Here is a 72,089-nt window from a genome sequence, read left to right on the forward strand (position 1 = left end):
CTCCACCACTCTTTCACCCCTCTGCCCCAATTACACTGTTTTACCCCCTCTCCCCAACACTTCCACCACCCTTTCACCCCCTCCTCCCCAATTACACTGTTTCACCCCCTCTCCCCAACACCTCCACCACTCTTTCACCCCCTGCCCCAATTACACTGTTTCACCCCCTCTCCCCAACACCTCCACCCCCCTTTCACCCTTCTGCCCCAATTACACTGTTTTACCCCCTGGCCAGTTGTTTTTATCCCTTTTCCCTGAACCACCACAGCAATCTTTCACCTTTCCAGATCCCCATAAAACCACCTAAAACTCTCTTGTAGTTGCCAGAGTTAAGGCAAGCAAGGTGAGACAACATCTTTAATTATCCTTCCAGACCTGCATTGATGGTTGGCGGAAAATCTTGCCCCAGCTTCTGGTTACGGGACCCTCACCTGCTCCCCGCCCCTCCCACTCTCTTCTTCAGTTGCCTCCTCTCCGAGATGCAGGTGCCTTAGGTCCTGCTTGCGGGGGAAGGGCATCGATTCTTGGCATTTGAACGGTGTGGAGGTAAAGAAAAAGAAGTGCCAGAGATGACCAAGGCGCTGCAGTATTACATCAAGAAAGGCTAACGGGCACTAGCTGGGCCTGGTGGTCTTCATCTGCTCTCCTATAGATTTTGTTACCCCAGTGCATTCTCCCTACACATTACTCCCAAAAGAGGAAGAATGAGCTGGACAGGAAGGCATAGCAAAGAAACAGCCGTGAATGAGATTGGGGTAGAGTGAAGCCTGTCCTAGTTAAACTGGAAAGCAGAAGGGGGCGAAGGCCTTATAATGAGGTCGGATGAGGGGTATGAAGATATATAGTTATGCTGCTAAGTGAAAGCATCACTCGCCTTAAACATAGCCCTCACTCTACCCAGGCCTAGATTTTAGACACAGGCAGCATAGACAAAAGCCTAGGGCGCCAAATTTTGAAAGCACAAAATATCCAGGCCACTGGGTGCCCGCTTCCTCTTCCTGGAGGTCCAGGTGCTGGCACAGCTCCAAGCTGCGATGGCGCCATGATCTTCTGCTCACTAACCTCCACCCGCGACACCGGTTTCTCCTCTGAAGGAGCCTCAGATTAGGAGAGTCCCTGCCCGTTACCTGGACCCTGAGGAAGCTGCTCATTCTAAAAAGCAGGGAGGGGGATCTTCAAAACGACAGCCTACAGCCCAGACCCAACCAGCAGAGCTCATGTCCCTGCCTGCGGTGGGTTCTGATCCACAGAGGAAGGTTTGGGCTTTCAGTTTTTCTTCACATGCTGTGGCAGAGAGGACTCTGCTGGGGTTGCCCAGGTCCCACCAGCAGAAGCAGGAGCCGAGGTGCTGCAGTGGCAACAGAAAAGCTGGCGGAGTTTCCCAGGCTCTGCCAGTGCAAGAGGAGCCGGCCAGAGCCGTGCCAACGAAGTACCGCCGGAGGGGAGGCCAGGCCCTGCCAACGCGTGAGGTGGGAGGGCTGGGAGCGAGGGAGAGCTGAAGGAGGAAAGGAGGGAAAGAGAAAGGGGAAGGAAGGAGCACACTACCCCTAACTTCTCTCCCTCCCAGGGGGGAGATGATCTCATGCAGGACCTCCGATTTTCTGTACTGCCCAAGGCAGAGATGAAAAAGCGCTTTAAAAAAAGTCACAATTGCTTGAAAAGCTTCTCAACCCTGCTAGCTTGACAGCTTTTGAATCTGCAGGGAAATGGGCCATGCACCTGCCTGGTGTGGTTTATTCCCAGTCTCCAGGTATACACTACCTCAATAGCTCAGGGCTTAGCACCTTGCTCTCATACAGGCCGATACAGTACCCCACGTTTGGACGCTCGTTTTCGACGCGCTAGCTTTACCCCTTATTCGGTAAGGGGTAATAGCGTGTCGAAAACGCGCGTCCAACCCCCCCCCCCCCCCCCCCCCGAAACTAATAGCGCCCGCAACATACACATGGCTGTTGATGGCCCTATTAGTCATTCCCGCGCGATACAGAAAGCAAAATGTGCAGCCAAGCCGCAAATTTTACTTTCAGAAATTAGCACCCACCCAAAGGCTGGCGTTAATTTCTGCCTGCACCGGAAAAATGCACAGAAAAGCAGTAAAAACTGCTTTTCTGTGCACCCTCCGACTTAATATCATGGCGATATTAAGTCAGAGGTCCCAAAAGTTAAAAATAATTAAAAAAAAAAAAAATTTTTTAAATCGGCCCGCGGCTCAAGGGTTGAAAACCGGACGCTCAATTTTGCTGGCATCCGGTTTCCGAACCTGTGGCTGGCAGCGGGTTTGAGAACAGACGCTGGCAAAATTGAACATCGGCTGTCAAACTCTGACAGCTGCCGTTCCTGTCAAAAAAGAGGTGCTAGGGACGCACTAGTGTCCCTAGCGCCTCTTTTTACCGCGGGCCCTAATTTGAATAATTTTTTTTTCTGAATCGCGCGCACAGGAGAGTGGCCTGTGCGCGCACCGGGAGAATCCTGCGATTTTTACTGTATCGGCCTGATAGTGATGGATGTCAGTCTAAGAGGAGCAGAGGAAGCAGCCTCCTCTGACCAACTGCTGAGCACTGCAGTGAAGGTGGGAAAGATACTACAGGCCAGCGCTGATAAATCCCTAGGAAGAGCTGAATGGCAGAGAGCGCATGATGATTTTCTGATGAGAGCTGAATTGGAAGGCTCCCTGACCAGAGTCAAATAGCAGGGGGAAGAGTAAGGAGAGAGCTCTCAGCAGGGCACCACTCACAGGAGCAAGGAGGGGGCATCCCAGTTAGGGATGGGCCCCCAAGACAAACCACCAGGACCCTGCTCCCCTCCCTTCCCCCTGACACAATAGATTTAAAAAAAAACAAAAAACATACTACATGCAAAAGGATCCCTCGCCTCAGCCCGCCCTTCCAGCAACGGAAATATTATCTGCACAGGGTCTCCGTGTCCCCCATTACCTTCACAAAATTAGCCAGAAGTAAACCAGCATAAAATCACCTGTATACAGAATTAAAACCGAAGAGGTCTGAAATCCATGTGACGAGAGTAGCAGCAGCAGTACCAGAACCAAAATTAGCCAGAGGTAGTCGTGAACAAAACAAACATACATGTAAAACAAAAAAAATTCCAAAAATTAAGACCTGAAACTCAGTTCTATGTAAAACCAACTTTAAACAGTAAAAAAAAAAAAATAAATCCCAGAACCTTAAAATGTAGATGTGAGTGCAGATGACTCGTGAGGAGAGCCGCATGGATTTGGTTTGCTTTGATCATAATCATTAATACACACACACAAAAGAAAACAACCATATTTTCAATGAAATACCAATCAGACTCCATGTCAGCACAGCTCAAGTGCCCAGCCAATGTTTTCTCACTCCCACCACAGGTCCGTGTCCACCAGAAGGCAGGTGGCTAGGAACCAGAAGGCCAGGAATGCATCTTGTGATGACATGGAGTTAGGGTGCAGGAAGGGCTCTGGTTTGTCAACTCTCATCCCAGTGCATTCTGGGATTTGTGGTCCTCCAATCAGAGCTGCAGTGGGGATGCGATTATAATAAAAAGTGAAAACAGCCAAACACTGGCCTAACCTGGAAAAAAAAAAAACACACAACCCCAAAACAATTAAACAGTATGTAAAGGCTCTGGTTCGATACGAGAGCATGTCCATGGAAACCATGCCACCACCTCTGTCCCAGAATTCCTTTTGGTGGAAGCCTTCTCTGCTGTGACTGCACTCAATGTGCCAGAAGAGCCCGTTTCTGCTTGGGACAGAAGGAGGATTGCATGCAGCAGTTACCGACGTGACAGCCACCGTGAGGACAGGGACAGTGCGCCTTGCAGTTCCCACAGGATCGACCCTCTCCATCAGCCTCTTGGCTGTGAGATCCAGCAGACAGCACCCAATGGAAAAGTGCAAAATTGGTTGAAGGTGAGCATTAGCCTGGGGCAAAATTCTCTGTCTGTCTGTCTGTCTTGTGGTCGATGGTGAAGCAGGAATAGCACATTCAAGGCAAATTTAAAATTAGTTTCCCCGTTTCATGTCAAATGGGAACTCTGAGGTCTCTTTGCCTCAAAGCAGATAATCTGATGTTTGCCCCAAAAAATCCCCAAAACCTTCTACTGAAGTCAACAGGTCAGCTTTACGATATAAGCAAGGATCAGATCACTGATTAACTAAATTCACCCTGTATCTACTTCACCGTCAGTCACAAGCCAGGACAAAAGTTTCTCAATGCTAAATACGCAATTTTTGGGTTTTTTTTATTTTTATTTATTTATTTTATAAAATGAATAATCCCCTTGGAAGGGGACCCAGCAGAGAGAGACTGAGATTTGTGCCTTCTGCAGTCAGGTTCTCTGTCAGTGACCCCCCCCCCCCCCACCTCCTACAATGTCCTAGTGTCACAAAGGAGTTACCCCACCCCTCGGAAGAAACCGGGCTCGTTAAATGTACCCCCAGGGTTGATGAGGGGAGCAGAGCAGCAATAGCAGCACCTGGGAGATGATCACTCGGGTGGGGCCTCAGAAATATCTGTTTATCAAGGAGAAAAGGACCTGGAATTTATATAGGGCGGGAGGGGGCAGACACCATGAAAATACAGAGGCACACAGCCCTACACAAGGGATTTAAAATGAAAGAGGGGGAACGCGGAAAGGAGGAGATCAGCACTTCCCCTCCTGCTAAAAGTCCCTGAAAGGGAAGGAGCAGGAACGCGGAGGTTAAATTTTAACCCTGTCCAGAAACAAAACAAAACATAAAGAGGTCGAAATTCAAAAGCCATTTAGACGGAGAACTGAAAAAAGTTATCCAACTAAATGGCTACCCGGATATATTCAGAGATGCATGCGGCTAGAAGTTAGCCAAGTCGGGGGTGCTCCCGGGGGGGGGGGGGGGGGGCAGGAGGTGTTTTGGGCTGGAGCAGAGCTAGCCGCATAAATTATTTGGTAACTCTGGTCGCGCCGAACGGCCGTCCTAATGTTGGCCGGATATACTTGTCCGGCTAACTTTAAGATAGCTGGGGATATCCAGTGACGCAGCCAAAGCGCTGAATATCCCCGTTAATCCGGCTAACTTAACTAGCCGCTCCGTGGCCGAATATCGACTTCAAGAAAATCATTTTTTTCCTCCACGCCCCCCTCTATTAACCCCTCAATGCCTGCAGGCTCCGATTTCCCCCACCCTGCAAATATCCGAGTCCAGTCCCCAGAGGATAAAGACAGAGAGCTCCCTCCCCACCTTCCCCCCCCCCCCTCCCCAGCACCTTCTCTCTTAGTCCGTGGCAGGGGTTGGAGTGCTCTCCAGTGCTACAGCAGTGGGAGGCTCCCCTGCCCCTGCCCCAAAAGTGGGAGACGGATGTCTGAGGTCTTGAGGCCTGGAACCAACAGGAGACTGGGGCACCAAGTGACGGTGAGGTAGCGTTAGTCTGAGGGGGCTTCACTGCTCTTCTTCCGAGGACTCCCGAGACCCTGCCTCCTCCTCTTCTTCCTTCTCCTGCAAGGGAAGGAACCAAAAGAAAACCCATTACTGGTGGAATTCACTCCCCGAAGCTTAAGAACATCACCTAACAATCACGACTGCCCGGGACAGCTTTAAGTAACAGTTAGCGGCATTGGTCACCGGATGATGATACCTTGACAAGGGTTAGAAAAAAGGTAGATCCAGGTAGAAACTCTGCTGAGGGCATTCACCCTTTTAAAACTTAAAAAAAAAAGTTATTATTTCCACAAAATTTTGCAGCTGGCTCCTGGACACCGCATTTCCTCCATCAGCACCTGGCCTGTCCTCCAGCTCTCTGCACAATCCATCAGCAGGACTGGCATCAGGACGCACTGGAGCTCTGCCTCAGTGACATCGCTCCAGCTTCATCAGAGGGGCCCCGAACAAGCGCCCCCTGCTGGTCCTCTTCCACGCCGGATCTGCCTCTCAGGAAACTACGGTACAGGGGCTCCTGATTTCTCTTGCCCTGTTTCTGCTCACCAACTCAAGGACCTCCCCTCCAGAGGGGAGGAGATGGCCACAGTGGCACGCTGTAGAGAACACCAGCCTGTCTGCTCACATAGTCCCTATTAAAGAGGTTCTCCTGTTTTAAGTGGACATCTCCAGGCCTGGGTTCTTCTGATGATTCCTAATTCAACGTCCGTTTAAGAGAGCACTCACCACCTGTCATACAGCCAAAGTACCACAAGGGGGCAACCCTGCACAGCAGCCTGATTTCTGCCTTTCTGCTATGGCTCCTGCCTGGCTTCCTCCCTCAAGCCACGCAAAACCAGTGACCAGGGCTCTATTTATTTATACTTAATCCTCTGAACTGGATTCCCTCTAGCCAGGGAGGAAGGTGCCTGGCACTTCCACACCACAAAATCATCTTTCTAAAAAGGGTTAAGAGAATCAAGATCTTCCGGTGGAGAAGCAACGCGCACACACACACACAAACAGGCCGGCGCAATGTCGGCTCATGATGGAGCGCCCTGGGCGCGCGATGCGTTATTTAAATGAGGGGGCCGCGCTAAAAAGGAGGCGCTAGGGATAAATTGTGCGTCCCTAGTGCGCCCAGGAGAAGTGGCTGCTCGCCGGTTAGGAAAAAGGACGCACGTTTCCCTAATCTGACCGCCCGCAAGATTTTTTTTTTTCATGCTGCTCCCTGCGGCTCCCAAGTAGGAGGAACCACAGAAAAGCAGTATTTTAGGATTTTTTGTGGCTTTCTGACGGCTCGGAGCACGTAAAGACTTAACACCAGCACTAGGGCTGGCGTTAAGTTTTCCGTGTTAAAATATGCGCATCGGACACATGATAATCTTTTTTACATGGGGGGGTAATAGCACTCAACACGTGTAAATGCATGTAGAGATGAGGCTATTAGCTACGCGCTGGTTTGGACGTGCTAATCCCCTTAGTACGTCGGGTGCTAGCCTAGCGCGTCCAAAACGCAATTCCAAGAGCTCGTTAGCCCGTGTGAGGGCTCGGCACACGATATAGTATCGGCCTGAAAGAGCCTGATTTTCAGAGACAGGAGCGCCTGCGGGAACCAGACACGCAAACTGCCCTGCAGAAAGTTACACCGAGAGCGAGCGGAAATCTGAACGCTGCCCCCCTTTCCCCGTGGAACGCTTTTCTGTGTGCTCCAAGTACACGCATGATTGAGCTAGGGCCGCACGCAAAGGATAGGCAGGTTTTCTAATGAGCCATTTACATACAGGCAACCAGAGTTTACGCGTATTGCATGGGCCTTGAAAGTTTGGCCCAAGGTGACACGTGCATAGAGACAGAATATGTGCACACACACGCGCCCTAACAGAGGCAGGGATACGCAAGGACTTGCTCACACACATGCAAACTCATGCACAGATATTGTTATTTAAGTTGAGTGACTGTTGATTTATTTTAAATCCTTCCTGGGCTCCTTCTTCAGACTACAATTGTATGCTGCCTTTCTGATATGTTATATCCTGCCTTGGAAAGGAATAAATCCAAATAATCATACAAAACACACAGGTAGCCCCAGAGTGGCATTCGCACACACAGCTGGTGTGTGCAAAACACTCTGAGACAGACACAGGCAGAGGGATGGGCACCCTCCTGACCTCACACACATATGTCCGCTCTCTCTCTCACAAAGGAACACACACACACACACAGGGTGAGAGAGTGAGTCAGCAGCCATGACTCACAGCACAGTAGGACTCTGACTCAGCTGTCTCCACTTCCTCCCCACTTCATTCATAAAATCTAGATTTGTGCAGAGGGAGGGCACCCTCCTGACCTCACACACACATGTCCGCTCTCTCTCTCACAAAGGAACACACACACACACACAGGGTGAGAGAGTGAGTCAGCAGCCATGACTCACAGCACAGTAGGACTCTGACTCAGCTGTCTCCACTTCCTCCCCACTTCATTCATAAAATCTAGATTTGTGCAGAGGGATGGGCACCCTCCTGACCTCACACACACATGTCCGCTCTCTCTCTCACAAAGGAACACACACACACACAGGGTGAGAGAGTGAGTCAGCAGCCATGACTCACAGCACAGTAGGACTCTGACTCAGCTGTCTCCACTTCCTCCCCACTTCATTCATAAAATCTAGATTTGTGCAGAGGGAGGGCACCCTCCTGACCTCACACACATATGTCCGCTCTCTCTCTCACAAAGGAACACACACACACACAGGGTGAGAGAGTGAGTCAGCCAGCCATGACTCACAGCACAGTAGGACTCTGACTCAGCTGTCTCCACTTCCTCCCCACTTCATTCATAAAATCTAGATTTGTGCAGAGGGAGGGCACCCTCCTGACCTCACACACACATGTCCGCTCTCTCTCTCACAAAGGAACACACACACACACAGGGTGAGAGAGTGAGTCAGCCAGCCATGACTCACAGCACAGTAGGACTCTGACTCAGCTGTCTCCACTTCCTCCCCACTTCATTCATAAAATCTAGATTTGTGCAGAGGGAGGGCACCCTCCTGACCTCACACACACACACATGTCCGCTCTCTCTCTCACAAAGGAACACACACACACACACAGGGTGAGAGAGTGAGTCAGCCAGCCATGACTCACAGCACAGTAGGACTCTGACTCAGCTGTCTCCACTTCCTCCCCACTTCATTCATAAAATCTAGATTTGTGCAGAGGGATGGGCACCCTCCTGACCTCACACACACATGTCCGCTCTCTCTCTCACAAAGGAACACACACACACACAGGGTGAGAGCCATGACTCACAGCACAGTAGGACTCTGACTCAGCCGTCTCCACTTCCTCCCCACTTCATTCATAAAATCTAGATTTGTGCAGAGGGAGGGCGTGCAGCCAGGCTGAGGGCAGCGGGGATCGGACAGGAAGCAACTAATAGGTTGCGTCGCTCCCTCCCCCTTCGGGCTGCCCGCATTCCTGGACATCAACAAATGTGTCACTGACTCCGCTTGAATCCTGAGCTGAGGGACAGGGTGGGGGCAGCGTTAACAAAAAAAACCCAAAAACCAAACCCCTCCAAATCCCTAGGAGCCCAGAACCACCCCCTCCATGAACTCTTAAAGAGGAAAACAGAAAAAGACGGACAACCCTGGAAACGGAAGAGAAGACTGGAAGACTTTAAATTCCTCCTGTAGTTTTTGATGTGAAAAAATGGATTTTGACCTTGAATGACCTTTATAGTTTGTTCCTGCTGAGTACCCTCAGTTGATAAGTGCTGGTTTTTATTGTTACAATGAGGTTACCCCCCTAGGAGCTGCCCGCCCACTCAAAACACAGACTCCACTTACAGATTTCCTGGGTCTGCCTCGGAGTTTTCTTCCAGATGCACCTCCCGATTTCTAAAATGCACAAAACAACATTGTCAATTCAAATAATAATAATAATAATCTTTTAAAAAGCAAGCCTTGTCCCGGAGAGGGGGAGAAAAAAAAAAAAAGGGATTTCCATGAACAGCTGGCATCACTAGGAGTGGGAAGGCACGGGAGGGCACTGCTGCTCCCAGGCAGAAGGAGCGACCCTAGCAATGGGCTGAGAACCAGTAAACCAACACCAGGGGTAAAACGCAGTCCCCACCTCCAAAAAAGGGTACAAAAAATATGTCTGGAGGAGTGCGGTTTGGCTGGGGGGGAGGCACTTAAATGGGTTGTTTTCAATAACCAAAATCTTGTCTTGAAAAAAATATGCACACGAAAAGCAGACCCAGCTGTGTGTGGATGCTGTTCTGTGGGCAATGAGCAAAGCAAAATTTCAGGCGGAGTTTTCCTTTGATTATTCTAGCAAGCCCCACAGGGCTTGCTCCTTTAACTCCCACTGCCTCAGCTCTCCACTTAAGACTGTAAGCTCTATGGGGCAGAGACATATTGTACCTAGATTGAAAAATGACTAATAATGCAGGCTCTGGAGGGTACTGGAGTCAGATCTGATAAATGTGAAGTTGGAGAAGGAAATCAGATGTCCCTCACCCAAGACTCTGGCAGTTCAGGTTTATCCAGGATCAGGTGGGGGTGGGGAGTGGAAGGGGTAGACTCAGGCCTAGTGTAAGGAACTTTTTCTTCATAGAAAGGGAGGTGGATGCTTGCATTGGCCTCAGAGTGGAGGCAGTGGGGGGCAAAAGCAATCAGAGAATTCAAGAACCCGCTCCCTCCCTTCTGATCCTGGGCTAATGCCGGACAACTCCCAGAGTCTGTGGGAAAGGAAATGGAGCAGAGGGTCTTTATCAGATTCTAGGAGAGGAAGGAAGTGATGGATACTGGGCAATTAAAATCCTGACGGACCGGTGCGAGAGGAAGGAAGCGATGGGTACTGGGCAATTAAAATCCCGACGGACCGGTGCGAGAGGAAGGAAGCGATGGGTACGGACGGATGAGAGTGTCCTGCATTGCCGCTGTTACCTAGTCTGGGAAGAAGCCGAATAATTTCACAAAACGCTCCAGTACAAGCTGCTGGAAACAGAAGACGAGCAGGGAGAAGTGTGTGTGTGTGTGTGTGTGTGTGTGTGTGCGCGTGGGGGGGGGGGTGTCCTGCAGTCGCTCCCCATGGAAGAAAAGCCGCGCTTACCCTTGCTTTGGATGAGCTCTTGTTTTTGCTTCCTTTGGGCCTCCCCCGTGGTCTCTTGGTGGCCGGGGCCTCGCTGGGTTCCTGTGGGCGACACGCAGGTGTTAAAGGGACGCCTGCAACGCATCAGGATGGTGCAAATGGCATTCGTTGCCCTCCACAAATTTTAGCCAAATGTTTGTTTAAAAAAATTTTTTTTTCTAGGCTACCAAGTCATAGTTCTTGGCGGCTCACAATGAAACGTGCATAATCATGGTAAAAAATGAAAACAACAGATATACACATCCTTTCCATGAACCGGTCACAAGAGCTTTACACGTGGAGGGAAACGGACATTAACCTAGTCTGAAACTGCCAGGGTAAATCAATGAGTTTCTTGAGCGATCAGTCCTACGGAGTTCCAGATGACAGGTCCTGAAACGGAGAGCATCCGTTCACAGGTATGGACCAGATGTGCCGGCGGGACGTCGCGTAGCCCTCTCTGCAATGAACGCAACGCGTGTGGGCAGGGTGACCAGCTCTCCGGCTTGGAACTGGACAGTCCAGTTCTCCCATGGGCTGTACAGTGTCCGGTTAAGAGCGTAACCGGACGCTATAAAACCCGGTCAAGGCAGCAACGAAAGAGAGAGGATGGAGGCAGGGCAGAGGGCCAAATCAGATTGAGCGTTGCTCTGGGCCTGGCGCAGTCAGGAGATGAGAGAGGGACGAGGCGTTGCACCTGCTCCAGCTCAGCAACTCCCTGCCGCTTACCCGGCCCAACCCTCGCCTGATTGGCAAGATGTGCCAAGTGCCGTCCCCCTTTCCTGCAACCGTGAGCAAGCTTAAAAAGATGTGGGCGAAACTCGGCCTGAGTCGGGCAACTTTCACAATTTTAATAAAGAATCTTCTTTTAAGGATTCTTGATCTGTCTCCAACTTTGTTTACCTCTCTCTCGTACATACACACAACACCATATTGCTCTCTCATACACACACACACACACACACACACACACACAGTTTTTAGGAGGCTATTTTCAGCTGAACTTATGCTCCTAAGCAGGGCTGGTGGAAGCACTAGGTGGTTGCCTAGAGTGCCACCAGTCAGGGGGGTGGCAATGGCATGGTTTCTACTGCCCGCCCACACGGCCTGGAAGAGAAAGCACCATGGCGTGGTCCCACGTGAGCGGGAAGGAGCTGAGGCCATGCTCTCGCCAGCAGAGGTGAGAAGTACAGCATTATCGGGCCCGCGCAACAGTGAAGAGCAGTAGGAGTAGCAGCAGCAGTACGGGGGACCAGAACAAGCAGCAGCAGCTGAGCAGCGTGGCCCCTGCCCACTCCAGAAGAAATAACATTGAACCGCTCCCTGTTCAGCTGCAGGAGACAGAGAGGCGTCAGCCCCCACAGGCCTGAAGAAAGAGGAAGAGTACCATGGGCACACACACACACTCTCTCTCTCTCTCACTGTCCCTTCCCCAGAAGCACAAGACCAACAGCAACAGTCTCCTTCTTCAGCCCCTGTGGCCCACGGTACTCTTCCTCTTTCTTCAGGCCTGTGGGGGCTGACGCCTCTCTGTCTCCTGCTCCTCTTCCTTCAGGAAACCCTGCAACTTTATCAATGAGGAGCTTTTGGCAGCACAGGTCATTTGTATAGTAAGAGAGTGGAAGGACTTTCTGTTCCTGTAGCCCCTCTCAATAGGAGCAGGTGGCCTGATTGCCCTCAAAACTAATGGGAAGATTGCAGTTTCATAAAAGTCTTTCATGGTTTGTTGCTGGTGCTGTGCTTTCCAGGAAAAGAAATATATTGATTAGTTCTCCTGAGAAAAGCATCAATAAATTGGTTAACAGTGAGAAGTGACTGCCTGGCTAATACCTATGTTGTCCCCCAGAATCGTTTGAAAACTATTTGCGCCTAGGGCAGTAGAGGCTTAAATCCATGGACAAGGCACAGTCCCTCTGAGTTGGACTCTGTAAGTTCCTGGTGGAGATGCTGTGCTTTTGATTTGCTAGGCATCCCGCTTTTGGACCTACAGGCGGACTCAGTTCTCCGGTTGATCTCAGACGTGCCCTTCTCCTCCTGGGTAGATAACCTCCCTTCCCCATCACAACTCTTGTACTGCTTTGACACCCATCACTTTCAGCTGGATGCAGGCTCAGCCCCCACCCCCCCCCCCCCCCCCCCCCCAGCCTCCCAAGGCAGGCCTTTGGTTTATTCTGAGTCTCAGGCATGGCCACTTCATTCTCCAAGCTGTGAGCCATTTCAGAAGAGAAGGTTTTATGGCCTGTGTCTTCCCAAACACGATAGGAGGCCAATATTTAAAAAAAACAAAAACAAAACAGAGGACCTACATTTAGCAACCTAAGGGCCTGGATTCATCAAGGCATTTTCCCCATAGACACAGAGTGGGAGAATTGCCGTCATGACTCAGGCCCTAAGTTAGATCCTATTTTCAGCATGTAATTGGAGAGCATAAGCTCAACTGAAAATAAGCGCCGAAAATGGAGGTCCCTACATTAGGCCTGTTATTGATTGGCCTTAGGCACCTTGTGCTGAACATGATCACCAATGTCTTGTCCTAGCACAGCGAGTTGCTTGTTTGACAAGTAGCTAAACTCGGTATCTGACTTCAGTTATGCAGGGAGACCAGCTTCTTAAATTTTCAAGACGTTTATTTACAGAGTAACTGAAGAAAACATGGAAACTCACTGTAAAAATGTTGAGATGAAATCAAGAATACTGCACAGATAATCACAGAGTCCCCTGTTATAACTTCTGGCTCACATATCACTGTAGAAAAGGATAATGCTTCTATCAGGATACAGAGATAAGGGATGAGATATGTAGATCAATTGCTTACATCTTTGTCAATGTATACTGACTTCAGCCCCTTCACATGTCTGCGGGATTCGCCTCCCTACCAGTTTATCAAGATATTGATCTTTCCACTTGCAGTGATGCCTAGGTCCTTAATGTTGTCTCTGAAGGAGCATCTCCATGTTCTGCAGTTTTCTGAATGGTCGTCAGATTTGGTGAGACCTGTGTTGACAAGCTCACGGCGAACCAAGTATTTGACAGGAATGTGCATTAATTTCCTCTGATTCAGTGGTACATACGTACCTCGCTGACTTTATAGTACACGTGGAACAGACAGTATATGTGTAGTTTTAATAATGAGATACACACACACTGTCAATTTCCCATGTGTACTATAGAGTCAGTGAGATACACGTGTACCACCTAATCGGAGGAAACGAATGCACATCCCTAGTATTTGACCAATTCTGATGAATCTGATGTTTCAGTCTTTGTTCAAGATACTTGTGACGTGTCATCGTGACGTGTGCACCATTTCTCCTCCACAGTAACAGTTTTAGGTATGAAGGAGTACCGAGGTTGCCAGGAACCCCTGATTCATGCAAATAGCAGGTGACGGGTGCTCTTGCTGATGGCGTTCTCGCAGCTGTGTCCTGAATCCAATCCACGCGAGCTGTCATGTCGAAGGCATGCATACACCTGAGCAATGAGCCAGCTGTAAGGCGTGCATGTGCATGAGAATGAGTGGAGTGCCATTTTGTTGGCCAAAGTTTGGGGTTTTGATCTCTATCAGGCCCGGTACCTACTTCTTGGTGGAGGCTGGCCTGCTCCAGCATTTGATATCTCTTCTGTTTTGGGTGGCAAGTGTGAGCAGGCATGCCTGGGAGGTTTGGTCTAAGACCGTCTCTAGCGCACTGGATGGGATTCTTTAAAGCAACGTGGATAACCCGAATCTCCCGTTTTTCCTGTTCAGCAGCTGCTTTCATGCTCCAGGTTTGTGTTTCGGCAGCAGCCACCTCTCCACTTAGGTGCAGCACTTCTAATTTAGCAGCCAATTCAGCTTTTCTGTGCACGGCTGCTGCTGAAGTAACCATGGCAGCGGTGACAGCTTTCTCTCTCTCTTCCTCAGTTCTAGCTCTTTCTAGTTTGAGGATGGCCTCTTGCTCTCCAGAGGATGCATGAACTTGAGCAGCTGAAGCTTCGGAACGCACTTTGATTGCGTCCTCACTGTGCTGGATTGGAGACCGTGTGCTGATCTGGAGGAACAGGAGGTTTTTTTTTAATTCTGCTATAATGTCCTTCAATAACTCATCGCGATCCCAGTCAATGTTTTTTTCACAGTTCAATTTTGCAAGCATTCTTGAGAGTTGATCTTTGCTAGGAGCATGAGCTACCTTTCTGATTCAAGTAAGTAACATTTGTAACCAGGGCCAGTGCAAGAGTACTGGACGCCCTAGGTGAATCCGGTCATTCGCCCCCCACTCCCAACTTGCCCACTGGTCGCAGCTCCAGCGCTCCCTTCTTTGGCAGATTTGGCTTTCCCTCTCTGGGTCTCATGCTGGTGGGATTTTGCCACCCCCAAGCGTTTGGTGCTGTAGGCCAGTAGTTCTCGACCTTTTTTCGGCTGGGACACACCTGACAGATGGTTCTCACATGCGTGACACACTGAACATGTGACCGTCACGGGGCTAAATGTAAACATACATTCTGCATCCTCAGGAACCTCCTCAATCCCCAACAATGGGTGCAGAGCAGAACTAGGGCATTACCCATACAACTCACCATACAAAAAAGATATTCTGGGTCTGACGACATCTCAGTAAAAGCCAAACAAACTCCCTTTACTGGCAGGCACAATAGCCCTCTTTATGAAAAGACAGTAATTTACCACTAATGCATGTCCTATTGAGAAAATACAACAAATAAGATTGATACAAATGCCTACATGCTAGTAAAATACCTCACCTCGGACAGACAAACAAACAAAGCTGACCTTCACCAAGTACAGAAAGACCACAAGTTATAAATATGGAGACAGAAACTGGAATGGAAAACAAAAAATGCCAATGTGCATGCAGTGCAAACCTGGAGAAATGGAAAGAGAAATATAGCACCTAACACAGTCCCAGGATCTGCAATAATGCACACAAACTAATCCGTACAAAGTTACACCTGCATTATGGAACACACTCAAACAGTAACAACACTACAAAGATTAAACCAGGCCCTAAACACTAATACACTTCCTATTAGGAAAACAGAACAAGCCAAGCTGCTATAGATCCCCACACAGAAATAATTGTAAAGCTAAACTAATAAATGTTACAAAACAGCTGAAAAGAATAACATCCAATAATTAAAAACTCATAAAAATTATTAAAAATTGTCCAAATATCAATAAAATATTTCTAACAGCAGACATCACATAATATCCAATAATTAAAATGGCAGTCAATCAAGAAAAATAAACTTAAAAAGCCACCTTTACTTACCCTCTCCAGCAACTCTCCTACTCCTTTCCCTTGCAGGCCTATAGCACTCACCAGAAGCAGCAGTGACTGCTGAAGCTCTTTCCTCTCGGTCCTCTTCCTTAGGGCTCACAACCAGTCACACGCGCACACACATACCAATTAGACCCCAAGACCAGTCTCTGTCTCTTACACAACAGTGACCTCCACACACACATACACACACACACAACCAGTCACCTCCCTGACCAGTCTTTGTGTTAATCACACAAACATGCTCTCTCTCCCTCTCTGGCTCGCTCTCAGTCACGACCTTTCCCTCCTCCCCAGCACAAATGGGGAGCCTCCTTCTCCAGCCCCAGCGGCCCGAGAATGAAGAATTCCATCAGCCGTGTGGGCTAACTCTGTTCTTTCTCCCATCACTGATCGCTGCATTCACTTCATTTTGGTCCGGGCCCGTACTGCTGCCAGTACTTTATGCAGCATGGTCTTCTCTTCTTCCCGCCCACCCCACTGTACATCACTTCCTGTTCCAGGCTGCGGGAGGCAGGATGAAGAAAGGACCATGCTGCTGACGTTGCCAGCTTCCTGCCCGGATGGAATGGCAGCAGTGTTAGTAGAAGAATATATGTGCATCTCGCTGCGATGGAGGGGAGCACAAACGGGGCAGTGGGACAGCGGGAAGCCGCGACACACTGGTTGAGAACCGCTGCTCTAGGCAACTGTCTAGTTTGCCTATTGGAAGAACCAGCCCCATTTGTATTTGAGCCGACTGATTGTCTGCTCACCATATGTGAAACAACTGTAAAACTGCATTGGCTACTTTCTACATGCATACATACTAACGGGCCGATCCAGTAAAAGTCGTGGGACCTCCGACTTAATATCGCCATGATATTAAGTCGGAAGGTGCACAGAAAAGCAGTTTTTACTGCTTTTCTGTGCACTTTCCCGGTGCCCGGAGAAATTAACACCTACCTTTGGGTAGGCGCTAATTTCTGAAAGTAAAATGTGCGGCTTGGCTGAACATTTTGCTTTCTGAATCGCGCGGGAATAACTAATAGGGCCATCAACATGCATTTGCATGTTGCGGGCGCTATTAGATTCGGGGGGATTGGACGCGCGTTTTCGACTCGCTATTACCCCTTACTGAATAAGGGGTAAAGCTAGCGCGTCGAAAACGCGCATCCAATCGCGGGTTAACAGTGCGCTCCGCCGCAGAAAAGGGACCAGATGGTCCATCCAGTCTGCTCTGCAAGTTTCTTATGGCAGTATCTGCTGCTCTGTGCATTTTACTACCCTTGAGGGAAACACTGGGGTATCTGGCATGGAGTGGCAGGGGTATTCTGCTTTTTCCAAGCCTTGTCTAGTTCTATTGACAAGTTTGCTTAGCACTTAAATACTCTTCGAAGGCTTTTGATGTCAGCAAGACTGTTTACTTGGATTCGGTGGGCTAGGTTTTCCGTTTTTTCTGTCTTCAGAGACCTGATTGCTGCGAGATTAGTGTCTGCCATTGTAATTTCTGGATCACAGTAGTAATTAGCAGTTCTCTGCAAGATGTCTCAGGCTGGTAGTGCTAATGAAGCTTCAGAAGAGTGGGGGAGCCAGTTTTAGGTTTGACTGTATTAATGAGTTTGAGGAGGCACCTACCACCAGGAAGGGGGGGAGGGGGGTGCCTTGCTCCTTTGCTTGAGGTCCTGGCACAGGTCTTTGAAGTTAATTACCTTACAAAATTCCAGAGGGGGGGGGGGGGGCTGCACAGATTTCTCGAACACAGAATGCAATTTCATGGCGCAGTTTTCGAATTCTTTACAGAATCTTGTCCTTCAACGAGGAGAATTCTAATTATTCCATTCCTGTTGCTTTGCTTGTTTGGAGCTACTTTGTTAGTCAATGATTTCTTACGCCACCTCACTAGTTTTTTTGTTTGCTGAAACTTCAGGCTTGTATTTAATCCCTTTGCCTATCCTAGCTTTTTTCCTATCTTATCTGTTTGACAAGTGGCTAAACTCTGTATTTGACTTCAGTTATGCAGGGAGACCAGCTTCTTAATTTAATTTTCAAAACATTTCTTTACAGAGTAATTGAAGAAAAATGTGGAAATTTACCGTAAACGTTGAGATTAAATCAAGAATACTGCACAGACCATCACTGCATCTCTTTGTTATAACTTCTGATTCAAATATCAGAGTAGAAAAGGATAATGCTGCTATCAGGATGCAGAATGATGGTTTATACTTTTGTCTAAGATGAGAGAGAGAGAAAATGAGAATACTGCTTTTCTGTAGTTCATCCGACTTAATAATGTGGCGATATTAAGCCAGAGGAACAGAAAAAAAAAAAAATAAAAAGTGTTGCCAGTGGTCAGGTTAGGAAACCGGACGCTCAATTAACAAGCTTCCATTTTCCTAACCAGTGGCTGCACCCAGGTTAGAAAAAGAGATGCTCGTAAAACTGAGCGTCTATTTTCCTAACCCGCTGATAACCACCTCTCTTGGGAGCCCAATGCTGAGGAGACGCTAGGGCAGCAAAATTTCCCCTAGCGCCTTCTTTCTACCGTGGTAGCCCATTTAAATATTAAACCGAGCGCCCGGGGTAGGTGGATCGGCGCGTGTTAAGAGAGCAAGCGCTCAATCATGAGTGCCCATTTTAACGCATGCTGATATTTCATCGGCCTGTAAGAGTGTTGTCCCTTCATAGGGGGAGCTTTTAGTAACCATTTTTCAATCTGTAGAAAACATGGCTTCCCAAAAGGGAAATATCTAAGAAAGTGCTTCTAGCCGTGCTACATTTGATACAATCATCTGATTCAGCGATTCACATTCAGAAGGCTTTGACCGTGTCTATAGCAATGATGATGGATTTTACATTGTAATTCCTGAAAAGTTGAATCTATAGTTGGAGGAAAGGCCAATACAAAAAAAAGGAACACATCATTTGCATTGACACAGTTCCCTGAGTTCAAAGACCAAAACGATGCTAGTGGGGAACATATCTACAGAGTGTTTAAAAATTGCGTTGCTTATACCAAGATGAAAGATTATGTGAGCCCTGCTAAATTTGAAACAAGGGAATAAGAGTCTTCAGTAAACACCACCAGATTTCTTTCCAACAATTTAGTCACGCTGGGGCAGATTTTATAAATCTGCGCACATGTGTACTTTTGTTCGCGCACCAGGCGTGAACAAGCGTATGCGGGATTTCAATAGATATGCGCGTAGCCGCGCGAATCCATTAAAATCTGGGGTTGGTGCGCGCAAGGCTGCCCAAAATCGGTAGCCTGCGCGCGCCGAGCCGCGCAGCCTGCCTCCGTTCCCTCCGAGGCCGCTCCGAAATCGGAGCGGCCTCGGAGGGACCTTTCCTTCACCCTCCCCTCCCTAACCCACCTTCCCGGCCCTATCTAAACCTCCCCCCTACCTCTATCACGAAAGTTACGCCTGCTCAAAGCAGGCGTAACTTTGCGCGCACCGGGCCGGCTGTCACACTCCATGTTCCGGTCCGGGGGCTGGTCCAGGGGCCGCTGTCATGCCCCCGGAACGCCCCCGGGCCGGAACCACGCCCCGAAACACCGCGTCACTCCCGACACGCCCCTCCATGCAAGCTCTGGGACTTACGCGCGTCCCAGGGTTTGCGCGCGCAGGGGGCAGGTTTTCGGGGGGGGGGGGGGTACGCGCATATCTTATGCGCGTACCCCTTTGAAAATCTACCCCACAATGCCTGGCTGGAAGATAAGCTTAATAATGTTTGTGTGGAATCTGGTACTGGATCTGTAGTTGTTCAAAAGGAGACCATTGTGGAACGCCCTTTGCAATAAAATTGGGAAACATCCCTCAGCCCATTACGTTTCCAGCTATGAAAGATTGAATTAAATAATCCTGGTTTAACTTCTGGATTGCCCACAAAGGGAATCCATATTTGCCAGCCCCCACCGGAGACATATATATTTTCAGGCCAATAAAACTGGTTTAAGCAAAATATGATTTTTTATATAGCTGGGGAATTCGGAAGGCTTAACATGCATAACACCCATAGGGGAATAAGGAGACATCAGCTCCAAAACCAAATTAGGCACATCAAACTTAAATTCTCGCAGGTACCATTTCCATCCAAATCTCATTTTGCAGGCCATATTGTAAAAACGGAAGTCAGGCAAGTTCTGTCCCCCATATTTCTGCCGACTTGCCTCTCCGTATAAAAGTAGTAACCACCGAACAAAGTTTACCAACACCTTTTGCAGAGAGCCAGCACGGGAGCATTTGTAATTTGGGTAATAAAGACATCTTGAAAAGAGCAGACCTCGCCAGGCCTGTCATTTTTCCTGAATTTCCAAGATAGACATTTAAGCTCTATAATTTAGATAAATTTTGTGGTATAAGAACACCTAGGTATTTGATATGAAAGGAGGCCCACTTAAATGGAAAATGGCCAGACCAGGATTGTTTGGTGCGTAATAAAATAGGTAAGGCTTCAGGTTTGGAAACGTTTACCTTTAAGCCTGCAGAGGTCCCAAATTGCTCCATTAGCGATAGAGACAGGAAGAGATATGATGGGATTTCATAAAAATACCAACATGTCATCCACAAAAAGGCAGATTTTAGTTTCAGTTAAAGGCATCTGCTTTAATGTTTTAGGGCCAACGGTTCAACTGCTAATAAATATAGGAGAGGCAACCTTGACGCGTCCCTCCACAGAAGTCAAAGGGGCTCAGAGACCATATCATTGACTAATATCTGGGCTTGTGGACCCGAATACAGCAAGGACACCCAGTCCAAAAAAGGTTCCAGGATTCCAAAAGCCCTTAAGGCCCAAAATAAATATTCCCATTGCACCCTGTCAAAGGCCTTTTTGGCATCTAAACTAATTATGATACCCTTTTCATTCTCTTTTGTCTTATACCCAAGTGCCGCTATTAATTTCCTAACATTGGTTGCACCAGGACATCCACAAACTAATCCAGTTTGACCAGGAGCTATTAGCTCGGGCATCACTAACTTAAGGTGCTTTGCTATTATAGAGGCTTGTAGCTTGACATCTACATTAATTAGGGATATTGGCCTATAGGATTCTGGCAGTTCTAGATTTTTTCCTGCCTTGGGGAATACAATAATCAATGACTGGTTAGCAAACAAAGGGAACTGGCCAGTGGAAGAGCAAAAATTATACATTTATAATAGGGGTGCAGCTACTTCTGTCTTCAAAGTGTTATAATACTCTGATCCCAAGCCATCTATCCCTGGGACTTTAGCTGGATGAAGTTTAGAAACAGTAGAGTTTATTTCTTCAATAGTAATGGGCTGTGCTCCTCCCTGTAAATGGGAATGGGATAACGTAGGCAATTTTAAATCCTTAAAGAGAGCATCATGTACTGCAGCAGAGGGGGGATGTGCTGAGTATAACTGTTTATAAAATTTAACAAAGATAGTCGAAATCTCAGGTGTAGTATGGAAGCGTCAACCCCACATTTTTAATGTGTACCTCTTAGGTTTAATGTTCTTAACCATGGACGCAAAAGCTTGCTTGCCTTATCACCATATCTAGCTTCGAAAATGAACTAGATTTCGGATTTCTCTCTGGAAAAGTAATTGATTAAGACATGACCTTGTTTCTTTTATACAAATCAGATCACTACAGTAACGTTTAATACGTTTAGCCTTTCACAACTTAAGTTGTTCATTTAAACATATTTTCCTTATCTTGTAATTTTACACGCGTATTATATGCCCCTGCATGACAGCTTTGCCAGCTTCCCAATAGACATCCACTGAAATGTCTGGAGTTTGGTTGAGAAGTGCATAATCCCGCCACTTCTGTTGCAGATACTCGTGAAATTCTTTATCTTGGTATAAAGTGCCATTTAAAAGCCGAAGAATAGGACGTATTACATTTAAGTGCTATCGATACTGGAGCATGATCAGAAAGTATAATACGGTATGGCTAATGCCAGCAGTAGAAATCTGGGAAAAGACAGTCAATTCTGTTCTGAGAATGGGAAAAGAATGAAAGTGTCTCGTTCCTTAGGATGGAGCTTTCTCCATACATCCACAAGGAGTTAGTGGAGGAGAAAGGAAATACTTCATTCCTTTTACTCTGTTTCATATTGCATATTGGTTTAGTGTCCCAATGAGCATCTGCTACTGAAGTAAGACATATTGCGGAATCCATGGGCTTTAATTAGTCCAAGCGCCTCCCAGCCTAGGCACTCAGAACCAGAACATGTACGTATTATAACAATAATCCACACTCTGACCCACAACCTATCCTTACAAACATGCATCCAACACAGTTATCCATATCTCCCTTTCTTCCAACCATTGGGAGCTTATACCCATATTCACCACATATAAACAAACGAACAACTGAGATACAAAGAAAAAAACAAACATATACAACATGCTTCATGAGATGTTCCCAACGTTCATCGGTATATAAAAAGCTTCTAAATAAATGCTTCAGAAAGCAGCATCACTAATGTTGACCTTGATCTTCAGGTCTTCTCTTAGCGATGCTCTTCCATAGGATCCTAGAGGACAGGTTGACCAAATTGCCATAGACAATACGCTGTCCTATCTGTATTTGGAGACCATCTGAAGTCATAGGTTTCATGCGATTATAAAACTTTACATTCAAACAATTCTACATTGTGCCGCACCACATAAAAAAGTACCCTGCAGCGTACAGTACGCCATTACTGGGTATAGATTATAGACAAGAGCAGTCTAGGCAACAGCCAAATCGGCACTAAAGACACAGCATTATATTATCATGTTTATGTAGAAAAGTAAAACAGTACCGGGAGGTAATCCTCCAATAGGAGGAAAGAAAAGCATTTTCAAACACAAGTGACACTGCAACAGTTTTGCAATAATAAGAGAAAAAAAACCATATCGTCCAGTGTTAACTAAAGCAAAGGGCAAGAAGAAGGTTCATTTGCTCATTATAAATGCATTTTGCAGCACAGCATGTTGATGCATTTCCATGAAGCATCCAAAATATGAAAACGAAAAGAGAAAAAAACCCCCCAAGTACTGGAGGCCCCGTCTTCCAAAATTAAAATTGCGTCTTTCACGATTCTCTTGATCATCGATTTTTATTTTTATTTATTATTTATTTTATTTAAAGTCTCTTTTATACCGATGACCGTTCACACATCGCATCGGTTTACAATTAAACAGTAACAGATGGGCGGAAACCCTTACATATAACATTGTAAAACAGCGTAACTTTTGGGCGGGGCCCTTACATGTAACTGATAAAAAGGAGGCTAAAACTTGGAAGGGTATAGAGCTGACTATACTGGGCAGAGTCCATGTAGTCAATAAATAGATGCAGCATAATCACTATATACATATAAGAACAAAACTATAAACAATAGATAATGACATAAATAGCCGATTCAAAATTTTCTCTAAGAGCTCCTCATTTTGTTTTTTGAGCTCCAATATATGCGATGAGACCCCATCGGTCGTTATTTCTTGGGAAGTCAAATGCTCTCCAAGCTCTGTGATCTGCATACTATGTTTCTCCAAACAGTCCTTGAGCTCCTCCATCACAGTCTGCAGCTTATTCAATGAATCCGCTATAGCAGCTGAGATTTTACTCAGAATTTCTCTGATCAAGTCTGCTTTCAGAGTTTCAAGCATGGCCACAGGTTCTGCCACCATTTTGGGTGAGGTACGTCGAACCTTCTCTCTTAATCTCTGGGGTTTTGTTGTCATCCCTTTCCAAGAAAATCAGAGCCTTTGGCTCCAGATGTTCAACATCGAATAGGAAATTGTCCTGCCAGGTTTTTGGTCAGAAAAAGTGCAGATGCCAAAGATCCTGTCAGAGCTCAAAATCTACATGGCCATCTTGCCGGAAGTCAATTTTGGATATTCTATTCATTAACTAGTTTGAAATATGTATTCTTTTATGAATATGATTTTACAGAAAAAAAAGAGACCAGAAAGTATAAATAGAAACATGCTGAGAAGAAATGAATTGGAACCCATGAAAAACAGAAACAGTACCATTCTTCATAAAACAAACAACAAAAACAAGAATATAAAACAATCATAACAGTTAAGTCTGATTTTAAAAAGCAGTTATACTCCAGTAAGCGGGCTGTTGAAAATTGATAGAATATATGGCATTGAATTATCCATAGGATTTACTTGCATAAGTGCACGTTACTCGAATAAATTGATATTGACAATTGCTACGAATTGTTACGCGCGTAACTTCTTTGAAAATTACCTCCAAAAAGAATAAATATTTTAAACCAGATAATGAATAGAATATCCAAAATTCCCCAAACACCAATAAAATATTTCAAAACAGCAGACTCAAACACCAAGCAATAATGAAAACAAATAAGGATTTAAAGTGTCCCTCTCTCCATACCTGGGAATATTTTATTTCCAGATGCCCTGATATTGTTGTGGATTAATGGGGAGAGGAGGGGAAGCCACACACACACACACTCTATGCAAGCAGGCTCCCATTCGCACGCATGCACATACACACACCCACGCAAGCAGGCTTCCTTCCTCTCTCACACACACACAAGCTTTCTTTCTCTCTTACACAAACACGCATACACACACAAACCCGCTGATCCATCGGCAGTGTGGCCTTTCCTCTTTGTTGGCCGCCAGCAGGTTGAGCTCTGCCAATGGCTTGCAGCCTCAGCCTCTCCTCTTTTTCAGCCACCAGCCCCGCAGTCTCTCATCTCTGCTCCACTGCCCGTTTGCCTCCTCCTGCTGCTACCACCCCTCAGGTGTGCTGCTCCTTGCAAATGCCCGGCATGCACACATGGTCGCGTCAGGCCTCGGAAATTCCGTCCGATGACTCTGGGGTGAGGCTTTAGGAGGGGAATTCTCAAAGCCATTTCCATGGGTAAAATACTGCTTTATCTGCAGAAATGGCGTCTTGGAAAATTGCCAGTCCTACATGTGGGAAACATTTCGAGTACCATTGCCACTATGCATGCAATTTTAAACCACGGTGAAGAGAGGTTTTCCCGTGGGGGGGGGGAGGGGGGCTTGCAAGGACATGCAACTTTCACATTTTCAACTGTGCTCTCCCTCTCCTTGTTGAATTCAGCCTAAAGCAAACAATCCCTCCCCCCCCCCCCCTTCCAGTATCTGCATCCTGCAGGTGTCTCTTTCTGCCTTTTCTGCTGGTCACAGGGCCGGAGGTGTGGAGGCCTGGAGGGACTTATTTTTGCTAGTTCACCCATCTTTGACTGGGGTGGCTGTATCTGGGGTATGGGAGGGGGGTGGGGGCGAGATCAGTGCGCATCAGATGTACAAATGCCCTTCCCTATCACCTTCATCCTCCCCCTCGGTGTCGGAGCTTCCTAACAGCAGGGTCCCCCCGGTGCTGGCCCAGAGCCCAGAAGCTTCCCTTTCCCAAGTCAGTGCGCAGGAAAATAAGGTCAAAGCTATGTTGCGGTGAGATTGGGAAAATCAGAACTAGATTAGTGTTTCATGATGACACGGGCTTCGTGTTATGATCACTGGCCCAGGCAGACCGAGGAAACTCCACCACCACCACCACCACCACAATCCTCCCAAACAAACTGGCTGGGAAAGACGGCACCTCACCCACCTCTTCCTCCCACCACCCCAACAAAAAAAAAAAAAAAAAAATTTCAATTCAATGGGAGAGTTCAGACCTGAGGCTGCTTCCTGGGCCGCCCACGTCCCCTCTTCTCCGCCGTCTCCTTCTCTTGCTTGGATGTCAAGGTCTGACCTGTCTTCGTGCCCGATTCACTCATTTTCCTTCTGCTCCTACAGGAAAGGATGAGGTTACAAAGGAAAAAACAAAAAAAAACGGAGGTTACAGCGACTCCCCATGGACAAGTAATGCAAGTCACTCAGTGGAGGGAGACAGCTCCCGCGGTGATCCTCAGCCTCTCCTTGCAGGTTTATTTCTGCTCCTCCCCTCTCTGGGACCTGGGGCCAGCCCCATGCAGACGTCGGATGTCAGGGCGTCCTTAGGCCTGTGCAAATATAACCAGGGTGGAGCTCCTCCAGCCATGGCAACTTGTCCAATTGCAGCACTCGCACAGGCCTAGAGACACGCCTGGATACAGGGATGCATGCAGTGCGCTGAGGAAACGTGCATTGCGATGGAGTATGGGGGGTGTGTGTGTGTAAGAGAGAAAAGATTGCGATTATTAAAGAAAAACGGCAGCAGATTGCAGACAAAATTCTAAAAAAAAATCGCTGGAGTGTGCCAAAGTGGTTCTTAGAAAGGCGCGCGCTGCAGTGCCCGTTGTCTTTTGCTTGGGAAATGTTTAGCTAAAAACAGGGGAAGGTTACAAAACCCTTTTTGGGTGTTAAAGTGATAATAATAATAATAAAAAAAAACCCCCAAAGTTTGCTGTGGCTAAGCATTTCCATTCCCCACAACCCCCAACTGTAACTGTAAAAAAAAAAAAAAAAAAAAAAATCACTTTCCCAAAGTGACTCCCACAGGAAGTGATGGGAGTTGCCATAGCTCTGCATCTCGGAGTTGCATCAGTCTCTGGCAGAAGTGACTGTGCATGTGTGCGCGCGAGAGCTGCCAGAGGTGAATGCAAGGTGCATACCTGTGCGGGATCATGGGCTTGTCTGATGGCAAACTGCACAAAGGTTAAGCAAGGAATGCGAGATTGGCGACACGGCACATTGCCCGGAGGAGGGCAGAAGGGCTCGTGGCTTTACCTGCTCTGTGCCCACGATGTCAGCTTGAGGAAAGCACAATCCCTTCTGCTATAAAACAGCTACCGGCTCCTTTATGTGCAGACTTTAAGCAAGCTGCAGGATTTTATTTGGCGCTGAGCAGGTTTACATGAAAAGTATCAGAGAGACAGCACCTCTGCAGTGTAACAAGGTGCGTGTCCTGTGCACACAGTTAACATCAGCGACACCCAGGGAGCTCATTAGCTAACTGCAGGTGTGGAGTCCCCTTGTCTCTTTTCACCCTAACATTTCTTGCACTGTGTCATTTCCTGTTTACATTTCTGAAGTAAAGAGAATTGAGATGCTGAGCACGAACCTCACATGCTGCCGCTGTAGTAGAGTAAGGCACTTGCACTGTACTAGCAATGAAGTAACAGTGACACCTAGTGAGCTCTTGAAGTGCACTGTAGAGTTCCTTTAACCTTACGAGATCCCCAGGAGTGGAACAGTGCCCCCTATAACCCATATACAACATCCATGTGCAGCAAGACAGCCTGAAAGCAGAAACCACCACTTGTTGTGAGCTCTCCTCTTTAATTCTGCAGGAGGGAAGAGGTAGAGGCAGAACAAGGTACAGGATAGTGCGTGGAGGGGGGTGGTGACCTTGTTTGACCATTAGGAGCAATCAGGGAAGAGGCACAGGGCGCTCCGTGTAAAACTGTTTTCACGCCATCTTATTCAATGTTAAATACAGCGGTGACTAAACTTGTCGCCGAATGAAATTCTCTTCTCCCTGCTTGTGTTCAGCTGAGGAAGGCCGCCAAGTTCAAGCAGTAATTTTAAGCCGGTGAGTTGATCTGTTTACCGTTGCCTGGGGTTACCCCATTGATGTGCTCTCCCCTTCCCCCCCCCCCCTCCTCATGTCACACAGGTGCTGCCCTTCTGTGCATGCATGACCAGCAGTAACGAGGATGCCCGTACTCAGCGTGTACGGCCAGGCGCCACACGTCAGGCAAGGAGTTACATACTTGTGGTTAATTATTATCTATTGAATCTACCCTATATAACATACTTTTTGAATAACCTATAATTTCTAAGTGTTTAGTTTGGCCCAACCTCTCAGTCAATAATGCCTCCTTTAATCTGTGACTGCTCTTTATCCTACCAAATCGGACACCACTCAAAAAATCCGCCCTTAAGTTTCTCTCAGACCACACAACACAAGACCACACACAACAAAAGAAGGCTTATCATGATCCCCACTTTCACCCGCAAACAAGCCATCAGTCTCTCACTCATATCCATCATTTTGCTCAATGCCCAATCCCTTCAGAAGAAAACCCATCTCCTACATGACATTCTCACCGACTCAAAGCCAGAAATATGTGCTGTTACTGAAACCTGGTTTAAACAACATGATACACCCCTCATCAACCAACTGCCCACTGACAACTACGACATTTTCTCAATCCCACGTAAAAAGAAGAGAGGAGGTGGCCTACTCTTAGCTGTAAAAAAGGAGCTCCAACTTCTATCCCAGAAGTGCGATCTCCCAAAACAGTACGAAGTAGGTCTTTTCAAATCTAAATCACTTCAAATCTGTCTTATTTACACCCCCCCTGGACTACTAGAGAAAGATTCATCCCCCCTTATTGAATTCTTTGCAAACTCCCTTTCTAATGACATACCCACGATTCTCCTTGGAGACTTCAACTTACACGTGGATGCCCGCCCTCAATCCCCGGCCTGTGAAGCCTTCATTTCCTCCCTCGAAGCTATGGGTTTCTATCAAATTGTTCAATCCCCTACACACAAAGCTGGCCACACCCTAGATCTGATTTTCATCAACTCACCTATCAACATAAGCAATCCCCCCTCAATCCTGGCAGTACCCTGGTCTGACCATTCCTTGATTCTTACTAAACTCACTCTCCCGCAAGCCTCACCCACATTACCTGCCCAGCCCATATCTTTTAGATACCGTAAAACCTGTAATGTGGAAACTATTACACAAGCATGCTCTGACTTAGACAGTCAAATTGACCTCTCCTCCCCAGATAACGCCTTCTCCTCTTGGGTTAACATCACACAGAACATTGCAAACAAGCATTGCCCTATCACAAATAAAACACTCAACCCTAACCATAGAAACAGAAAACCATGGTACACACATGATCTCAAAATACTTAAAACTCAGCTTAGAGCTGCCGAGAGGTGCTGGCGCAAACACCTCTCCCCTGCAGCCAAGACCACCTATTACCAACGCATGCACGAATACAGAAATGCCATCCTCCATACTAAACGCGATTATTATGCTAGAAAAATACACGGTCTCCAAAACAACCCCAAGGCCCTCTTTACTATGGTTGCGGACCTTACCACTCCCGCCCACAACCAGCAACCAGCAACCACCCACAAGAACCGATGCAACGACTTAGCGCACTTCTTCAGAGATAAAGTTGCATCCATCACGGCACACTTCTCACACAATGACAACAATGTTCCTCTACCCAGTATCAGCTCTGCAGCAAATCTCTCCGTTTTCGACTCAACTTCCTCATTAGAAGTTGAGAACATCCTAAGAAAGATGAAACCCTCATCTCATCCCTCTGAAACTATCCCCTCTAAGCTTCTCCTATCTATACCCAAAGTTATTGCCAAACCCCTATCCAACATTTTCAACTGCTCCCTAGAGCAAGGCACAGTTCCTAATTTCCTCAAACAAGCAGTAGTAAAACCGCTCCTCAAAAAACCTAATCTTGATCCTGCCACACTGTCCAACTACAGACCAGTCTCCAACCTGCCCCTACTCGCCAAAATTCTTGAAAAACTAGTTAACTCGCGCCTCTCTCTCCACCTTGAACAACATAACATTCTACCACCTACCCAACATGGTTTCAGGAAGCATTTAAGTACCGAAACCCTGCTACTCTCTCTCTCTGACACTCTTATCAGAGGAACTGACTCAGGATCCTCCTATCTGATTGCCATGCTAGACATTTCTGCTGCGTTTGACACTGTCAACCACTCTATCCTCCTCAACATCCTCAGTAGCATTGGGATTTCTGGAATCGCACTATCCTGGATACAATCCTATCTCCAAAATCGCTTCTTCACTGTCCTAGTGGATAACAATGAATCTGAACCCATTAGTCTCCCCCAAGGTGTTCCCCAGGGCTCCTCCCTCTCCTCCACCCTCTTTAATATCTACATGCTTCCCCTCACCACCCTCCTCTCAAAACTTCACATCAAGCACTTCATCTATGCAGACGATGTGCAAATTCTCTTCCCCTTTTCTGACTCCCTTCAAACTGCCCTACAAAACTGGGAATCATGCCTCTCAGCCATTAACCAACTCTTCACAGACATGCACTTGGCACTAAATCCCAACAAAACTGAGCTTCTAATCATCTCTAATAAGCACCCGCTCCCAGCTATCCCACCCTCTCACGCATCTACATCTTTCTCTGCACACACTCGCAACCTAGGTGTACTCATTGATAACCATCTCACTTTCAAACCATTCATTAACTCTATCATAAAGGACTGCTACTTTAAGCTTCAAACGATAAAAAAACTTAGACCATTACTTCACTTTCCGACTTTCGCACAGTTCTTCAGTCTATTATCCTGTCTAAAATAGACTACTGCAACGCACTCCTCCTTGGCATCCCCTCAACGCATACTAAACCTTTACAACTTTTGCAAAACGCCGCAGCTCGTATTTTGACTAACTCTAGAAAAAGAGACCACATTACCCCCACGCTTATCGAGCTACACTGGCTCCCAATACCCTCCCGAATACTCTACAAAGCACTCTCCCTCATCCATAAAAGTCTGTTGAATGATAACCTTAATTGGATCAACCCCCCTCTCCTCCCCCGCACATCGAATAGACCTACTCGCCCAGCCCTTCAAGGATCCCTCTGTAAACAATCTATCAAATCTATCAAACTCTCCTCTACCATGAGCAGAGCATTTCCCTAGCTGGCCCCACTATATGGAACTCCTTACCGCCTGAACTCCGCATTGAGACCTCTACTCCTAAATTCAAAAAGAACCTCAAAACCTGGCTGTCTCTTCAAGCTTACCCACTTTCCCCCCATCCCACGCAGAAACATCACCAACAACAAGCGTGTAACAAGTCAAGTAACTGACCAGGAATGCCTTATCGATGTATGACTAAGAATGCCTGCTGATTTTGTACTTTGTACTCACCTATTTTTGTATATAGTTGATTGTATCCATTTAATGTTTGGAATACTGCATCGCCTTACCAGTATTTTACCCCCCCCTGTTTAATGTATTCTTATGGTTACATGTAAGGGCCCCCGCCCGAAAGTTATTTATATTATGCTGTTATATGTAAGGGCTCTGCCCAAAAGCTTTTGTTCTTTGTGAACCGATGTGATGTGCATACGAACATCGGTATATAAGAGACTTTAAATAAATAAATAAATAAATAAATTAATTCACTTGTTATGAAAGATTCAATTACTGACTTCTGCTTCCAGCTTCTGAGTCACTCTTAGCTCACAAATAAACACGCGTATGTAATCCCCTTGTAATAAAATGTATTCCAGAGAGACACGGAAAGACGGACCGAGAACAAGAAGGCAAGATGGACAGAAAGAATTACAGCACACTGTCCTGGAGGAAGGCCATAGTGTCAGCAATATTTCCTTTAGGAATCAATATTCCCTCCCTCAAGGGCAAAACTTGCCATTAGAAAACCAAAATAGAAATGTGTGTTTTATAAGCAAACTGTCCACAAGAACATGAAGGTCAATGACATCTAGGGATGCGCGTTTGTCTGTTTGTGTGTCTGATATTGTAGTTTTATCTATAAGAGTGCTTGGGTAATTCTGCCGTAACCCGCTCCAAGCAAATTTTGTATGAATGAAGCAGGATATAAAATCTACATAAACAAATTCAAAACTAAAACTTGAATCAGTGGATTTCAGCTTTGTTTGAGGACGATGGAAATTCTGGATTTGCCCCAGATCCAGTGGGGAAATCTGTTGGGCTTTGCTCCCGTGGATCAGGGGAAAACTCCACAATGCATCCAGGAGCGTGGTTACCATGTCAGTCCATTTGGGGGGGGGGGGAGACAGAAATAAAAAGGGCAAACACATTGCAACACCGTAACAAAGTAGATGGCCAGTTTTTTTTTCTGGTCCATACTGCTGAGCGTTTATCCCAGCTGCCAGCTCTAGACGTTTGACTGTTCGTAGGATATCGCTCCTTATCTAAGTCAGTTTTTCGACATCTTCCTCTACTGTCCAGGATAGACGAGTATACAAGGCCCCATACTTCAAACACCTAGTCCCTCCCACCTCCCCTACACTCAACTAGTGTCTGACCACCCAACTTTCAGGTTGATACAATACAGCGCGTCCAACCCCCTGCGAAACTAATAGCGCTCATCACATGCAAATGTATGTTGATGAGGCTATTAGCTATTCTCCCCAGATCAAAAAAAAAAAAAAAAGTGTTCCCGACCCGCACATTTTTATGCTCAGAAATTAACACCCGCCCAGAGCAGGCACTAATTGCCAAACAAATGTACAGAAAAGCAGAAAATACTGCTTTTCTGTGCATCCTCTGACTTAATATCGTGGCGGTATTAAGTCGGAGGAACAAAAAGGCTTAAAAATTTTTTTTTTAAAGTGTGTTGGCGGTCAGGTTAGGAAAAGGGATGCTTGTTAATTGAGTGTCCCTTTTCCTAACAAGCTGAAAGCCACCTGACAGCCACCTCTCCTGAGCGTCCGCTGCCAAGGAGGTGTTAAGGGCGCACATTTGTCCCTAATACCTTCTTGGCAGCGCAACTCCTCATTTACATATTCTATCGCACCCCCAGGAGAAGCGGCTGGGCAAGCATTAGGAAAGCGAGCGCTCAACACTGAGTGCCCGTTTTCCACGCAGCTTTATTGTATTGGCCTGTTTGTAATGTAAGCTAATGACTTATTAAATTGTTTTTCCCAGCCTGGCCAAGGTAAATGAAATAACAAAGGAGATAGCCCTTGGCTACTTTCTTTGGAATACAGCAAATGTTCCTTTTCAAAACCAACATTTGCTTATGATGGTTACCTTCTTTTGAGGTCCCTGGAAAATCCTTCTGTGTCTCAATTGGGGTGGGGGGCTTTTGGCTAGAAACCAGTTTTGTATTATTTTCAAGACTACATTAACACCAAGTGGACATTACTGGAAATAGATTAAACTAGAATTTATTATAATTAACTTTTTTTGTTCCGCCTATGAGACAATTTTAATTTAAATTAATCAATTGCAGGTTTTTCCATTAGAATTGGGTGGCTCCAGGCACCAGTATTACCTGCCTGGAGCCAACGAGAGACAGAATGTTGATGAGACTGATAACTAATTATTGTTGTCTCTTAAAAAAAAAAAAAAAAAGAAAGGAAAAGAGAGACAGAAAGAAACTGGGTCAGAAAAAGAGAGCTAGAGATACAGGGATGTAGTCATGAGGTGAGACCTTAATTGCAGCTTCCAGCTTGCTACTCATAACAAAGGAAAAGCTGCTTCTGATAGCTCAAAGGTTTCTTGTTGAGAAGAAGGATGAGACTGTCCTGATCGCGACTTTCTGAGATATTAGAGGGCCTCCCCTTTGAATTGCCCCGGCGACTAATCATGCACTTAGCGAATTGCAAGGCTTAACATTTGTAGACCAGTAGTTCTCAAACCTGTCCTGGAGGACCCCTAGTCAGTCAGGTTTTTAGGATACCCTCAATGAATATGTATGAGAAAATCATGTATGCACTGCCTCCACTGCATGCAAATATATCTGATACACATTCACTGTGGATATCCTAAAAACTCTGACTGGCTGGGGGTGGGGAACCTCTCTTGTGGACAAAAAGAGCAGGGGTGGGGCTAAGGCTGGGTGTGAACTCCTTCTCATGCATAGTCCTGAACATTCGTCCCTCTTATCCAGCGATCCTCCATTCCCAGCCTCCGCCAGTGCTCAACACAGCTCATCCCTTCCCCTTTTCCCTGCAGGCTGCGTGGAAGGCCTTGGCTGGAGCAGAGCGCCCCTGCTACCACCTGGACTGTGGCAGTCATCAAGCCTAGAAACTGGAGGTAATTGTACGTTCTCCGAGCGACCTTGGTCAGAATACCTCTGACTTGGGTTGGAACTTGATAATTCTCTTGTCTGGTAAGAATACCTTCCCCATCCTTGTGTCGAACTGGACTTAGTGGGTGGATCAGTTGCTGTGATGGTTCCAAGTGGCTTATGTCCTAGTTCGCCAACCATCCAAATCTTTCCGTCTGTATCATTCTGGCCATTACCTGGCACTCCTCCTACACCGAATCGGCTCTTATTAACCAGTTGTCAGATATGGACGAACCTTCATTCCCTCCTGCACAGGGAGGCCACGACCACTATTATTTTGATAAATGTCCTGGGTGCTGTTAATAGGCCAAGCGGTAAGGCCTTGAACTGGTAATGGCCTCCTAATACTACTGATGCCATTTTCTTGTCCGTATGTGAAGGTAGGACTTGGAGAGATCTATTGCTGACAGAAATTCTCTTTTTCTTACTTCCATAATCACAGTCTTCAAAGTTTCCATATGAAAATGGGATACCAGAAATGATTGATTTATCCCTTTTAGGCTTATTTCAGTTTGAAAAACATCCTCTTTCTTTGGAACAACATAAATTGAGTACCTGCCTTTCATTTTCCTGCATTGGGACTGGTACTATTGCCTGTAAGTACCACAAGCTGTTTATTGTTGACTGTACTGCTAACTTTTTATGTCTTTTGCATGAGGACTGAACAATTGTTTCTTTTACTGGGGCTTTCAATTCCAGTGCATAACCCCACTGATCACCTCTAGGACCCAGTGATCCCCTGTAACTCAGGCCCACTCCTTGCGATACTGCTGCAGATGTCCTCCTACATGTGGGATCATGGAGTGGTCCTGAGCATAGACATTGGGCATTTCTACTTGCTGTGGGCCTCTTGCCATCCTTGTCTGTGCTCCCTCTCTTACTACCTCGAAAAGATTATTCATGGCCTAGAGCTCTAAGCTTCTGTTGGCTTATACTGCCCTAAGGCAGGTTCCTTTAAAACTAGTCCTGCCCTGGCAGGTCTCTGAAGCTTTGATTTTCCCTAGCTTTTGACCAAGTTCTCTAGGTCCTCCTCGAAAAGGAGTTTATCCTTGAATGGGAGTCTACTGCCCAATTCTTCAACCACGACAGCTGCCTTAGCTAATTACTGTCGTTGCCACTTGTTTAGCTGAGGACCTTACTAAGTCATACAGGGTGTCAACTGTAAAGGCTGCTGCTGATTCTAGGTGTGCTACTCAACTGGGCCGTCTCTGGGTCCTCACTCCATGGAGGCTATTGCATCCATCTGAACAATGCCCTGGACATCTGCAGAGAAAGAGAGAGAGAAAAAGAGTAGCTACTTTAAATGATCTTTTCAAAGCGGACTTTACTTTTCTATCCCGAAGATCCTTATGTAATCCACTTTGAAGTGCTGTGAAAAGTGGAATATAAATCTAAATAAAATAAAAAATAAAAAATAAATTAAGCACCGCTTTGCCTTCAACTGGGATTGTGGTTCTCTTGGTCACCGTTGCTACCGTGGCTTCCATCCCGGAATAAATCGGTCTTTCTGTTGCTGTGCAAGAACCTTTCAAGTTATAACTTGCTGTGGGTGCAGAGTGCAACTGCTTTTTGCATGCAGAGAATTTTTCTTGAAAGAGGAGTTCGCACGTAGATCCGAAAATGCTGTCTGCACGCTCACTTCTCCTCCCTCAACCCAAACCCACTCCTGGGAACGCCTCCTCCTCTCGATGTGGCCAAAAGTTAACGCATTGTGGAAGCCCTGCATATACACTTAGCTGCACTGAGGGCAGGTGATTTTCAGGCAGCCAATTTACAACATAAACTGCTTTAGAAATTGCCCTCATAAATGTAAGTGTACTCAAAAGGTCCCTTAACAATTAAACATACTGTATGTTTCCAAGAGGGGGCATGTATGAATAATGTTACACGAGAAGTGTAGTGTCGTACAGACACACCCCACTGGGTAGCGCCTGAGGTTTGGTAAGAGTAATAAAAGTAGAGGCTTGGAAAATTCTGGGCCTCTCTTTGCAGTGGATCCAGAGCTCAAGGAGGGAGTTTCCTGGAGCAGCCCGTGAGGGGCTTTAAGAGGGAAATCTGAAAAAAGGGAGCATAGGAGGCTCCTTAATCCCCTGGGAGTCGGTCTTTCCAGTGAAGTTGAAGATACACTAAGGAACAAAGCAGGTTCCAGTGTTCCTACATCTGTGGGAGTACGGCCAACACGGGGAGCGCGCAGCTTCTCCAGTGGCATTTACTGCTGATGAGGGGAAAGGAACAGAAGTGTTTCACAGCATTGCAAGCCAGCAGAAGGAGATATACCAGTTTGGAGTCAAAGGAGGATTCACGTACAAAAGGAGACTCCACCAGAGTCGAGCATATGTCCCTGGGGTAGCCTGAAGGGGCAAGGGAAACCCCTGCGTGGTTGTGGACTGTTTAACTTTATTTTATGGATATTAGCACAAGAAAATGTACTCTGCCAACTGATCACTCTCCAACAAGTTCTACCTCCGTAAGCTCTTCATTTTGGACCACCACAAGTGGCATGCTGGGTCTGTCGAAGGTCCATCGAGCCCAGCATCCTGTCTCCGACAGTGGCCAGTTCTGGTCCAGCCCCATAAATAAAGTAGATCTGTTTCTTGTTACTCATTCCCGGGGATAGCAATGGCTTTCCCTATTCTACCTTAGCTAACGATATTTTATGGGCTTTCCCCTCCAGGAACCTCGCTATGTTAGTCACCTTGACCATGTCCTCTGGCAACAGATTCCACAGCTTGACTGTGGGCTGAGTGAAAAAGTACTTTCCATGATTTGTTTTAAATATGCTGGTTGTTAGCTTCATGGAGTGTCACTTGTTTTAGTGTTATCTGAAAAAGTTAAATAACTATTCTTTATTTACCTGTTCTACTGTACTCATGATTTTATAAACCTCTTATTATATCCCCTCACAGTTGTTTCTTCTCCAAGTTGAAGAGCCCTAACCTGTTTAGCCTTTCTTCCTAAAGCAGCCATTCCATCATCTATCATGTTCGTTGCCTTTCTCTGTACCTTTTTTAGTTCCGCTATCTCTTTCTTGAGATGGAGGCAATCGGAACTGTACACAATAATCAAGGTGTCATCGTACCATGGACTGATTCAGAAGCAATAAGAGTCTCCATTCCTTTTCAAATCATTCCTAACATTGTTTGCTTTCTTCACCGCTGACCCCCGATGAGCTGAGGATTTCAACGTCCTGTTCCTGGTGACTCCGAGGTGCCTTTTCCTAACAGAGACCTGTAGTTAGGATTCCTCCCCCCCTATGCATCGCTTTGCACTTCTCCACATCTTCCACTTAGATGCCCAGTCCCCCATTCTTCAGCTCCTGATAGTAAGGCCACACTTGGTTGGTATGGGTGTGGCCCCCAGCATGGAAGGGGGGGAGGGGGACGACATGAAATTCCCATGATGAGCAGCGCAGCAGCACCCAATTTACTTCTCTTCAGAAGGGAAGCTTCCTCAATCTTAGATAAATTTATTTGTACAAAAACCAAATAGCAAGTGCAGGATCTCAATGGCTTATTCAATTTAATGGCAGCACAGTGTTCAATGGACTGAGTCTGTGGAAAACTGAAGTCTCAGCAGACTTTTATTGGTCCATCGTAAGAATCATCCAAAGACGATGCCCTGCATGACCACAGAGGTCACGTCTTCAGATATTTAAGAGATCTCTGTGGTCTGGGAAGGCTCACAGCATAATTTTAGATCACTCCTATGTTGGTCCCATATGGGGCATAACATTAAGTAAACCGAATTCTATTTAACTGCCAGCTCAGTTATCCGAAGCGTTTGCATAGCCGTATTGCTTTAAGAAACACAAGAAAGCAAACAAATAAAAAAAAACAAAAAAAAAACCAAACAAACAGAGCCAGGGAATGAGGGATGGAAGTTACAGGAAATTTCTAGCCCTGTGGATTCATTTGTTCAGCTGCAGACTCCTAACAGTGGTCTCTGGACAATTCCTACACAGCAGACACAATGAGACAACAAGCTGTCCCTGCCAACTGCAGCCTCCCCATAACATAAGAACCTCTATTCCCCCCCCCCCCCCCCCGGCCCTACACTAGTCAATGAGCCAAAAAAGGGAGCCCAATTTCCATGAAACTGCAGCCCCCTCCCTCAATCACAGATCAATGAGGCCTAACCGGAAGGGCGGCCAGCTTTCCCCCTAGCAGCTGGGCACGGCCTGAGCCGCCCACGTGCCAGGGGCTCACCTTTGCTCTCTTCGGAAGGAAGGGACACGCCCCAAATCCCAGGATCAGCTGCAAGGAGCATCAGCCAAAGGGGAGTCCATTTCTGGGCAGAAACTAACCTTAGCCCCTTGCAGGTGCAGGACGGCCCTATAGGTATCGGAATGGGGTGGGCCACAGGGGCCTGACCAAAATCTGGCCCACCCATGGAATGGCTGCAGGAGATCCAGGGCCCGTCAGGCAGGAGGAGGAGGAGGAAGAGGAGAGGAGTGGGGCCTAGCTCACATCCTCCACCTCTACAACTCTGGGCCCCGACTGCTGCTTTGAACCGAACGGGACCCCGCACAGCCGCTCGTTTCAACACAGTCGTTGGGCCAGGCAGCAGGGGAGGCAGTGGCCTGAGGCACCACCACTCTCCTCAAACGAGGGAAGGGGTGGGGAGTGAGAGGAAAGATCTTTGGAGGGGCAGGGAGAACACAGGGGGTGGAGCTTAGTCAGTTTGGTATTCCCCCCCCCCCCCCCCCCCCCGGCAACCTAAAAGGCATTCTGCTGCCTCTGCAAATACTAATCTAAGGTATACACAAAATGTAGATCGATATAGAATAGATGACAGCAGAAAAAAGTAACTCTGAGCCTGCCCAGTTGTCGCTCTCTGGTTCTCTAACACTGATTAAAATTCTCATACTTAAACCAGACCCCAGCTCCTGGCTCTCAAGTTTTTTACCCAATCTCTAAACCATGTTGATATTTTATATTGCATGTCAACAGAAGAGAGAAAATGTAGACAGCTCTACTATTCTGATCCAAAGATAAACAAAAAATTACTACGAGAAAAAAAAATCACCCAAACAAACAGAACTAAGTATAAACTTTAAACCAATAACATCAAACATCAACATATAAAATAATTAACAAACCCAAAACAATCAGAAATTAGGCAGGACTCTGGTGCCTCCCTAAAAACCTTAGCAGATGCAGCCTGGCCGAGCCCATCTTGCCGGGCCAGAGAAGCGCGCTGCATCCTGTCCCCCTCCATCACTAAGGCCAACCAGGTAGTAACTGCTGCATCTCCCCTCTCTGCCTGAGCCCTGCCTGGCCACAGCTCCTTCCCTCCCATGCCTGCCAGGCTCCCAGAGCACACAGCCAGAGGCAGGATGCAGTGGGCCAGATCAGGGGCAGGGTGGAAATGAGGAGGGAGACTGGGGGAAGGAGAGGCATCAATTTCAGTCAGTTCATCAATGCTTTATGGGTTTTTCCAGCTTCTTCAAATGTTGTTTTAGGAAGCATCAGCTCCGCAAGGATTCTACTATATGGGACTGAATGTAAAAAGAGGTCATTTATATGCCCAGAACAGAAATTGGTAAAATGGGCAGAATAGACATTTCTATAAATAAATAAATAAATAAATAAACAAACAAACAAACAAACAAGCCAACCAACACCATATACAAACAGATCTATGTAGTTATTTATAAAATATCTATACCACTTCCCTGGTTGATATAATGGCCCAAAGTGGTTTATAGCATAAAACATCTACATCAAATAAACACATAAATACAAGACAAAAAAAATAAGAGAATATAAGAGCGACTTCCTGTACACTCAGATAAGGCTCACAGCCTGTTTTGTGTGCACCTAAATTCTCCACATCTGTACTTGCCTGTGTTAGATATACAAATAATCACATAAACTGCTTTCTAAACACGGTGACAGAGACTCACATTCTCCCCAAGCCTAAAGCAGCTCCTTCGCTTACTCCCCTCTTTGGCACTGCTCCTCCTCTCTAGGCCATCCTAGGAGACCCATTTGTCAAATGTTCCAGCATGGTAACCACCTTCCCTTAAAGAGATACACACACAGGAACAAGAGGAGATGACGGCAGAAAAAGGCCCAACTCACCCATCCAATTGGCCCAGTTATTCCTGCCCACACGGCAAGGACCCAGCAGCCAGTCATAGAAGCTTTTGTCCGCTTTTGCTGCCTTCTTTCTTGGTTCTCTAGCATCTTATTCACATGACCCTACAAGGTCCCATACTTATTCCAACACACAGACCCCTCCATCCCCCTGTCCCTTCATCAAGCCCTGCAACAATTTTAAAAAGCTACCAAAACTAGCGAGGCTAGTTGCCTGGCTTCCTAAGACCCTGTGGCCTTGCTGGACAGTACCTGGCCAACTCCAACCTCCTGGCACTGACCCAGCTGGTTTCTGGAGAGCTGCAGCGTGCTGGTACCAGTCCATCTAGCCCATAGCCCGCAGTGCCTCGCTTCCTTTCTGTCCTTATCACCTCTCCTCCCTTGCCTCTGCTCTTGAGAGAGATTTGTAATAGTGCAACCTCCCAACCTGTTCCTACCACTGTCACAGAACATGGCAGCAGGATAAGGACCACCAGGCTCATCCAGTCTGCCCAGTTTCACTCCCAGTGCAATACCATGGACCCCAGCCAATTTTCCCTCAGTCCGTGTTTATCCCGGGCCTTTATAGATTCTGTCACTGTTGTGTTTCCATCACCTCTACTGGGAAGTCCGTTCCCTGCATCCATCACCCTTTCAGTGGAGAACTATTTTCTGATGTTCCTGCCGAGTCACTCCCTTGGAGCCTTACACTGTAACTTTTATTCAAAAAGCATTCTTTCCTCAAAAAATAAGGTTTGCTTCTACCAGCTCATTTTTATCTTTGAGGTATTTTCTCTCCAGTAGGGTATCCATATTTAGCTTTTGGTGTAGACCCTGAACCAAATTTGTTAGAAATGGACACAATATTCTAGGCAAAGTCTCACCAACCATTTTCACCTCCTTTTCTGGCTGCCTATGCATCCCTCTGGTCCTGGCCACCACCTTATCACACTGTTTCACTACCTTGAAGTCATCAGACACAATCAACCTAGGGTCTCTCTCTCTCTCTAGGGAAGTGCACATAGGTTTCTCACCCATCGTCATCCTGCACCACTCCCTTGCACATCTATGCCCCAAGTTCATGGCTCTCTGCACTGAATCTTAACCACCAAGCACTTGACCACTCCTCACTCTATCTATTCCAATCCAAATAAACCACATCCAATACACACCCTCGATCTAATTCTGTAGTCACCCAATCAAATAAATTTATCAGATTTGTTTGACACATCATTGTTCTAGTAAAACCATGCTGTCTCTGATCCTACGCCCCACTAGATTCACTTTCCTTTGCTTTAGTAGAGTCTCCATTAATATTCCCAGCACTAAAGGTTAGACTAACCAGCCTGTAGTTTCTAACCTCCTCTCCCTTACCATCTGCCCTTCTCCAGTCTCGCGGGACCACACTGATCACTCAGCACATTCACAACATAAACTGAAATCTCATTCACACATCACTCAGGTGCACACACAAATCAAAGACACATGCGCATACAACACGGATTACATACAAATCACACACACAGAGATCACTCAGCACATACGCAACATAGACTGATATCTCATTCACACATCACTCATATACACAGCACACACAAATCAAAGACACACACCTTAGGCACAGATCACGCAGCACGCACATCCAACACATATTACATACAAATCACACGCAGAGATCACGCACATCCAACACAGATTACATACAAATCACACACAGATCACACAGAATGCACATACAACACAGATTACATATAAATCACACATGCAGATACACAAGTAGAGATCACTTAACATGTATACATGCGCGCACACACCGCAGACAGATCTTACAACCTTCTCTCCATATGCCGGCGTCCCATGCAACAACGGTTACACAGTACACCAGAGACTCCCCCAGTGCAAGTCAACAAATTCTATCAAAAGAGGCTTTTAAACTAATAAGAGAGTATAAAATGCCAGCTACTCACAGAAGGTAAGGCCACCGATGCTCTCTTCCTGTCCTTTGCTCCTGGGTCGCCTTTGATCCAATTAAACCATAAACCCTTTTTTCCGGGCTGCTGCTGCTGTCTGGAGCACGGAGAGCCAGGCTCAGAGAGAGAGAGAGAGAGAGAGAGACACACACACACACACACACACACACTGAGAGCACCAGGAGGCCTCCCCTTTTATACCAGTGAAAAAAAAATATCCCTTCTTCCAGGAGGAAGGAAGCTGGGTCAAACCATTCAGGGAAAAGCAGCAGAGGAGGGTTCAAGGGCTCACTGGAGGGGCTCCAGCGGCTAAAAATAGCCAAATCCCACCACAAGTGTGAGCAAGGCAAGCAGGCTACAGGGAACCCGAGGAGCAGCCAGGGCTGAGGCCGGCGACGTCACTGCCAGGGGCGGGGACATGCAGATGAGGGGGAGATTTAAAAGGACAGCCAGGGCCGCCAGCTCCCAATGCCGTCAGACGAGAGAGGCAAAACGTGGGTTTCCTTAAACTCTGCTATACCGCTCGTGCCCCTATCCCACAAAAAAAAAAAAAAAAAGCAATCCCCTTCTTTTGTTTTTTAAATCGAAGAGTTCCTTATTTAGTAACATAATAGTTGATGCCACATAAAGACCACTTTGGACCCTGATTCTGCCCAATTTCTGTCTGCATTGTTAGAGATAAGGATATCTTCCACCTGCCAGCCGTACAAGCGTGAGCACCTGCAGGCTTTCAGTTTCAGCCAAGTGAGCTTTTTTGTTGCCTGCTTGATCCAGCACCATTCTGTGTAGAGATGAGCATACAAGTTCCTATATTTACACCGGCCAGCCCTCTAGTCTTATAGTTTTACCAACCTCTCAGTCTTTTTACCACTTCCCTCCTATATCTCCCTAAATTCTGTCCAGGGCCTGTGCTAGCTTTTTTGCTGCCGTGTGAACAAGTATTGTGCTGCAACCCCCCCATCACCACCACACTTCATTCATTCTCTGTTGCGGGCATTCCAAAAAAAAAAAAGCCCTTCTAGCTCCTTCCAGCAACCTAAACTTTAAAACTGTCACCCCTCTATCCTCCAGGTCTTCACCCCTCCCCCGGAACCCATTGCTGGTGCAAGGTGCCCTAAGCAAATCTTATACCCTTGCACCCCCCACCTCCTGCTCTCTCCACATACACGGTTAAAGATTATGCATTTATAATAGATTTTGCATGAAAAACAATATTCAAAGGGCAGTCTTCTGAGGTAAAACAAATATCATAAGTATTTGCATGCACTTCTTTGGTACCAACCAGAAAATTCTACAAAAAAACCCAACAAAAAAAACCCCAAATACTTGGAACCATATGACAATAGGGATACTGTAATGCATGTTAGGTGTGCATTTGACCCTCAGAAAGCCATGAATAAATTACAATATAATAAACCTCTAACACCAAAACAGCACTAACTTCCAGCAGTTAAAAAAGTAACAACCCTACACCAGGCCCTAAAACAGAAATACACCTCCTATTAGGAAAATAGAAGAAACCAAGCTGCTATAGATTCCTACATGCTAGCAGAATACCCCTGCACATCACACATGCAGAACACAGTCAGACCCTCACCAAATACAGGAAAAAGAAACCATAAAATAGAAATAGAAACATGCAGGCAAAAACTGAATAGGAAAACTGCAACAAGGCAGACTCTATGCAATGCAACATTGGAAAAACAGAAATTACCAATCCTTAGCCATTAAGCATTAAAATCAAGAAATAGAATTAATTAATTAATCATAATAGTTTAAGCATACTAATAAAAAGAATATGTCAAAACAGCTGGTGAATGGAAGATCCAATAATTAAAAACTTAAACAATTTGTTTTAAATTTCTCAAACACCAAGAAAATATGTCAAAACAGCAAACACATCAAACAGCATCCAAAAATTAAAATTAATAAGGATAAAATAATTCACGCTCTCTATACTTGGAAACTTTTAATTTCCAGTCACTTTAAAAGTGTAGTGGATTTGTGAGAGAGGGATGCATAAACTTTCTCCTCTCTCTCACAGATATATATCTATACATACACCTACATACATATGCTCTCTCCCTCATACAAGCACATGCTTCCTCTCTGTCGCACACATTATCACTCATAGAAACAAGGAAACATAGAAGTGACGGCAGAAGAAGACCAACGGCCCATCCAGTCTGCCCAGCAAGCTACGCACTTTATCCATTTTTTTTTCTCCCCCTTTTTCTCCCTCCCACCCGTCTCTATTGGCTTCCAGCACCCTCCGGCCCCAATTCCCTTCCACCCCTCCACCAATGCAGAGAGCAGCGCCATCCTAGTGAACATCCAGCTCAATCAGGGGTAGCAACCGACGCAATCAGCAGGCCACACCCCTGCCCCTTGCCCACCCCTGTTTTGTTTGCTTGTTTGTTTGTTTGGTTTTTTTTTGGAGATGGCAGCCCTCCATCCTTCCGCTCCGTGAAGGTGGAACACCAACCACTGGCATCCCGCTCCGTGAATGCCTCTGTGGCTACTGCCGCTCCGTGCAGTGTTTTGTTGTATGAAAGTGGAACACCAACTACTGGCCGCTGGCCACTGGCATCCCGCTCCGTGAATGCCTCAGTAGCTACTGCCGCTCCGTGCAGTTTTTTGCTGCCTGAAGGTGGAACACCAACTACTGGCCACTGGCATCCCGCTCCGTGAATGCCTCAGTGGCTACTGCTGCTCCATGCAGTGTTTGCTGCCTCCTCTCTATTTATGCCCACTAGACTTGATGGATCTACAGTGTTTATCCCACGCCCCTTTGAAGTCCTTCACAGTTTTAGACTTCACCACTTCCTCCGGAAGGGCATTCCAGGCATCCACTACCCTTTCCGTGAAGAAATACTTCCTGACGGAAAGGGTGGTGGATGCCTGGAACATGGTTGGAACATGAACATGCTTGGAACATGAACATGCTTGGAACATGCCTGGAACATGAACATGCTTACAGATGCTCCCTCCTACATATACATGTTCATATACTCACATATATTCCCTCTTACATACACACACAAGATCCCTCTCTCACATATACATGCTCAAACACGCACACATGCTCACAAACGCACACATGCTCAGACACACGAAGAGAACCCTCTATGCTTCAATACCTCAACCTTTCCTGATATAAACAGAAGAATTTACTGCTTAAAAAGAACTTAGTACTATTTAGACCTCTTATTCCATCATTCCTAGCGCTTGCATCTCTCAGTGGTCTCTCTATCACACTCACACACACACAAATATGCTCCCTCTTTCACAAACATGGCTCCTCTCACATGCTCATGCTCAGACACCCACACACACTCCACTTATGCTCAGACACCACACCCACTCCACTTATGCTCAGACACACACACACACACATGCTCAGACACCCACACACACCCACACCCACACATGCTCAGACACCCCCCACACACACACACACACATGCTCAGACACCCACACACACCCACACCCACACATGCTCAGACACCCCCCCACACACACACACACACACATGCTCAGACACCTCCCCCCCACACACACACATGCTCAGACACACACACACACATACACATACACTCTCACACACACACACACTCTCTCACACACGCACACACACACATATGCTCAGACACCCACAAACGTAGACAGCCTCAGGTTTCCTCCTGCTCATACATACACCAAGGCCTCTCCCAGCAGCCCAGGCCCTCTTCTCCTTTGGTGGGGCAGGTTGGGAGCTGCCTGGTAGCTTGTTTTTTTCTTCTGGCCCCCTTAGCACGAGACCCTGCAGCTTACCCTGACCTTGCAGCTCTGCAACTCTTTGCCGGGCAGCAGGTTGGGAACTGCCACACGACCCTAGGGCTCTTCTTCACTGTGCGGCGAAGAAGAGGAGGAGCCATAGCACTGTGAGGTCCTCTGCCGCCGCCTCATCCTTGCTGCATGGCGGGTTGGGAACGCCATGGGGCCTTGCACATTCCTCCTCTTTGCTGCTGTGGCCTACGGCTCCTCCTTTTCTTTGCAGTGCAGTGGCGTGAACAGCTGACTCAACTTGGTTGCGGCCCTGAGGCTGCCGCCCCTTCCAGGCCTCCGCCCTGTGCAACTGCACGGCTTGCACAGTGGGTTTCGCCGGCCCTGTCTGTGGCAGTATTGAACTCCATCTCCTGCTTAGCTTAGCTGTTATGAATGTAAATAAATTAGGGTCCGGCTCTACTGATCTTCATTAGAGCCCCATGCACATATCACACTGAGGCATGTAAAGCATGAATACAGCACAAAGAGCTGAAGCGCGGAGCTTCATCAGAATCCCGTCCATGCATCACACTGAGGCATGTAAAGCATGAATACAGCACAAAGAGCTGAAGCGCGGAGCTTCATCAGAATCCCGTCCATGCATCACACTGAGGCATGTAAAGCATGAATACAGCACAAAGAGCTGAAGCGCGGAGCTTCATCAGAATCCCGTCCATGCATCACACTGAGGCATGTAAAGCATGAATACAGCACAAAGAGCTGAAGCGCGGAGCTTCATCAGAAACCCGTCCATGCATCACGCGGATACACGTAAAGCACGAATACAGCACAAAGAACTGAAGCGCGGAGCTTCATCAGAATCCCGTCCAGGCATCACACGGATACACGTAAAGCACGAATACAGCACAAAGAGCTGAAGCGCAGAGCTTCATCAGAATCCCATCCAGGCATCACACGGATACACGTAAAGCATGGATAAAGCTCAGACAGCTGAAGCAGGCACTCAGGGCAGATACAGAGCAGGTGTCTGGGTAGGGTGCAATGGGCAGTCCCCCAGGCTGGGGCATTGTGAGCTGAGGGGATGCACTGGGCACTATAAACAGAACCAAAAAAACCACGTAATTTAACCTGTACAGTTTAACAACCGAACTATGCTCAGAATGACTACGTTAACAATGTTAACAAGCACGTGAATTTCTGAACACTCTGTTAAACATCGATACTTTGTAAACCGTTGTGATGGCGAAACCGAACGACGGTATATAAAACTCGATAAATAAAATAAATAGATAAAAATGACCACTATCACCCATTTCACAGTGGCAGGGCCGTGGCAAATCCCATCCTGCCGTGGCCGAAGAGAGGCCCGGCATGACCGCAGCGTATGCCATTCCGCTATGGCTGAAAAGAGGTCTAGTGGGGCCCGTAACAGATCTCATCCCACCATAGCCGAAGAAAGATTGGGGGGGAGGGGTGATTTTCGCCCAGGGCGCCATTTGCCACAGATAAAATGGCAATGTGTGATCAAAAAAGGCTCACATGTTGTATATCAAACTTTCTTAACTTATCCAATCCTATATCCTTGATTTTTTGGTATCTCTGATAAGGTTTCAAATGGTGTTCCTTTCTGGTCCTGGTTAAGGTGACAGACCTCTGACCATGAGCAATTGCTGGCTGCAGGAAAAAGATGCTAACATGGTTGAAAGTTTGTCCCTGTCCCTTGTTGACTGGGTTTTGTGTGTGCTCCTTGCCTGAAGCCCTCCTGAATTCGTTTTAGTACGCATGCTCTAATTATGTGTAGCATGCGCTATTGGCGTTTAGTGCATGCTAATATTATTTTGCATGTGTTTTGTGGACCTAGCATGCACTATGTGCATTTAGTGTGCATTATATGCAAATAGCACACCTGTGGGCAATGCGATACATGCTGAAAGCATTCTACTTTGATGTCTCAACAAATGTTTGCCCTCAAAGGACAATTTTGAGTAGAAATCTGAGAGACAACCCCGAGGCATGAAAGACCCAGGAAGATAGTCTTCCAGTGTAGCTGACAGACACCCAGAACTCCTAGCAAATTATGTATAACTGTTACATGATACCCAAGTTTTCACAAGTAATGCTGGTGTGATACAATTATTGAAACAATAAAATGTATAAGGGACCACAGCAATTGAACTGTCAATAAAACCTCAGGCATTGTCAGCAAGGGTTTCATTCCCTGCCCTGTTTGACAGATGTTTCCTCTTGTAATAAATATTAGAGAGTGGAATCAGGGACAGGAATCAGCAACAGGACTGCAAAATCTTGCTGCTATGGTAGCTGTTAAAAAATAAATCTGAAAACGTACCAGGAGCTACGAAATCTATTATTCCAGAGACAGCTGAGATGCACCACCGTATGGTTCTGCAGAATCCTCATCAGGGCTGGCTCCAGAGCCAATGGCACCCCCCCCCCACCCCGTGTGAAAATTGTTGATGGTCTCTCCCCCCCCCCCCAGCTGTTAGCTATTAATCTGGGGCAAAGGGTAAGGAAGTCATAGTAGAAGGAGGAGGGGAAAGGGTAACCCCCCCCAGAGGGACAGGGATTAGCAGTGGTGGGCGTACTTGATCTCTCACCCTGACCTCAATACGCTCCAAATGCTTCAAAGTGGATTTCATTCAGGTACTGTAGGTATTTCCCTATCCCCAGAGTAAAGTGACTTGCCCAAGGTTACAAGGGGCAGCAGTGGGATTTGAATATTGGCTTCCCTGGTTCGTAGCCACTGCTCCATGCACTAGGCTACTCCTCCACTGTATCTACAGAATAAAAAGACTTTTTTTTTCTTCTCATTTTCTATCAGTCATGTATCCCTGGATCACACATCACCAACACAAATTTCACATTTTGTCTAAATAACCAAGAAGTAGAGCACACCCCTAAACAATGCATACTTTGGCCTGCCATTAACTGTATCTGGCAACTTGGCTATAAGACATTACAAGAAAAACTCCTATATGAATTAAAGAAAGCCCTGGCCAGTTCTAGCCACCCAGAAAAATCATTTTTTAAATCATTTGACAGCACTGCATTAATAATTTAAAAAAATGGACACAAGATCTTATTCAGATGACATTTAACACCTCATAGATTACACAAAATATACTCACAGGCATCAGTTAACTATTGGAGACACATAAATTGCAAAAAATAAACCCCATACGCTATATGCAACATTATCATTCTTCATAAAATATCAAATAATGAAATCAAGAAATGTAAATCATGAATCATCTCTCTATAGCATAAGATGACTAGGGCTCTAGGTAATCGCTGAGCTGTGTCAGTGCGTGCTTGATGTAATGACATCACCCGGAACAGCAGGAGGTGCTATAGGCAGCAAAGGAGGAGCGCCAACATTTGCACCGCAGGGCCAGCCAGTGCAATAGCAGCGCCAGAAACGGAAAAGCTGGTGAAGTTCCCCGGGTCCCACCAGTGAAAGTGGAGCAGGCAGCAGGAAGGCTGGCGGGGGTTTCCCGGGCCCCACCAGCACAGGAGAGAAAGAGAAGCCACAACGGGCAGCAGAAGGGCTGCTGGGATGTTGGTTGGAGCCCAAGGTGGGAGGGGGAGGAGAATAAGAGAAGAGAGGAGGGTCAGAGTAGCTGGAGGAGGGTGAATGGGGGAGAAGTGGGAGAGTAAGGAGAAGGAGGGGGCTGGGGGGAGGGATGGGTGGGGAGCAATGGGAGAGAGGGGGTGTAGAGTGAGGTGGGAGGGAGCTGGAGAAAGGGAGCAGTGGAAAAGGTTGGGGGGGGGGGGCAGGAGGAGAGCGCAGCAGACGTGGGGCCAGAAGGATAGAGAGGGTGCAGCAGGGGGAGACTAGGGAGTGAATAGGGAGGGAAGGGGGGCTGTGTGTGTGTGAGGGGAGCAGTGGGAGAAGCAGTGAGTGGAGGGGAGGACAGTGGGGGACTGAAGGGAAGTAGAGGGGGAAAGGGAGAATGGGAGATGAGGGGTTTCCTCCACTACACTTCCACTCCCACTATCCCTCATGCACACATCCCCTACTCTCCCACCTCCCACAGACAAGTGCACCCTCACACATGCACCCCTACATCCATTCACCCCCCACATCCACACACACACACACGACCCACACAGCCATGCGCACCCTCCAAACCCAAGTCATATCCACTCCCACCCACACAAACATCCCCCATAGCTATTCACACCCATCCTAGCCATACCAACTGCCCCCACACACCAATTCCTCCCCTCATACCCAATCATTCCTTCCAAACTCCCCACCCCCCAATCACCCACACTAGATACTCTCCCACATATGCACATCACATGCCCAATCACTCCCCAACACGCACACACACCTTCAGTTATTCCATGACACTCACCCGTCACCCATGTTAACCCCATAACACACACACACAACTCCTGCTTCCCCATCCCCCCCCCCCCCCCCACACATACCCGGGGAGAGGAGAAGGGTTGGAAGGGCAAAGTAGAGAGGGTGAGGGAGGGAGTGCACACACATAACCCCCAGCTCACTCCCTCCCCAGACGTGCACACACACCCCATTCATTCCTCATACCACTCACACCACCCCCACAACACAAACACATCCTCTCAACTCCACACTCACAGTTGGGAGGGGGAGTCTGTGGGGATTGCAACGGGGAAAGAGTCCTCTCCCCAGTACACACACTTTCACTCTCACTTTCCCACAACACACACACACACACACATGCTCCCCCATGCACACACTCAGAGGGGGGAGGGGGAATGAGGAGCACAGTGTAGGACAGGGAAAAAGTGTGCGCACACACACGTGCACAGAGGGGGAAAGGGAGGGAGGCTGGCTGGAAAATGGGCTGGATTTCCTCTTCTCTCTCTCTCACACACTCCATTCACCTCCCAATGCCACCTACACATCCACCATTCACAACCAGAATGCATACCCACCATTCCCAAACAGGTGGGGAGGAGAGGAATATGGGGAGACGTGGAGAGTGCAATGGGGAAAAGTGCCCAGGCACCACCACTCCACTCACACCCCCACACCAACCCAACAACACACACCACCTACAGCATGCACCTCACCTACCATCCCATCCCCACCACTCCCTCTGCAAGCCTTCTGACCCTCACCTCGCCCGTCTCCCCCCCCCCCCCCCCCTCACCCCCGTTGCACTGCTCCCCCTAATCTTAGCCCCCGCTCCTACCGCATTCACGCCACAGTATATGCTTCTCTGGGCCGCGAGCAGGATGGGCACTGCTTGCGGCCCGCCGAATCTCTACTCCTCCGCTGCGAGCGGAATAGGCTCCGCTCGCAGCCTCACATGGCTGCTCTCTGGCGCCCCCTAAGGTTTGGCCTAGTTTGCCTAAAAGGACGCGCCGGCCCTGAGCACCCCCAATACTGAGCGAAGGGGTAATTTGTATTGATTGTAGCACCCCCGGTCATTTTGAAAAGTTAGTTCCTGTGCTTGACGATGTCTTATCTCCAGACTGATCGCTTGGTGCTGACGCTTCTATTAGAAAGTGGTCCGTCACCACTATTTCTGGTTTTCTTGCATCGAGCTTTCTATTGGTTGGGATGGGACGATCACAACTTCTTCATTTTCTACAGATCTCTCGAGGTCGTTGCCCCAAAGCTTTTCTGGAACAGCGTTCTAGCGATGGCACAGTTTGCAGCGGATGAGTCATTCCACCTTGTTGTGCCTTTCCGTATACAGGCCTTTGCACAATAGCACCTTATGCCCAGTGATGAAATATGTAGCCAATTGTTTTGCAGAATCTGAATTTGTCCATTTTTACCTTTTTTTTCCCCCCCCCCTATGCTGGCTGTGAACCATCCCGTCTGCAGTCAACTGTCCTGTGCAGCAATTCTGGGGCAAAGCCGGAACCAGATCAGCCTGTTTGGGTGAGGCTGGAGGGAGCACTGCCACAGCACTGAAGTCCCTTGTATGCAGCAAGAGAGCGAAGGCCCGGATAAGGAGACCAGGCAGCTCCAGGTCCTCTGCGGCAGGCTGGACCAGTCCTGGCTTCAGCTCTCTTGCATCTCAAGCACCATAGATGGAATGCAAGTAAAACCAGGAACAGCTCAGCCTGACCCCAAGGAACTGGAGCTGTCCGGTCATGTGAGGAGCAGATGATGTTCCCACTTCCCCAGGGAGCAGCCCTGCTGTCACAACCTTCTTGCTGAACCTCATCTCATTCCTTAATGGAAAACAGAAGGAAACAGTACAATGAAAGCTAATTATCTTCTGTTTTAAGCTTTCGTTTCAGGATTAGGCCTTGGGGAGGCTGAGGACACAGACCCTCAAGGGCCAGAGTCACCCCCGACTCTTCAGGTCCCTGCCCAGACGTCTTCAACACCACATCTTTTTGGAAACAGTTCAGAATAAATCACAGCCAATATTTAAACTTGCAGTTTATAGAGGAAAATATCTTTATTTTGCGGGACTCAATGGAGCTCAGCTCTTCTTTTTAATAGAATAAAAACTTACAGGCAGATTTTCTTCCATTAACATATGATGCCCAGTATCAAAGCCTGGTGCAATGTTTCTACCCACATCAGAGGCAGGGAGCCTTTCTCTCGCTGACACTCCCTTCCCAGTATCAGAACCCAGGGTAGTGTGTCCGCACACCTCCGGCAGGAGAGCTTCTCTCTCACTAACACCTGATTCCCAGTAACACAGCCCCATGTGCTGTGTCTGCACATCTCAGAGGCAGGGAGCTTTTCTCTCACGGACACCTGATTCCCAATATTAGAGCCTGGAGCGGAGTGTCTGGACAGCTCACAGGCAGGGGAGCTTCTCTCTCACAGACACGCCATTTCCGGTATCACAGCCCGGCACGGTGTGTAGGAACACCTCAGAGGTGGAGAGCTTCTCTCACTGTCACACCATTTCCAGAATCAGAGCTGCCTGTGCAGTACTTATACTTTATATGTACCAGTGTGACACCTGCATGGGGAAGGGAGTAAGCTCAGCTGGGTTTCGATGATGATCAGCACAGGAGCACCCCAATTTACTTTGCTTGATAGGAGTGAGTGTGGGTGTAAATCTTAATCACCGATATATCCAGAGAAATTAGATATACAGCAGAACAAAAGGAGAAGGCTCTTGAATGCATGTGTTTGTTCTGCCCAGCTGAGCATCATGTCTGCTGGCACTGTTGCATTAAGGCGCGTCTTTACCATGTACCCTCTCCAGCTGTTCCCTCTGCCCAGGAGTCCCTTGACTGCCAAGGTAAAAAGGAGACAGGTTGTTATCTGCGTTCAGGTGAAGGGGTTGGGTTTGATTTCAGTTTCACCTCTCTGCTTCTTTCCTGCCTTCCACTTCTTCCTTCTCCTCCCCCATCCCCCAGTGGGGCAGAGGAGGGTGTCTGGAGAAGGATGAGGCCTTAGATTTACTCAGCGGCCATCTGTTACAGGATGTGCTGTTACAGCAGATGCTAAAACGCTGCTCCAGGTCTGAAAGAAAAGAAGCTGAGCGGATCCACATAGCCCCATCCACTATCCCCTCGGAGAGCTGACAAGACTGCAGTCATCCCCAAACTTGTGGTGAGCGCAATTCATGCAATTTCAAGCCTGGAGCTGGGATCTTGGCAGGGCCGTTTTAAGCCTCTAGGAGGCCACGGGAAAACCTCACATGGATGGGCCCCTCTCCACCATATAAAATATTTGTGCAATTTACCAACCATGGACTCAGCCGATCCTTGTTAAGACCTAAAGAAGATAATAGGGCATATGAGTTAACTTTCTTATTAACCATTTTATGCTTTTATTTTTTTGGGGATCAAACTGGGCCCCTCTAAGGCTTTGAGCTCTGGGTAAGAGCCCCCGTTGCCCTATGGATAAAATGGGGTGGCCTGGAGAATGGGGTGTGGACAAGAGTGTGTGCAGAGCTGAGGGCAGAAAGGTATTCAGGGTCAGATTTCCCATCCTGGGACCTCTCCCCACCATGATCCAGGTCCTCTTGCCCATTCCATCACTCTCCCTGTATCCCATTCCTCTCTCTCCCCCCCTCCCCCCTCATCCGGAGAAAGGCAACCAAAATGGTGTGTGATCTGCATCAAAAGCCATATGAGATGAGACTAAGGGGTCTATATACGGATACCCTGGAGGAAAGAAGGGACAAAGGGATATGATACAGACATTTAAATATTTGAAGGGTATAAATGATGCATGGGAACTGAGCCTTTTTCAATGGAAGGAAAGCTGTAGAACGAGGGGTCATGATATGAAGCTCTAAGGGAGTAGAGTCAGGAACAACACCAGAAAATATCTATTTGCGGAAAAGGCGCTGGATGCATGGAAAGCCCTCCTGGTAAAGGCAGTTAAGACGAGAACAGCAACGGAACTCAAAAGAGCTTGGGATAAGCATCGAGGATTTCTAGTGGCTAAAGGATGGAAATTAAGACATTAACAGAATAAAAAAAAAATAAATGAATTAAAAGAATAAATAAAGCTTGCTGGGCAGGCTGGGTGGACCAGCTGGGTCTCTTTCTGCCATCACTTGCTTTATTCTCTTACTATGTTAACTCGCTCTCCCCTCCTGTGAATTCCCAGTCATCACCCAGCCTTGGCTGGCAGGAGCAGAAACTTAATAGAAGTCAGTCTCGGCCACTGCGTGTGCAGTTTACTGGTGTCAACATGGCGCCTACTGCCAGAGGAGGCTGACAGTCTTAAGCACTGCTTCTCCTGCCACTGGAGGGAGAGGGGATGGGTTGGAGGGCCAGGGAAGGAGAGAGGGAGAGCTTAGCAGGCGTCGGGGAGGGGAGTGAGGAAGTGGCAGAGCAGGGTCAGAGATCACTGGGGAGGAAGACATATCACAGGCCTTGCCTGCACTAAATGACATTCACCCTGTTTGACCCAGGCAGTTTAAGCACTGGGCTCACCCCACCCTCTTGCACAGTCTCCTCCTCTGAATACACCTGCTTGTGACGGTGAAAGGCTGATGCCATACTCCGTACTCTCTCCCCTCCTAGCCCTCTGCCTCCAGGTGAAGGGCACCAGGGCATGCAGTCGTCCTGCATACGGAGGCACAGCCGGACATCTTTTCTTTAAAATAAAAAATCCTGACCCGCTTTCTTCCCTGAACTGCAAATCGCTCCCTGCAAACTCCTCGCTTGCTCGTCACCTGGCCCACAACGTGCCAAGCTGGTACAGTGGTGTTTCAGTTCTGCTCTGCCTGCGACGCGCAGCAGGGAAGGGAGGGAGAGAGAGACCCGATCCCAGCTCCCTCCCGGGAGGCCAGGCTGGCACGGCTCCTGCCACCGACGCGCCGTCGCACCTGCTCACCCGGGCCCCGCTCCTCCCCGTCAGCTGATGCACTCCGGATCTGCGAGGATAATAACAACAATCTCCCGGCTTGGAAGAACCAAGGAGGCTGGAAATGCCACTGGCATGAGGAGGGAAGAGACGGGAGGAGCCGCGGCTGAGTCACTCGCCGCTGCTTTCTGTGCTCCGGGACGCCAGACCCTTTTGCTATCCCTGTCTTCCACAGACAGGCTGCATGCTGAGACTGCTCCCTTATACAGGGAATGGGCTGAGGCTGCTCTTATGCAGGGTGCATGCTGAGACTGCTCCCTTATCCAGGGAATGGGCTGAGGCTGCTCTTATGCAGGGTGCATGCTGAGACTGCTCCCTTATACAGGGAATGGGCTGAGGCTGCTCTTATGCAGGGTGCATGCTGAGACTGCTCCCTTATACAGGGAATGGGCTGAGGCTGCTCTCTTATGCACGGTGCATGCTGAGACTGCTCCCTTATACAGGGAATGGGCTGAGGCTGCTCTTATGCAGGGTGCATGCTGAGACTGCTCCCTTATACAGGGAATGGGCTGAGGCTGCTCTTATGCAGGGTGCATGCTGAGACTGCTCCCTTATACAAGGAATGGGCTGAGGCTGCTCTTATGCAGGGTGTATGCTGAGACTGCTCCCTTATACAGGGAATGGGCTGAGGCTGCGCTCTTATACCGGGTGCATGCGGAGACTGCTCTCTTATATAGGGAATGGGCTCAAGCTGCTCCCTTATATAGGGAATGGGCTGAGACTGCTCCCTTATACAGGGAATGGGCTGAGGCTGCTCTCTTATACAGGGTGCATGCTGAGACTGCTCCCTTATACAGGGAATGGGCTGAGGCTGCTCTCTTATGCACGGTGCATGCTGAGACTGCTCCCTTATACAGGGAATGGGCTGAGGCTGCTCTTATGCAGGGTGCATGCTGAGACTGCTCCCTTATACAGGGAATGGGCTGAGGCTGCTCTTATGCAGGGTGCATGCTGAGACTGCTCCCTTATACAAGGAATGGGCTGAGGCTGCTCTTATGCAGGGTGCATGCTGAGACTGCTCCCTTATACAGGGAATGGGCTGAGGCTGCTCTTACGCAGGGTGCATGCTGAGACTGCTCCCTTATACAGGGAATGGGCTGAGGCTGCTCTCTTATGCAGGGTGCATGCTGAGACTGCTCCCTTATACAGGGAATGGGCTGAGGCTGCTCTCTTATGCACGGTGCATGCTGAGACTGCTCCCTTATACAGGGAATGGGCTGAGGCTGCTCTCTTATGCACGGTGCATGCTGAGACTGCTCCCTTATACAAGGAATGGGCTGAAGCTGCTCTCTTTTACCGGGTGCATGCTGAGACTGCTCCCTTATATAGGGAATGGGCTGAGGCTGCTCTCTTATACAGGGTGCATGGTGAGACTGCTCCCTTATATAGGAAATGGGCTGAGGCTGCTCTCTTATACAGGGGGCATGGTGAGACTGCTCCCTTATATAGGAAAAGGGCTGAGGCTACTCTCTTACAGGCCGATACAGTACAGTGCGCTCCGACGGAGAGCACTGTTAGCCTGCTATTGGACGCATGTTTTCCCTTACCCCTTATTCAGTAAGGGGAGGAAAACACGCGGCCCACCCGCGGCACCTAATAGCGCCCTCAACATGCAAATGCATGTTGAGGGCCTATTAGGTATGTGTGCGGGATACAGAAAGTAAAATGTGCAGCCAAGCCGCACATTTTACTTTCAGAAATTAGCGCCGACCCAAAGGTTGGCGCTAATTTCTTCCGGCACCAGGAAAGTGCACAGAAAAGCAGTAAAAACTGCGTTTCTGTGCACCCTCTGACTTAATATCATGGCGATATTAAGTCGGAGGTCCCGAAGAGTAAAAAAAGTAAAAAAAAAAAAATTAATTTGAATTCGGCTCGCGGTTGTCGGGCCGAAAACTGGACGCTCAATTTTGCCGGCGTCCGGTTTCCGAGCCCGTGGCTGTCAGCAGGCTCGAGAACCGACGCCGGCAAAATTGAGCGTCGGCTGTCAAACCCGCTGACAGCCGCCACTCCTGTCAAAAAGGAGGCGCTAGGGACGCACTAGTGTCCCTAGCGCCTCCTTTTGCCCGGATCTACCGCCGGGCCTAATTTAAATACTGCATCACGCGCACTGGCGAGTGGCCAGTGCACTCTCCCGCTCTCCCGCAGACTTTACTGTATCGGCCCATTATACAGGGTGCATGCTGAGACTGCTCCCTTATACAGGGAATGGGCTGAGGCTGCTCTCTTATACAGGGTGCATTCTGAGACTGCTCCCTTATATAGGAAATGGGCTGAGGCTGCTCTCTTATGCAGGGTACATGCTGAGACTGCTCCCTTATATAGGGAATGGGCTGAGGCTGCTCTCTTATACAGGGGGCATTCTGAGACTGCTCCCTTATACAGGAATGGGCTGAGGCTGCTCTTTTATACAGAGTGCATGCTGAGACTGCTCCCTTAATTAGGGAATGGGCTCAGGCTGCTCTTTTATACAGAGTGCATGCTGAGACTGCTCCCTTATATAGGGAATGGGCTCAGGCTGCTTTCCTATACAGGGGGCATGGTGAGACTGCTCCCTTATATAGGAATGGGCTGAGGCTGCTCTTTTATACAGAGTGCATGCTGAGACTGCTCCCTTAATTAGGGAATGGGCTCAGGCTGCTCTTTTATACAGAGTGCATGCTGAGACTGCTCCCTTATATAGGGAATGGGCTCAGGCTGCTTTCCTATACAGGGGGCATGGTGAGACTGCTCCCTTATATAGGGAATGGGCTGAGGCTGCTCTCTTATGCAGGATGCATGCTGAGACTGCTCCCTTATACAGGGAATGTGCTGAGGCTGCTCCCTTATATAGGGAATGGTCTGAGGCTGCTCTCTTATGCAGGGTGCATGCTGAGACTGCTCCCTTATACAGGGAATGGGCTGAGGCTACTCCTTTATACAGGGAATGTGCTCAGGCTGCTTTCTTATACAGGGGGCATGCTAAGACTGCTCCATTTTACAGGAAATGGACTCAGATTGCTCTCTTATGCAGGGTGCATGCTGAGACTGCTCCCTTATACAGGGAATGTGCTGAGGCTGCTCCCTTATATAGGGAATGGTCTGAGGCTGCTCTCTTATGCAGGGTGCATGCTGAGACTGCTCCCTTATACAGGGGATGGGCTGAGGCTGCTCCTTTATACAGGGAATGTGCTCAGGCTGCTTTCTTTTACAGGGGGCATGCTAAAACTGCTCCATTTTACAGGAAATGGGCTCAGGTTGCTCTCTTATGCAGGGTGCATGCTGAGACTGCTCCCTTATACAGGGAATGTGCTGAGGCTGCTCCCTTATATAGGGAATGGTCTGAGGCTGCTCTCTTATGCAGGGTGCATTCTGAGACTGCTCCCTTATACAGGGAATGTGCTCAGGTTGCTCCTTTATACAGGGAATGTGCTCTGGTTGCTCCCTTATACAGTGTGCATGCTTAGATGCTTCCTTATACATGGTGGGGGAGCTCAGGCTGCCACCTTTAACAGGGAATGTATTCAGGCTTCTCCCTTATTCAGGGATGCAGGCTGAGCCTGCTCTGTTATCCAGAGCTCAAGCTTTCACAGAGGGAGTACAAGGGCGGTGGGTATTTACAGGGTGAGAACATGGGTCACTCCCTCTTACAGTCAGAACACAGAGCCAGTACCTGTTTATGGGGTTAGTTCACAGGTTCTTATACAAGGTGCTCACACAGGCTGTGGGGTTTTTTTATGGGGTGTGCGCAAAGACTGTTTCTTTTTACAGGGTGAGTACTAAACTGGCCACGGGCACATTCCCAGAATGCAGGACATCCCCTTGCTAAAAATTGTAACTAGCATTACCATATTTAAAAAGCTGACCTTCCTCCTCCATACCAGTCCGTTTAGCTGCAGTGAGACACAGTAAATATGCACGCCCTCCTCTACGTCCTAATTACAAAAAAATGCTCACCATGGGGGGAAAACAACTGAGGTGACAGGGAGCACATGCTCATAGTATCCCCTCATCCCTGGCCTGTCACTACTCTGCCCATAGTTCTGTGCCCCAAGAAACTGAGGGGAACCTGGAGATAGGAGGAAGAAGCAGTGCCAGCCTTTGGGTAGGTCAAGTTAGGTGATTTTCCAGGGCATATCCTCGATCTGGCCCGTAACCTCTCAGCTGCATCCACACCCATCCCGCCAGGGAAGACGGTTGTTTCACGCCGTCTCCGTCAGAAGATTTTTGAATGGCCCCACGATTCTCATGTTGCTGGGCATGCTGGATGAGTCTGGACACTTGCACTACCCTAGAAGTATTATTGGAGCCCCAGATGCAGAGTGACGTCAAGGCCTATGTGGACTCTTGTTCCACCTGTGCTCAGCAAAAAATGCAGGTGGGATGACCTTGTGGGCTATTACAGCCATTGCCGGCCCCCAAGCAACCCTGGACCCACCTATCTACTGATTTTGGGGTGGATCTTCCCCTCTCTAATGGCTGCCGTACTATTTGGGTCATTATCACTGTTTCTCCAAGATGGCCCACTTCGTTGCTCTCCCAGGACTTTCTTCTGCACTCTGTTTGGTGTGGTTATTCACCACGCATGTTTTACACCTACACGGCTTGCCTCAACGTATTGTCTCTGATCGAGGGGTCCAGGTCATGGCTAGATATTGGCGGTCCCTCTGCCGGAAGTTTAACATTACATTGGATTACACTACTGCCTATCACCCCATAATTTGCAAATAGAGATTAAAGTCCCTATCCTCTATTAAATAACGGGGAAGTTTACATAATCTGGGACCCTTTTCATTAAAGGTAATCCGAAAGTCAATCCAGATCATTGCATGACCCGAAATTTCAGTCGGACCAATTTCTGCTCTTAAAATTTTAGAGAAAAAAAAGTCTGAAGTCAAGATGTAATCGATTCTAGAGAGTAATACATGTGCTCTAGATACATGTGTATAATCTCTCTCCTTCAGATTTAAAGTACGCCATACATCTAAAAGATGTAAATCTTTACATATGTAATTCCTTTTTCCTTTCCTCCCATTGGTTTATGTATCGAAGGGGTCGTACCCATCGATACATCATGAACACAATTAAAATCCCCTGCCATAATAAGCAGACCTCTCATGACTGGTAACAGTTTACTTTCTAGATCTGTAAAAAAATGTATGTTTGTAATCATTTGGCCCGTAGACTTTACATAGCATCAAATCCTGGCAATTAATTTTACCAATTAAAAATTAGGCATCTTCCCAAAGGATCACAAATTTGTTGGATAAGTTGGAACAAAGTCTTTTTATGGATCAAGACTGCTACTCCAGGCTTCCTACCCACTGCTGCTGAATAAAAGCATTGTCCCACCCAAGTCCTATGTCATTTTTTACTCTCCACCTCTGACAAATATGTTTCTTGTAAACACACAATTGAACTTTGTGCCTCAGAAATGCTAAAAGCTTTTTCCTTTTGATTGGGGAGCCTAGACCATCAACATTCCATGAGAATCACCTAATATTGTCTTGCATTAGTCATGCAAAAGCAAGAGTTAATCCCAAAACGTATCCCAATATCTTTTCCTAGCGATCCCCCAGCCTCACTTTTCCATCTCCCTCCCCCAGTAAATTGATGAGTAACTGGAGAGTAACTGTCCTCCTTTATTAGCTATCTCCACTTCTTTTGGAAACCTGAATACAAATGACACTTTCAACCCCCTATTCCCCTTCCCTCCTCTTTCCCTGCCTCCTCTCTCTCCCTCTCCTATCATTTTCTATTCCCCTAATCTAGGGATAGAGGTTTGTGACTCATGCAAGTGGGTGCCACCCCCCTATCCACCAATGTGGCAAACTCCCCATAAATAAACATTGGCACATTCTATGGAAGCTAGGGAAAGAGAAACATCTGCAATTGCATATTCTCAACACAATATAAACACATCTCAATATAAAAACAATAGGAACTACTCCATTTTTTTTAACCTTTTCCCTTGCGCTTAATCATCAAGAATTGAGTTAAATGACAACACTCGTCTATAGCAGAGGAGCTGAACTATGAAGCGCAATGACAATCTCTTCTTTAAGGCAAATGACCCGGTCCCAAATCACTGTGTGGGAATCCAAAAAATAAACTCACGGTCCTTAGAACTCAAGGGACCCTTAATACTTTGGGCCAAAGAAACGTTAAGATTGATCTCCAAAAGATTTGTTGACAGGCCCATAAGCCCCTTCTTTCATTTCCAGTGTGGCCCAAAATGGCGTCGTGACACAGATTGAAAAACTCCCCGGAGGCGAAGTCCTTCTTTTATTTATTTATTTGTTTATTTGTTTATTTAAAATCTTTTCTATACCGTCGTTAAGCTAACTGCCGTCACAACGGTTTACAATAAGGCACATAACTTCATGTTGCATAAAATGTCTTAAATTATATTAACTAAACAGGTGCCATCAAAATACTGTAACATAGTTTCATAATAAATATTAATTGGTGGGTGTTATAAGTCATGTCCAATTCTATCTGTATTGGCTATAAGATTAATACTTAACTCTAGTACTTTGTTGTTGAAAGAAAAAAAGAAAAGAAAGAAAAAAAAAACAAAAAAATGAGAAAACACACAGAAAAAAGGTGTGCATGTGTGTGGGAGTTCTACGGACCGCATCCTACATTTCCCTGGGTTCTCCTCTTCATTCCCTTTGTGATATGCTTGCTTAAATAGCCAGGGTTTTAAACCTTTTCTGAAAGTTTTGATGTTTCTTTGCAATCTGATTTCTAAAGCCATGGTGTTCCATATTATCGGTCCTGCCAGGGATAGGGCCCTATCCCTTACTTGAGTTAGTCTGGCTGTTTTTACTGAGGGAATAGTTAGCAATGCTTTGTTTGCTGATCTCAGGTTTCTGTGGGGGACGGGGTCACAACCTCACAAATCTCAGAGAAGCAAAGGGTGGCCCTTTCCACCCAGTCTCGAATCTGGTATACAGCCAAGATTAACATTTTGAAAAGAAAGAGGAAAAATTAGGAAACCAATAAAGGCACATTGTGCTGTGCAACCTTAACTCAGTCCTACATATGGGCGTCTTCCGCGCGCTAGCAGCAAAGTCGCCAAAAGATCCCTCTCAGCTCTTCAATATCTCTCTCACTTGTGCCAGCGATTCAAAGGTAAAGGCTTTACCCTCTTTCCACGCCTTCAATTTTGCTGGAAACAACATCGCAAATCTTATCTTTTTGTTACTTAGCTCACCACACACCACTGAATAAGCTCGGCCTTGGGCTGAAAGTGCTGCCAAGACGTCCTGAAGTCTAGGTCAGGAACTTTTTCAATTTACGTGGAAGCTAGCTCTCTAATATGGAGACCAGCTCTTCCTCTGGCACAGTCTCTGGAAAACCCAGAAATCTCAATTGTGACGTGACCTATTTTCTAGGTCCTCTAGCTTAGCTTCACTCGCCGCTAGTGCGTTTTCCGGCGTGTTTACTTTCCTTGTAAGGGCCAATATATCATCTTCCACAGTGGAAATCCTTCCCTCTGCCGCTTCTATTTTCCTCCCAGTTTCCCCTCATGGATTCCTTTAGTTCGTAGAAATTTGTGTTGATTATTTCAAACGTGTTCTCTAACGCAGCTTCCACTGCCCGCATCAGCTTAAGAACGGTCTGTTCGTCCATACTGAGCGCTCCCAAAGATTCCTGCTTGTCAGCCATTTTGGTGTCTGCCACTTTACCTTTCTCTTTTTCCTTTCTCAGCGGTTTAGTAGACATCTCCTCATCCTCCTTCACAACAAATTTGTCCATGCATCATCTAGACCGCAGAGGCCTTTGTAATTCCAGCAAAGATGCTCCTTTAAAATAGTAAATCTTTCAAAATGAGTGGGGGTGGCATCCGAAGTTCTAGTGAATGCGTTTCATCAGGCTCACCACATCACGTGATCCCTCCCTAAGTTTTCTAAATATTTTTTCACCACTGCCTGTTGACCCTTGGGGAGATCTGCAGTCAAATATGCTGGGGCCAGGTCTGGGGATGGGGTCAGAGTATAAGAGTGTGTGTGAGGGGAGAGCAGGTGAAGATAAAGTGTAGAAAAACATATCACAGGTGAGGATTGGCAGTCATTGACAATCTGCCCAAGAACCAATGGGAAGGGAGAAATGGAGAAGAAGCTAACTGAAAGGAGAGGAGAGACAGAGAAAGGAATCTTAAGGGCAGAGAGGGATGAAGAGTAACCTGGTGGGGGGGAGGAGCTAAAGAGAAACTTAAGAAGGGAGAAGGAGAAGTATCTGACAGGGCAGATGGAGACTCTGTGTGGTGGAGTGGGATAGATGACCAGGGAGGGGAAAGTGAAAAAGGGGTGAGAGGCAAGAAGTCAAGGGACAATGATGGACCATAACCATCTGCACTCCCCACTTTTTAAAACCCTAGATCTGCCCATGGATGTCCTGTAATTCAATTTCTTTTTCTGTGGATGGCCAGATTGAAAAGAACAATAGTGCACCTTGTTCTTGCTTAAGCAGGACACAGGACCATGTCTTATAAAACAGGAAAGTCCTGTCTAAAGCAGGACACCTGGCCACTCTAGTGAGCACACAACCTGTACGCTAGGGATATGTTGTTCTTTAAAATCAACAGAAAAACACGACACTCGTGACATTTTTTGTGTTGTTTCTTGTCTTTTTCAAACAAAACAAATATTTTTCATTGAACGTCATTTCTGCATTTTAGCCTGCACTAAAACCATTAAGTGGTTTTAGCACACAATAAAACATGAAAACAAAACTAAACAAAACAAAAGGCAGGAAAAAAAAATCAAACAAAACTTTTGTGGCTGTGCACTTTTACATGGACGAATGGCCATGCGAGGTGGGAGGTTGAGGGGTTAAATAATTAAGCTACCCATGTTGTGAGTACTTTGAACTTGGAGTTTGTTTCAATTATCAAAGAAAACTAGGACCCCCCCTCCAAAAAAAGAGTATCCAATCAATTTTGTGCCTGATTTTTGTGCAGGTACTTTTTTAACACTACAACAAAACAGGAAGTTTTGAATATCCAAACCTACATCATGCGTGGTTACCTCCCCCACCTGTTGGAATGCCTACAAACCATGAGGATAAACCTATGCACATTGCTGACTGATGTGTACTTTTAGCTGCATAACGGGGTAGCAACAGTCAAACAACTCATTTCCACAGGTAAAAACAGCAACCTGGACATGCTCTCAGTACATGGTTACTGCTCTCAGTGTGGTGGCACAGCCGGTAGCCCTTTTCCCTCCTGAAGCCCCAATGCACAAAAAGAACATTTTAAAAAGCCGGCATGGACAGGACATCAGGTGCGAATCATTAGAGACCAAAATGTCTGTGGAACAGGAATGTGCCCCTCCTAAATCTCTTATCTTCCCCCCAAAACTCCAACCACCAGATCCATCTTCCACCTCTCTGTCCCTTCCCATTATAGGACTGAGAGGGAGGGGACGAGAGGGGGTAGCTCCTCCCAGTGTGGGACAGAGAAGGGGGTGTTGTGAGGGTGAGAGGGATTAAGGAGCCTTCTCGCCATGGGGGGGGTCGTAGTGTCCTGCTTCTTCTTCAGTCTGCCTTCACTGAGAAAGTGAGGGAAGCAGGAGGGTCTCTGGCAGGCACTCGGGGCTTTCTGCTCTCCCCCCTCCCGGGTCTGAGTCAGAGGCGAGTCAGCAGGAGCCTGGAAAACAAGATTCTGTACAAACAGGAGGGAGCGCTCCCCTCCCCCTCCCAGGGGAGGCTTAGACAGAGAGGAATGGGCCCCACTGCCTATTAGGCAAAGGAGAAAGGTCTCAGCAGGAGCAGAGAGAAGATAAACACAGGCACACAAGAACACACATGCAGTGTGTACCACCCAAAGAAGACACACACACATCCCTACGCACACAGAAAACACAGGCACACAACACGCACACTGAGAACACACACGGAAACAAAGATTAGCAAATAATCTATAAGGTGCTTCCTTTTAATTGAACTAACTTAATCCATTTCTTGACTGGCTTTTTAGAGCTAATACGCTCCTCTTCAGGTCACAATAGAACATGCATTCACAGCACACACACACACACACACACTCCACCCCTCAATCTCCAAACTCTAAACACTACACACACAGCTCCCAGAACACGCAGTGCCAGCTTGAGGAGGGCTGCTGAGACGGCAGATCTGCCAGGCGGGAGTGCAGTCCTGCCTTCTCTCTGAGACCTCTAGCAATGCCACTCCAGGGCTCCACTCCCCACATGTTCTCCTTCCTTCAGGGACAAATTTGGGAGGTTCTGCAAATTTGTTTTTGGAAAGAATGCATTTATTTATTTATTTACATTTATATGCCGCCGTATGGAAAAAGCTCTAGGTGGCTCGCACTATTACATACATCATTTTAAAACCAATCAAACAGTCAACAAGATACGACAAATCAAAACAGTTGGAGGAAATTCCCTGTTGAGAGAAAACACAGATCACCCATAAGCCAGCCTCAATGAATGTGTCTTCAATAATACCGTGAAGCGTTTGGTACAGGTTGTTAAACGTAATTCCTGAGGCCTCAAGCTCCATAGTACAGGAGCTGCAAAGGAAATGTCTCTGCCAAATGTGCGTGCGTGACAAAGAGGCCATCTTTGTGAAGAGCGCAAAGCTCGTGATGGACTGCACGAATGTTGGTCTATAAAAATGTTAAATAAATAAAATAAATAAATATTTTGTAGCATGGAAAAGAATCAAGTGCAAGAAATCTGCGTGCCAGCATTGTGATCTGATACGTCATCCTTGCCTCAATTGGCAGCCAATGAAGATGTCACAAAACTGGAGAGATAGGATCTCTCATAGAACTGCGAGAGATTAAAGGGGCCACTGCAGTTTGTAACAGCTGCACTGCCCACCATGAGATGGCGGGCAAACCCCAATATAAGGTGTTACAATAGCATAAGTGTTATCAATGATTTTTCCAACCATATGAAAATCATCAACCATCAACAATGGTTTTAAACCACGTAAAGTACGTAATTAAAAAAAAACAACCCTGCTTGTACTACCGATCTGATTTGCTTCTTAAAGGAAAGGTTGGAATCAATGACAGCTCCTAAAATCTTGATATTAGTGGACGGCTGAATGTCAGTATTCTCAGTCTTCAAAGATGGGGGGGTGGGCATAATAATAGAGACCCCACAATGGATGATCAAAAGATCAGTCTTTGAAAGACTGAGAGCCAGCTGCTTAAATGAAGGCTTCGCTGCACCCCTGCCTCCTGTCCTTCATTATCATGACTGCTTGCTTTTACAGATCTCCTTCCCTGAGTCCCCTCTTGATGCTGTATTCCTGCTTTACATGTATCAGAGCAGCACCGGCATGGGGCTCTGATTGGTTCTTCCGCTGCCTGTGCTGCGTTCATGCTTTACATATATTTTATTATTTATTTATTTTAAGTGCGAGACCTGCATGGAGCCCTGATAAAGATTCACTCTTCGCCAGTCGATGCTGTATTCATGCTTTAAGTATAACAAAGTATTACAAGCAGAAGTTTCTGATGACAATCAGCACGGCAGCACCCCCTGAGTTTTCAAGTTCTGTTGGTCTAGAACTTTAGCACCGAGGAAGGAGGACTGTGGAAGCCCCATGTTGTAGAAAAGGGAGGTTAGGGGATCGGCGCCACTGAAGAAGTAGCTGGGGCACTGCCTAGGAGAGGAGGCTGTGCTGGTGGCTCAGTGGTGATGCTGTGCACTGCTATACAGAGGACCCGGGGTAGGGAGTTTCAACAATTGCTCAACAGCAACTCCTAGTGGCCAGTCTTGCCGTCCACACTGACGGGTTCTAGAGGGAAGAGTGGTTTGTGGCCCCTGGTCAAAGCCCATTGCTGTGATGGGGAGAATGGTTTTCATTTGAGCTGGAAGCACAAAGGAGTGGAAGGCAAATGCTGAGAGAGGAGAAGCCTGGGTTTACTATGGCCCATTCCTGGTACCTTTCCAAAAATGTCAAGCACCCCCTAAGGCAGTTAGAGAAGGGGAGAAGAAGAGAAAGCTTTGGAGTGGGGTGGGGTTGTGTCACTCCAAGCAGGTGCGGGAGTGCTGTACCTGAGCGTAGGTGACATCAGGAGCATAAGGACGAGGCACCAGATGCTGTAAGCAGGGGAAATTATGCCAAGAGACTTGGACAAGCCTTGCACTTCATCCCACCACCCGCTCACGCCCTGATCTCAGAGAGGGCAAAGCCCAAAGGTTCCCAGGTAGCAGCAGAACGGGAGCAACGTTCAGAACCACAAACCATTACACGGGCAAACGTTTAGATCCATGCATAATGGATGCCTGCAGGGGATCCCCCCGATCCATGATGGATCTTCTCTACTCGGAGACCGTGGGAAGGGTATCACCTGTTTGTTTGTTTTTTTTTTTGGGGGGGGGGGGGTCTTTTCTCCTCTGGGGCCACAGGCAGGAGCAGCGGCGTATTCACGATGTCGGACCGGCCCGGGTATTCGCCGCCCAGGCCGGCCCAGGACACATCACGTGGTCTGCCGAGCGCGGCTCTGTCACGGCCGCGCTCGGCAGATCACGTGACTGGAGCGATCGGCCCACCGGGGGATGCCCAATCCCCCGGTGGGCCAATCCGCCCCTGGGCAGGAGATTTTCTGGGCTGTACTGGGTCTTTTCTGAGACTGCAGGCAGGGAGGGGATCTCCTGGTCCTTCCCTTTAAAGGCCCACAGGGAGGAGGATCACTTGGCCCACCTTGGGTTTTCTCTCTTTCATAACCAACTGGTTTGTTCTAAGTGGGGTATAAATGTTTGTAAATAAATAAACAGGCATGGGGAGGCAATGGCCAGATGTACATCTGGTCTTTTCTCTGCCATGGCCTTGAGGAGGGTAACCTCTGACCCTTTTTGAGTCTTCTCTCCTCTGAGGCCACCTGAATGATATGTGAGGAAGAGTGTAGATGGAGGGGGCAACAGGAAGTGCCCAAAGATGGCATCCATATAGAGAGGAGTGCTTCACCATTAGTGCAGAGATCTGAGCTGAGAAAAGTGCTCTTACTATGCACCAACAAGAGAATAATTTGAGAAAGACGTTTTGTACTTGGAAGCTATTGGCGTAGGTCTCCTTGGCTTATTCTGGCCGGTTGCCATCTCCCTTGGTGTCCACTGCTGCCTGCCAGGGGCCCTGCACCCTGCCAAAGAGGATGCGTGCTTAAAGGAAGGATTCTTGTGTCAGCTCCAAACAAACACATTCCTTAATACTTTCCCTTTCACTGGGCTCTAGGCCGGAGGAAGGGACTTCCCTTCCCTCCCGTGACTCACGAGCTGGTCACAGGCCCTGACTCACAGCCTTGAGATTCTGCCAGCTGGCCACCAGATCCCCTACAGCTAAGAGAAGGGAGGAGAAGGTCAGAGAAGGAGAGGGAGAAACGAGAAGGCAGCTGCCCTTGTTGTATTCTGTTCTTCGGTGGGACTATGTGCATGAGAGACGTTTGCACTACTGCTGCCCTATGTTGATTCTGTTCTCTGGTGGGGCAGTGTGTGTGTGTGTGCATGCATGTGTGTATGGAAGACTTGTACTGCTGCTGCCTGTGCTGTACCTGCTCTGTGATGGGTCTGTGTGTGTGTGCATGTGTGTATGGAAGACTTGTACTGCTGCTGCCTGTGCTGTACCTGCTCTGTGATGGGTCTCTGTGTGTGTGTATGGAAGACTTGTACTGCTGCTGCCTGTGCTGTACCTGCTCTGTGATGGGTCTATGTGTGTGTGAGGGGGACTTGAACTGCTTCTGCCTGTGCTGTGCCTGCTCTGTGATGGGTCTGTGTGTGTGTGCATGTGTGTGAGGGGGACTTGAACTGCTGCTGCCTGTGCTGTACCTGCTCTGTGATGGGTCTGTGTGTGTGTGTGTGCATGTGTGTGAGGGGGACTTGAACTGCTGCTGCCTGTGCTGTACCTGTTCTGTGATGGGTCTGTGTGTGTGCATGTGTGTATGGAAGACTTGTACTGCTGCTGCCTGTGCTGTACCTGCTCTGTGATGGGTCTATGTGTGTGTGAGGGGGACTTGAACTGCTGCTGCCTGTGCTGTACCTGTTCTGTGATGGGTCTGTGTGTGTGCATGTGTGTATGGAAGACTTGTACTGCTGCTGCCTGTGCTGTACCTGCTCTGTGATGGGTCTATGTGTGTGTGAGGGGGACTTGAACTGCTGCTGCCTGTGCTGTACCTGTTCTGTGATGGGTCTGTGTGTGTGCATGTGTGTATGGAAGACTTGTACTGCTGCTGCCTGTGCTGTACCTGCCCTGCGATGGGTCTGTGTGTGTGTGTGCATGTGTGTGAGGGAGAGTTGTACTGCTGTTGCCTGTGCTGTACCTGTTCTGTGATGGGTCTGTGTGTGTGCATGTGTGTGAGGGAGAGTTGGACAGCTGCTGCCTGGCTGTACCTGTTCTGTGATGGGTCTTTGTGTGTGCATGTGTGTGAGGGAGAGTTGTACTGCTGCTGCCTGTGCTGTACCTGCTCTGCGATGGGTCTGTGTGTGTGTGCATGTGTGTGAGGGAGAGTTGTACTGCTGCTGCCTGTGCTGTACCTGTTCTGTGATGGGTCTGTCTGTGTGTGTGCATGTGTGTGAGGGAGAATTGTACTGCTGCTGCCTGTGCTGTACCTGCTCTGTGATGGGTCTCTGTGTGTGTGCAAGTGTGTGAGGGGGACTTGAACTGCTGCTGCCTGTGCTGTACCTGCTCTGTGATGGGTCTGTGTGTGTGTGCATGTGTGTGAGGGAGACTTGTATTGCTGCCGCCTGTGCTGTACCTGCTCTGTGATGGGTCTGTGTGTGTGTGCATGTGTATGAGGGGGACTTGAACTGCTGCTGCCTGTGCTGTACCTGCTCTGTGATGGGTCTGTGTGTGTGTGCATGTGTGTGAGGGAGGCTTGTACTGCTGCCACCTGTGCTGTGATGGGGCAGTGTGTGTGTAGAAAGTCTGCACTGATGCTGCTCGTGCTGTTCCTTTTCTGTGTATAAATGTAGAACTTTGCTTTTAATTGAACACCTTTCAGTAGCACTAAATTCACTACAAAAACAAATAGCTCTATTCTTTAGCGTTTTTCAAATTGTCTTGTATTGGAAAGGCACAATACTGCCCTTTGGAGAGTCGTGTAGCCCAACTTCAATTTATTTTAACTCTGCATCCAGAGCCATGTTTCTTTGTTGTCATCTAGTGGTATATGTGGGCATTACAGCCTTGCCTGCAGGACATAGTAATGAGAGCAGTTAAAGACCAATTGGCTGATGCAGTCTGCCCAGATGAGATTCTGGATCTTCCACCGGTTTTCTGCTACTTGAGTAAGTGCGGGGACATAAAGTCTCATTTGCAGCTCCTACCTCATGTATTTTACTTCTCAGCCCTTTTCTTCCCACTGCACTCCCTGTCTGCTACAGTGCTGGCCTCTGCCGCTAGGCCTTGGATCAATAGTAGATGATAAGATGTCTCTGTGTTTTGCGGTTTGTGATTTTGTGTATGTGCTCTCCCCATCACTCTCCTACCTTCACCAATCTCTGTGTGGAGGAAGGTCTTTGGGGGGTGCGGGGGGGGGGGGGGGACACATCAGACTTGCTCACTTTTCAAAGTTGGTGATTGACTCAGGAAGGAACAGGAGTTGGCACTTTTTGAAAAGAAATGCATAAGGGGCTGTCTAGAATGTCCCACTTTCTCCTTGTTGATTCTTACGGGACCCATGCTTAATCCAACACCCTGGCCCTCTTCTAAGACATATTGCCGAGTGTCATAATAATTCACGCAGCTACCACAATTTGCAAGGCTCTTGTCTAAAACATCTGATCAAACAACCGCTCCAGCACCATGGTCAGACCATTCCCATATTTTTCTTCATCAGCAGATTCCCAAATTCATACACAGACATGACAGAAGTACAGGGCAGCAAAAGACTACCAACAAATTGATGTTCCTCATAGCCTGGACCATCTCTCCCAACATAGACCCCTCAAACGTATGACAGACGACTGGAACCAGAGTATCTCAAAAGCTGTAGACAAAATAAGTCCACTCAAGATAAGAAGCCTCAACCATGACAACCACCACCTGGGTTCACAAATGTCCTCAAAACAACCAGCAGAAAACTATAAAACATCTGGTGCCATTCCCTAATCAACTCAAAACAATCTACATACAACACGTAAAAAGCTACAAGAACACAGTGAGTGTACAAAAGAAAATACTTCTCATACAAAATTGCCCAATAAAAATATAGACCAAAGGATCACTTTAAAATAGTTAACAAACTAGGTAAACCCCACCAACAATCCTCAGCCATTGAGATTCCAGAAAACTTAGCATCTTAAAAAAAAATGTTGATCTCATCAGGACAAAACTTGATGAAGTCCATCCAGATCCCCTGGAACCAAAAGCCAAGAAAACACATACCACAAGCACTCCCCAAGACCTGGAGCCAAAAATGTCATCCAAGACAACAGACATGACACCCTTACCAGACCTGGAACCAAAACTCATACCCAAGACTACCCACCTAGACCCCTCAAGCCTTTCAGAGGCATTTACACACATGCCAAAAAAATGCTGACATACTGACCAATAAGACAGGAAAGGATCTAGTTACCACATGAAACTCAGTTATTGCTAGTGCAATCCAGGCCCCTCCCGGCTGATTAAATAAAGCACAGGCCACCTTCTATATACCCTGTCCTGCTCACCCTTAACTCATCATTGCATAATAGCATCTTACGACTGAACCCACCTTATTTAGGGAAACTTAACTGTGAGTCAACTATCTGACCTGCTGGAAGAAGGACTATTTCTTGACTGTTACCAGTCAGGGTTCTGTGCATGGCTACCACCTAGAACACCACAGTTCTGAAGGTAGTGCCACAATGGCCTTCATACCACCCACGTGGGCCCAAGGATACTATTTTCTTCTTTCCAGTGCAGCAGGAAGAAGGAAAAGCTATTGCGACACTACCAAAAGCAGCAGGAGGCAGAGCGGCTGTTAGGATTTCACCTGTTTTTACAGCCTCATCGTGACCCGAGTCTGCCAGCTATGACACCTCCTCATCACCAGAGGCCTCCAGTCTGCTCTGTTCCAAACTACCTGAGCCATCTCTTCACTGACTACCTGACTCAGCCTCTTCACCAGGGGACCTCAGGGAGCTTAATCTACATTCTTGCCAAGCTCCTCCTCAATGCTTGCACTACATCCAATCTCCAGCCCTATGTAATTCAGCCTTCCCATTCACCTTTGCCTATTCATGGAGTCACTCTTGGCTTTCTGACTTGGCCACTGTTTCCTTGCTTTATGCCTTATGGCCTCCGAGCCTTCTTGCTCCTAGTACCTTGCTCTGTGGCCTACCTAGGCCTTTCCTTGTTCTGTGGCCTACCTTAGGCCTTATCTTGCCTTCTTTCTTCCTGCTTCTTGGCTTGTGACCTATCAATGGATCTCCAGCCTTGCTGCCTTTGGGTTTCT

General features: G+C 47.4%; 1 protein-coding gene across 3 annotated transcripts; it reads right to left on the minus strand.

The window, feature by feature from the left end:
• Positions 1 to 2,399: 2,399 nt before the first annotated feature.
• On the minus strand, positions 2,400 to 50,698 carry HMGA1 (high mobility group AT-hook 1). 3 transcript variants are annotated; one of them, XM_029573807.1, is made up of 6 exons: positions 50,577 to 50,692; positions 41,599 to 41,698; positions 25,432 to 25,546; positions 10,519 to 10,599; positions 9,249 to 9,299; positions 2,400 to 5,470 (listed from the first exon to the last, which is right to left on the minus strand). In XM_029573807.1, the coding sequence occupies exons 3-6, from the start codon at positions 25,531 to 25,533 to the stop codon at positions 5,414 to 5,416; spliced, it is 291 nt and encodes a 96-aa protein (XP_029429667.1). In that variant the 5' UTR covers positions 25,534 to 25,546; positions 41,599 to 41,698; positions 50,577 to 50,692; the 3' UTR covers positions 2,400 to 5,413. The 3 variants fall into 3 exon arrangements, with proteins under 3 accessions (XP_029429667.1, XP_029429668.1, XP_029429666.1); XM_029573808.1 differs by lacking the exon at positions 50,577 to 50,692 and adding an exon at positions 34,753 to 34,817 and having other exon boundaries at positions 41,599 to 41,993; XM_029573806.1 differs by lacking the exon at positions 41,599 to 41,698 and having other exon boundaries at positions 50,577 to 50,698.
• Positions 50,699 to 72,089: the final 21,391 nt, after the last annotated feature.

The sequence above is a fragment of the Rhinatrema bivittatum genome, chromosome 12 (assembly GCF_901001135.1).
Source record: "Rhinatrema bivittatum chromosome 12, aRhiBiv1.1, whole genome shotgun sequence".
NCBI classification, from domain to species: Eukaryota; Metazoa; Chordata; class Amphibia; order Gymnophiona; family Rhinatrematidae; genus Rhinatrema; species Rhinatrema bivittatum.

What these genes read in the sequence shown, in the direction of transcription:
- HMGA1 (XM_029573806.1), bottom strand. An exon ending in GGCCCAGGAAGCAGCCTCAG is followed by an intron (nt 10,600 to 25,431) that starts GTCTGAACTCTC and finishes TGTCGCCCACAG; the next exon opens with GAACCCAGCGAGGCCCCGGC. An exon ending in GAGGCAGACCCAGGAAATCT is followed by an intron (nt 5,471 to 9,248) that starts GTAAGTGGAGTC and finishes CTTCCCTTGCAG; the next exon opens with GAGAAGGAAGAAGAGGAGGA.